Below are 72,089 nucleotides of genomic sequence, written 5' to 3'. Positions count from 1 at the left end.
ACCCCATTTCGGAAAGAAGACACCCCCAGGTATTCCGTGAGGGGCATATTGAGTCCATGAAAGATTGAAATTTTTGTCCCAAGTTAGCGGAACGGGAGACTTTGTGAGAAAAAAATTAAAAATATCAATTTCCGCTAACTTGTGCCAAAAAAAAATAATTTCTATGAACTCGCCATGCCCCTCATTGAATACCTTGGGGTGTCTTCTTTCCAAAATGGGGTCACATGTGGGGTATTTATACTGCCCTGGCATTCTAGGGGCCCCAAAGCGTGAGAAGAAGTCTGGTATCCAAATGTCTAAAAATGCCCTCCTAAAAGGAATTTGGGCACCTTTGCGCATCTAGGCTGCAAAAAAGTGTCACACATCTGGTATCGCCGTACTCAGGAGAAGTTGGGGAATGTGTTTTGGGGTGTCATTTTACATATACCCATGCTGGGTGAGAGAAATATCTTGGTCAAATGCCAACTTTGTATAAAAAAAATGGGAAAAGTTGTCTTTTGCCAAGATATTTCTCTCACCCAGCAAGGGTATATGTAAAATGACACCCCAAAACACATTCCCCAACTTCTCCTGAATACGGCGATACCACATGTGTGACACTTTTTTGCAGCCTAGGTGGGCAAAGGGGCCCATATTCCAAAGAGCACCTTTAGGATTTCACAGGTCATTTACCTACTTACCACACATTAGGGCCCCTGGAAAATGCCAGGGCAGTATAACTACCCCACAAGTGACCCCATTTTGGAAAGAAGACACCCCAAGGTATTCCGTGAGGGGCATGGCGAGTTCCTAGAATTTTTTATTTTTTGTCACAAGTTAGTGGAAAATGCTGATTTTTTTTTTTTTTTTTTTCATACAAAGTCTCATTTTCCACTAACTTGTGACAAAAAATAAAAAATTCTAGGAACTTGCCATGCCCCTCACGGAATACCTTGGGGTGTCTTCTTTCCAAAATGGGGTCACTTGTGGGGTAGTTATACTGCCCTGGCATTCTAGGGGCCCAAATGTGTGGTAAGGAGTTTGAAATCAAATTCTGTAAAAAATGACCAGTGAAATCCGAAAGGTGCTCTTTGGAATATGGGCCCCTTTGCCCACCTAGGCTGCAAAAAAGTGTCACACATCTGGTATTGCCGTACTCAGGAGAAGGTGGGGAATGTGTTTTGGGGTGTCATTTTACATATACCCATGCTGGGTGAGAGAAATATCTTGGCAAAAGACAACTTTTCCAATTTTTTTATACAAAGTTGGCATTTGACCAAGATATTTATCTCACCCAGCATGGGTATATGTAAAAAGACACCCCAAAACACATTCCTCAACTTCTCCTGAATACAGAGATACCAGATGTGTGACACTTTTTTGCAGCCTAGGTGGGCAAAGGGGCCCATATTCCAAAGAGCACCTTTCGGATTTCACAGGTCACTTTTTACAGAATTTGATTTCAAACTCCTTACCACACATTTGGGCCCCTAGAATGCCAGGGCAGTATAACTACCCCACAAGTGACCCCATTTTGGAAAGAAGAGACCCCAAGGTATTTCGTGATGGGCATAGTGAGTTCATAGAAGTTTTTATTTTTTGTCACAAGTTAGTGGAATATGAGACTTTGTAAGAAAAAAAAAAAAAAAAAAATCATCATTTTCCGCTAACTTCAGAGCTGCTTCAAAAAGCGGAAATTCACATTTTTGTACCATAGTTTGTAAACGCTATAACTTTTACCCAAACCATTTTTTTTTTACCCAAACATTTTTTTTTTATCAAAGACATGTAGAACTATAAATTTAGAGCAAAATTTCTATATGGATCTCGTTTTTTTTGCAAAATTTTACAACTGAAAGTGAAAAATGTCATTTTTTTGCAAAAAAATCGTTAAATTTCGATTAATAACAAAAAAAGTAAAAATGTCAGCAGCAATGAAATACCACCAAATGAAAGCTCTATTAGTGAGAAGAAAAGGAGGTAAAATTCATTTGGGTGGTAAGTTGCATGACCGAGCAATAAACGGTGAAAGTAGTGTAGGTCAGAAGTGTAAAAAGTGGCCTGGTTTTTCAGGGTGTTTAAGCACTGGGGGCTGAAGTGGTTAAAAAATGGGTTTTGGAAATTTTGTAATAAAAGAAAATGTGATTTACAAAATAATCCAAACATGAAGTAGACATATGGGGAATGTAAAGTAATAACTATTTTAGGAGGTATGACTGTCTGTTTTAAAAGCAGAGAAATTTAGAAAATTGCAAATTTTTCAAAATTTTGGGTAAATTTGGTATTTAATTTTTTTTTTATAAATAAAAATAAAATATTTTGACTCAAATGTACCACGAAGTACAATATGTGACGAGAAATCAATCTCAGAATGGCCTGGATAAGTAAGTGTTTTAAAGTTAATACCACATAAAGTGACACATGTCAGATTTGCAAAAAATGGCCTGGTCCTAATTGGGTTAGTATCAGGTCACTGGGAAGGGGGTCTTACTTCCTGAGCATAGGTCATTAATATCATTAGTCCAGAAACCTCTTTTAGCAGCAAATATAATTGTCAACCACATGAAGAGTTGCCTTGCCTCAGCGCCTCCAGAATAAACCTCCGGAACGTTTTCTGGTTGAGGTAAAATAATCCTATCCCCGTTACTGAATCTTACAGCTGATACTGCAGAAGTACTCCTCACAGAAGTATCGTCCAGCACTTCTCTCTGCAAGGTTACCTGCATATCACAATCATGTCCACTGCAACATTTGTCTGTCCGGCAGTGAGACTACAAATCCCAGCTGACAGCTGTCAGGACACATTGGGAGTTGTAGTTTCACAACAGCTGAACAGCTCCCATCTGGACAATTTGCCCACATAGGGCAATGCATGTATTTAACCTCCTCAGGACTATGATAAATATCTTGGTCAAATGCCAACTTTGTATAAAAAAATGGGAAAAGTTGTCTTTTTGCCAAGATATTTCTCTCGCCCAGCATGGGTATATGTAAAATGACACCCCAAAACACATTGCCCAACTTCTCCTGAGTACGGAGATACCACATGTGTGACACTTTTTTGCAGCCTAGGTGGGCAAAGGGGCCCACGTTCCAAAGAGCACCTTTAGGATTTCACCGGCCATTTTTTACACATTTTGATTTCAAACTACTTACCACACATTAGGGCCCTTAGAATGCCAGGGCAGTATAACTACCCCACAAGTGACCCCATTTTGGAAAGAAGACACCCCAAGGTATTCGCTGATGGGCATAGTGAGTTCATAGAAGTTTTTATTTTTTGTCACAAGTTAGTGGAATATGAGACTTTGTAAGAAAAAAAAAAAAAAAATCATAATTTTCCGCTAACTTGTGACAAAAAATAAAAAGTTCTATGAACTCACTATGCCCATCAGCGAATACCTTAGGGTGTCTACTTTCCGAAATGGGGTCATTTGTGGGGTGTTTGTACTGTCTGGCCATTGTAGAACCTCAGGAAACATGACAGGTGCTCAGAAAGTCAGAGCTGCTTCAAAAAGCGGAAATTCACATTTTTGTACCATAGTTTGTAAACGCTATAACTTTTACCCAAACCATTTTTTTTTTTTTACCCAAACATTTTTTTTTTTATCAAAGACATGTAGAACAATAAATTTAGAGAAAAATTTATATATGGATGTGGTTTTTTTTGCAAAATTTTACAACTGAAAGTGAAAAATTTCATTTTTTTGCAAAAAAATCGTTAAATTTCGATTAATAACAAAAAAAGTAAAAATGTCAGCAGCAATGAAATACCACCAAATGAAAGCTCTATTAGTGAGAAGAAAAGGAGGTAAAATTCATTTGGGTGGTAAGTTGCATGACCGAGCAATAAATGATGAAAGTAGTGTAGGTCAGAAGTGTAAAAAGTGGCCTGGTCATTAAGGGTGTTTAAGCACTGGGGGCTGAGGTGGTTAATCTAGTCTCACCTGTGCGTCTTCTTCTTTCTTTTTTTCTGTAAAAGAAAGTTTTATCATTTCCTTTTTATATTTTTGAGATAATTAGGCAGGTGGATATTTTTTGGGAGGGGGATATACCTGCGCTAATTCCCTATCTGCCAGTATGTATAGAGTTACAGGGAATGGCTCTTGCTATGTGACCAAGTGTATGCAATTGTCTTTGAATGAGCACAATGTAATACCACATTTTATCTGCAGGTGGCAGCAGCTTCCTGCAGATTCTTAGGTTCTCCGTTGTTTGTATTCTTATTAGCAAACCATTAATATACACGTTTAGAATGAATAGCAAGTCTTAAATAGCTGATTTTACCTTTCTTTCTTTTGTCAGCAGATATAGAAAATCAAAATGACAATGGTGACTATGAAGATGCCCATGAGGACTGAGAGTGCCACCACTGCAAATCAGAAGCAGGAGACAGGATCCGTTTTGTGCTCCATCCTGAGGTATGGAAGGAGTGAATACAGAATATAAAAGTCTATCAGTGTGCCATATCTTTGACAGTAAATGTTTAGATGGTGTCACAAATGTTGTGCATTCATTCCAAGAATTGACATCAAGGAGAGTTTTATGATCCACCCATTTATATAGTACACGCCCCCGACCTAAGGCACTTGAATTACAATTATATGCACCATTCATCGCAAACCAAGATAAAAAAGACCCCTAAATAAATACAGACCCAAACAAATACTGCATCTCTGAGAGGTTTGTAAGATATTAAAATAACATGGAAGTGTCACTCGGTGCTGGCATTGCAGCTGTGCCCTATTCCAGTGAATGGGAGTCCGCTGATTTATCAGGCATAGCCTATGGGCATTTAGGCCAGACACAGACGAGCAAGTTCAGTGCGAGAAACTCTCTGCGTGTGGCAGTGTGAATTCTGAACTCTGCTTCTCTGACAGGATCGCACAACATCATAATGATTAATAATGCTGTGTGTCCCTGTCAAACGTGAAATCTGTTCAATAGATTCCACATCTTGCAGTGTCACACAGCATTATAAATCACTATGATGCTGTGCGATCCTGTCAGAGGAGCAGAGTTCAGAATGAGAACTCGCACTGCCACATGCTTTGAGTTTCTTGCATTGAAGTCGCTCGTGTGTCTGGCATTATAGATAGCTGATACTTTTCCCCATCTTGACTTCTTACCTGAGCTTGTTGAGGAGCTCTGGTCTGTGGCATCGAAGAAGCAGACGACGCATGCAATCAATACATACAGTCAGTACATACCATTAATGGGTCTTGTGGTGGAGTTAGTTACAGGACTATCTTCACACACTGTATTTGCTGTTGGGGTGCATACAAACTTCTCAAGCTGATCTTCACTGCGACTAAAGGGAAGAGAGAACATTTTTGTCACATGATATCATCATGTCACAACCAATGTTTTTTTCTCCCGATGCATCAGAAGTGATGCATGAAGCAACTTTGCAAATATCGTTTATTACCCATCTCCTTCTGTTTTCTGCCTACAGCTCATATACAGGCCTATGCATCTCCATGGTAACAGACTACAAGCGAATCTTGTGTAGTTGGATCCTGCAGTTATGACCCTTTCCACCTGACCCCTACTTTTTGTTAAAATACATTTGGCAGATTAGTAAGAAGTAGGGGAAAGATTTTTTTCGACAGGATCAGAATACATGGGGTTTGTGTGCAGTCTGTTACCATGGAGACACTTAGGTCTGCTGTAAACTTAAAGCTGTGGAACTTTTTCTATTAAAACTATTTGCAGCACTGCACCCTTTTTTATTTTATATGCACTAGAGCAATAATGACTGTGAAGGCGAACATACAAAAGTAAATACTGTAAATTTCCTTTACTCCTGTACCAGTTGGACCTGTAAGGTGCTAGATTCTCAGCTCTTCTGAATCATTGTACAGTTGTGAGAAAGCACCTTAAACTCGCTTCAAAGAAGTTTCATTTCCCCCTGTGAAACTTTTAAAATAAGTTATCAAATGCTGGGTTATCAGACTTTCTAGATGATCAGATGCCATAAAGGAATTTCACTATATAAATCTTTACTTATATTTGTTAAGGTAAGTTGAATGATAACCAATATGCAGCTCTCAAAGGAGTTGCCACTGAGCTTCCCCAGAATCATGAGTTGTCTTGCTTAGTGATGTGAGATTTATTATTGCTTAAATAGGTATACTTACTAAGCAAGAGTCTGGAAAAACTGGGTACCCACCCTGTGGGCGATGAAATGGCTGCCATTTTGCCTCTTACCCAGCTTTCCCAGAATCACATATAACAGTAACCAAGCAATTTGACATAATTATTCAAAGCCATATAAATAATCCAGCACTTTTAAATCAACATAGGTGCAATGAGATTCATACAGGATGGAGGAAATATAGCAAAGATAACCATTAGGTCCCTTTCAGCTGCTAATTGACACCAGCACTCCACCAGTAACTTGCTGGCTGCCAGACGCTATCCGATATAGATACCAGATATTGTCACAATGAGAGATGCTGGGTACAGTCAGGCTGCACCCTATAGACAAAATTATGAATGGATGCAATAAAAACTGTCAAAAGTCTCGTTCACTACCAGCAGGTCCTCTAAATCCACAATTACCGGCTGCAAGTGGTACAGAACAGGTCACAGAATGACAACCCATGATCCATAGTGCAAGATTTAGAGACGTGTGTCCCTATAAAAGGGAGAAAGAGACAACACATGTAACATACAGCTATATCTGCAGCCAAATACGGACCTGCAGTTACATTCAATGCATGTGTGTGCAATTGCTTTACGTATTGTGTCCTGATCCTGAGTGACATCCTGAATTTTACTCCAGAGCTGCACTCACTATTCTGCTAGTGGAGTCACTGTATACATACATTACTTATCCTGTACTGATCCCGAGTTACATCCTGTGTTATACTCCAGAGCTGCACTCACTATTCTGCTGGTGCAGTCACTGTGTACATACATTATTTATCCTGTACTGATCCTGAGTTACAACCTGTATTATACTCCAGAGCTGCACTCACTATTCTGCTGGTGCAGTCACTGTGTACATACATTACTTATTCTGTACTGTTCCTGAGTTACATCCTGTAATATACTCCAGAGCTGCACTCACTATTCTGCTGGTGCAGTCACTGTGTACATACATTATTTATCCTGTACTGATCCTGAGTTACATCCTGTATTATACTCCAGAGCTGCACTCACTATTCTGCTGGTGAAGTCACTGGGCCAGATTTATCATTAGCTCAGGTCAGAATAATGGAGTGAAAAAGTCCCAAAAACGCTAAAACTGCGCACATATTTGCGACTTTTTTCTGCTCTGCACTATGCTCGCCAGTTTTCTGAAAGTGGGCGTGTTTTCTTATGTAAATGAATCTCTAGACAGATTTACTATTGGGACTATTTAAAAAGTCGCAGAAAAGTCGCAATTTCACTCCAGTGAGGACCATGCTTATCTTATGAGACTTTTTAATAGAACATGCGACTTTTTCATAAAAACTTGCGACTTTTTCGTAAAGATGTGCGACTTTTGTAAAGCTGCTTACTGACGGATAAACTGCTACCATCAAACCACATTTATTACAGTCTTAAAGGGCCGATCATAAATCTGACTTGGCTAAAACTGACTTTAGCCATATGTTAAAGTGGAGTGAGCTGTCAGAGTAATGATAAATCTGGCCCACTGTGTACATACATTACTTATCCTGTACTGATCCCGAGTTACATCCTGTGTTATACTCCAGAGCTGTACTCATTATTCTGCTGGTGGAGTGATGTATGCACACAGTGCCTCAACAGTTCACTTTTATGTACAGTAGAATGTAGATATATTCTACATATACAGCAATAAGCTGTAACACTGAAACCACTGACAGGTTAAGTGAATACCACTAATGATCTGCTCACAATGGTGCCTGCAAGCTGTTGGGATGTATTTGGCAGCAAGTGATGTAAGATCTGGATGTTTTGGAAGCAGGAAAAATGTAAGGATTGCAAAGACTTGGGACAGTGCCAAATTGTGATGTCTAGACCACTTGGTCAGAGCATTTTCAGAACGGCCAGTCTTACGGGGTGTTCCCAGCATGAAGTGGCATGTCACCATCACAACTGGACCTTAGAACAATGCAAGAAGGCGGACTGGTCTGATGAATAACAATACATCATGTGGATGGCCGGGTGTATGTGCGTCACTTACCTGGCGAATAGTATCCTCTGTGTCCCTTCACAACCTAGCAGCCATCACTAGGGGGAGCGCCCTCCATACTGAACTGTACAGCTTCCAATAACTTCCACGTTGAATCCCTGTGCTGTGTGCTAATGTCTGGTGACACCACAGGACACGTCAGAGATGTGGAGGAGCCCAGACCTCGACTGGTCTGTCCTGTTTTGTTGACTGGGGGCCTGCACGATATTGGGCAGGTGGTTCTAATGTTATGATTGATCGGTGTATACCGTGTATACATATGTATAATACACAGTGTAATGATTCTTACCTGCTGCACATTGCTGACAACATCTGCCTTCTGAATTGTATTCATTCCTATAACAGGTTTTGTCGCATCTTTTTATTGGTAACTGATCTGAAAGGTTCCTTGTGTTCTCATCTTTTTCTGCCATGATCTATAAGACATGACGTACAGATAGAAGTGAATAGATAGTGTAGCATGTAAGGGATATTGAACAACCCCAGAAACCTCAGCATGGGGTCCTAAACATGAACTGGCCTCCTAATGTGTCTATGAGCCACTCTAAACACAGCGATTCTAAGACTGCTCACTCAGTCTGGTCCACAAACCCCCTACAGGGGACATGTTCTGTCCTTTATGAACCATATGTTTTACAGTGGGCAGGTACATAACTGACCAGCATACCGTTGTCTAGATGGGAGCTTTATGCTTGGTGTGTATGGGTGTATTTTCCTGGCACATGCATGGAACGTAAAGTAAAAAAAAAAAGAAGCCTAAACAGAGCTTATAGGGAACCTCCAACCACTGGCGGCCATTTTTAATCCTTTGCATCACAGTGTATCTCTCCTGTTGTGATTTCATAATATATCTTTCCATTCCGCTCCCTCTTCTTTTCACGCCTAAAATATTTTTATCATTAATGAAGAATATAAAAGCCCAAGGGACTGCATTTGTGCCTCTCCTCCACACCTCCTAGCCTTGCCTCCTCGACATCACCATGATGCCATTTCAGATCTCCTTTATGTGTTCGCCTGCTCAATCTTTGAACTTCTGTGGTCATCCAATCCTTCATATATTTGGAAATCACAAAAGGAGAGCCACACTGCAATGCAAAGGGTTAAAAAACGGTCGTCGGTGGTGACCGACTTCCTTTTAAATGGGTTGTCGGACTGTTCATTTTGTTTTAATTGTTAAAAAAAAAGTCAGAATGGCTTACAAAGGAAAAGTCCTACCTCAATTATTCCCTGCCACTCCTGTTCCGATGCTTTCCATGGCCCCCGCCGGTTTCTACTTTCTGGTTCCTCTCAATACAGGAAATTTGCTACTCAACTGCTAGTCACTGGCCACATCGGTGATCCATCTCAGCCAGTAATTGGCTAAGCAGACACATTGCTGTGTGGACCAGGTGGTGAAGAAGACCGGCGGGGGCACCTGGAAAGCATCAGAATGGGAGTGGTGGGGGATCGGCGAGTTGACTTTTTAAAATAATTTTTTTAAGTAATTCTGGCTTTAACAGCAGGACAAGAGATGGACCCTAAGATGGAAGATGTCGCTAAAGAGCTAAAGGGTCAATGAGCTTTCAGAAAACATTTGACATATATCAAAGGTTGCTAGATTGCTAGGCTGATTGCTAGAGAATATGGAAGCGATCACTTGGAGCACTCTCTCCTAGCTGCAGGAGATGGAACCAAGATGAGACTAGACTTTCTACAGAGCCCGTGTCCTGCAGTGAGGAGAGAGAGCGCTATGTGATCTCCTATCTCTCCTCGTTCTAGCGATTGGTGGGGGTTTCAGCACTCAGAACCCCACCAAACAAAATGGATGACATATCAAAAGTTTTTGGAAAGTTTAGTGATGCTTTCAACTTCTGAGTACTCAGAGCTCATATTTGGTTTGATGCAAGAGGAACCGGCACTAGGGTTTGAACCAGCGTTGGTTCATATTGGATTCCAGTGGGTGTAGTAGGACAGATGGAAGGATTGGAGTAGTTGTCCTAGTACTGTCACTGTATACAACTCCTCTGCACTAGAATCTCAGAAGAACCAAACAGCCCTTTGTCAGTACAAAAATATGTTGTATCAGGGACAGGTAGGTGGATACTAGAAGTAGTGGTGCTGTGTGCAACGCTGCACCAGTGCCTTAGAGAGTCCACCAAGTTTGGGGTTGTATGCTACACACGTTCTGTGCCCAAGACAGAGGTGCCAGACATAATGTGGCGGTATATGCAAGAACTGGCACTGCACCCTGCAAATACATCCTAACATAGGAATGTAAAGCTGCAGTCACCTGATGGTTGGAGCTCCTTGCCCTCCATATCACCAGCATAATGTGCGACCTTATCTCCGAGGAATAGCAAACCACGAGATTCATGGACGGGGCTGGGTCTGGTATTTATGAGTCTAACAACAGTCTGAGATCTATTCCTATGGTTGCCTCCCTTCAAGACGGAGAACACTATGTGCATGCTTAAAGATATCTGACCGCTTTCCTGTAAATGACTCAACCGGGACCTGAGCAATGGCTGCTCTGCTCCATGAGTGGAGGAATTTGGAGGGAAAAATATATAACCCTTCCCCAGGGTCCCTACTTTTGTCCCATTATTGTCTCTGAAATGCCCCTCTTTTGCAAACCTCAGTGATTTCATGTATTATAATGTTCCAGAAAGTGACTGTGTGACATACTGTGTCTAATACTTCCCATCATTAAACAATAAAAACATAATTTAATTAATAATCTCTGAAATGTAAGTGCAAAACGTTCTAATACACTGTAATGTGTTTCAATCCCTCACCATGTTTAACCCCTTCCTGACGCAGCCATTTTCTGTTTTCTCATTTCCATTCTTTACTCTCTGCCTTCCTGAAGCCATAGATTTGTTATTCATTTATTTTTACTCACATAGCCGTATAAGGACTTGTTCTTTTTTGCAGGACAAGTTGCGTTCTCTAATAGCACCATTTTATATTGCATATGTGGTAAAATGACATGTTCACTTCATTCTGTGGGTCAATATGAATACAGCAATACCACATTTTTGTAGTTTTTGTGTTTTAATACTTTAAAAAAATTAAACATAAAATTATTTTTGTGCATCAACGCTAGGGTTGAGTGAATTCGGTTTCAGATGGCTGTATCCGAACCCAATTCCTTTTAAAAACGTTAAGAATATCGGCTCCGTCATACTGTAAAATGTATTACCTCCACGGGGGTCTTTCTGAAGTTTCAGCAAATATCGCAAGACCTACTTCGTCTTGCATTTGTCACGTGTCACTTTGTTTAGTCGCATAAATTACTGTACCAAAATAGAAGCCGCAGTCGGCACGGCTCTCTCAATCTCATTGTGGTAGGTGCTGGTTAGTCACAGAGCACAGCACTCCCAGTAAGTGACCATTCAGATGCCTTGGTCGCAACTGACCACAGCATGTTTGGGTTAAGTCAGTGAACGGAGTCTCCACTCACAGACTCTTCCATTGGGTATTCCCGGTGGCCATATCTAAAGACCTGACATCCGCCGTATATGTACTGTGGATGTTGGGATGGGGTTAAGATCTCTGCTTGCTGTCAGTGGATAAGAACATCCTTGTTAAAGGGTACATCCTCACGTGGCATAAACACTGCAGATTTGCGTGCGGCAAATCCTCAGCTTTGTAGAGTACCAGTGAAGTGGATGAGATTTTAAGAATTGTCCGGAGCATGTCAATTTGTGCCGCAGGTTTTACCTGCGGCTTTCAACCTTTGCAGTGCACTTGCTGTGATTCCGATGCCAGCGTGAAAACCTGCCCATTACCAGTGATTTTTACGCTGGTGGCTTTACTCCTTTCTCCTGATCCACTGTCGATTTGATTCACACAGTTTACACGGCTGATATTAAAAAACATGCTTAAAAAAATCAGTGTGGAATCTGCTTGGTTGAGTTTTTTGTGTGGTTTTTGACAAATTTTTGATGCGTTTTTTTTTTACACGTCTTTTTTTTAACCAATGGGTGTTCACTTCAATACAAAGCTGCGTTTTCAGATTGAGGTTTGTGCGCTAAAAACACTTGTTTCTTATGCTTCCTATTCATTTCAATGGGAGATTCAAGCGCAGATTCTGCCCCAAGATGGCGCATCCTGCTTCTTTTTTACACGTGAAAAAAAAGCAAATGATGCTTCCCATTGAAATGAATGGAAGCAGAAAAATAATGTTTTCAGCAGCTTCCCAAAATCAGCACCAAGAAACGCCATGTAAACTGGCCCTAAAGGTACATGCACATGTGCAGAAGATTTCTTTGCAGAAAATCTGCATGAAATCTGCACCAATACCGCACAAATAAAACACACATAAATCCACACAATTAGCGTTTTTTGTGCAGTTTTGATGCGTTTTTTTGTGTGGATTGTCATGCACTTTTTTTTTCTGTTTCTGGAAAATACACCCATGAAGTCTAGAAAAAAAACACTCTACAAAAGTGTGGAATTGCACTAGCAATTGACATGCTTCCGATTTTTAAAATCTGTGTAACAGATCAATTTCCACATCTAAGAAAATACTGGGACAGCACGGTGGCTTTGCAGCGATTGAGTCCTCCAACGACAGTACTTAAGGTACTTTCACACTTGCGGCAGGATGGATCTGGCAGGCTGTTCACCCTGTCGGATCCGTCCTTTCGCTGTGCCGCCGGACCGCCGCTCCGTCCCCATTGACTATAATGGGGGCGGAGCTCCGGCGCAGCACGGTAGTGCACGGCGAAAGGCCGCCGGACTAAAAGTCCTGCATGTCCGACTTTTTAGTCCGGCGGCCTCTCACCGCGAACTGCCATACTGCGCCGGAGCTCCGCCCCGTCCCCATTATAGTCAATGGGGACGGAGCGGCAGTCTGGCGGCACGGCGAAATAGCGGAAGGACTTATCCGACAGGGTGAACAGCCTGTCGGATCCGTCCTGCCGCAAGTGTGAAAGTACCCTTAGATTGTGAGCCCCACTGGGGACAGCTTGATACTAATGTCTGTAAAGCGCAGCAGAATATAGTAACGCTATATAAGTGTGTATAATAAATAAATACTGTGTAAGGCCTCATGCACACAACAGTATTTTTTCACGGTCCGCAAAACGGGGTTCCGTTGTTCTGTGATCCGTTTCCATTTTTTTTTCCGTGTGTCTTCCTTGATTTTTGGAGGATCACCAGACATGAAAAGTGAAAAAAAATCTAAGTCAAGTTTGCCTTGAAAATGATAGGAAAAAAACGAATGCGGATAACAATCTTGTATGCCTCCGTGTTTTTTCATGGACCCATTGACTTGAATGGGTCCGCGAACCGTTGTCCGTGAAAAAAATAGGACAGGTCCTATTTTTTTCACGGACTGGAAACAACTGTCGTGTGCATGAGGCCTTACTCTGTTTTTTTTTTTATGTTAGATAGACAGACAGATATGAGATAGATAGACAAATAGACCAATATTAGGTAGATTGATATTAGATAAATCGATATTAGATAGATAATATATTGGTAATGGATAGCTATTCTATCTATCTATCATCTTTTGTTGTCAGTATTTTTTCAGGAATCCACCACTAGATGTCCTCATTAGACATCTCTCTTCCTGAGATTTTTAGGCAAGATGGTAACATTAGGAGGTCATTTATTAAAAGGGAAGTTGATTTATTGTTTTTTTTTTTTTTAATTCTTTATTTCTATTTTGCAAAAGTAACAAAATTATTGCATGTTGAACCACATACATTAGAAAATAATAGTCGGATCCATGCCGACTGACATCATGAAGCATAATCCAACAATGCACATACAATTACAACATGTAAGTCTGTGATTGATATTCAGCCTATGGCGACAATAAAGCACCTTGATTCGTCTAACGAAAACCATACACAAATCAAAGGGCCAATGAAGACGTGGCAGCAGCATGAAAATAAAAGCAAATCCGACAAACAATAACATGAATAGGGGGGGGGGAACACAAGACAAGGATACGAAAGGAGGAGTTAAGGGGCAAAGGATTCAAGGTAGTAGGGGAGGGGGGGGGGGGTAAATGAAGTGTACAAGAGTGTCCAGGCGAGACTCTCAAGCCAGCAAATTCCGATACTCTGGGGAGTCCTGAAAGGTGAACCAGGGATTTAATGTTTTTGTCTGATCTGAGGCCTGAATGGGGGTCTTAACATTGGGGGTCTCATCTGAGTGTCTGAAAAGGGGTCTTATTAACCTGCCAGTCTGAATGGGTGTCTTAACAATGGTGGTCTGATCTGAGTGTCTAAATGGAGGTCTTATTAACATTGGGAGTCTGATCTAAGATTTGATTGGGGGTCTTATTAACATGGGGGTCTGATCTGAGGTCTAATTGGGAGTCTTATTAACATTGAGGGTCACATCTGAGGTCTAATTAACATTGGGGGTTCATTGGTGCTCTGAGCTTAGGTCTCTTGAAAAATATTTTTTTATTCTTATTTTCCTCCTCTAAAACCTAGGTGTGTCTTATAGGGCGAAAGATATGGTATGTGTGCTGCATGGAAATATTGGTGGTGCATAGTAGTATTTATTTGCCCCGGCATAGCCACTGATTGGCTGGTGAAACCGGTGGAGAAAAAGTGTGAGAAGTCCTGCTGTGGTCCACCTTTTCCATTTATTACTCACTTTGCATTCCTTTGAACCCGCTCCAGCTCTGCAATGTCCTTCTTTTGCACTGGTGCTCAGTACTGTCCACAATATTCTCTATGCAGTCTGACCAGTGATGAAGTGAAGTAGTAGGATTATGTTCTCGTCACGTGCATCTCTGCTTCATGATCTTATTATCATGGTTAGTGTGTATTATATGGGTACAGCTTAGATGCATTATTAATGTGTTTTATCGTTTTATTCTTTTGACTTCAACAGAGAGGACGTACACAAACTGTAGCCATGTTTTTGCAGGAGGAGTGGATTGAAAGTAAACTGGGCCCCAAGGGCATCGAAGGTGTTGGCACTTTACCACTATAGTTAGGAAGCATGTATTATGGGTCAAAATTTTAGCACCTCAGGTGCACTTAACAGTGTGTTCCGTCTAATGGGCAGTGCCATGGTTTTCTGATGCACTACTGCCACTGCTAATTTATAGGCACAGCATTAGCAATATAATACATTTTTGTACTTTATTTGATTTGCAGAGTGATGTTGCATTGTATGTTTTGTTCTATGTTGTGTTTTCAGCCATAGCAACGTGCTCCTGCGCATTCCGATGTGCTGACTAACCCCCCTTTTTTTTCTTTGCAGTTTGTACTGGAGGTGTGGCTGACTCCATTTGGTCGTGCACTCCTGATCATCCTGTTTGTCTCAGGCTGATTTTAATTAGCATGAGTACAGGGAGTGCAGAATTATTAGGCAAGTTGTGTTTTTGAGGATTAATTTTATTATTGAACAACAACCATGTTCTCAATGAACCCAAAAAACTCATTAATATCAAAGCTGAATATTTTTGGAAGTAGTTTTTAGTTTGTTTTTAGTTTTAGCTATTTTAGGGGGATATCTGTGTGTGCAGGTGACTATTATTGTGCATAATTATTAGGCAACTTAACAAAAAACAAATATATACCCATTTAAATTATTTATTTTTACCAGTAAAACCAATATAACATCTCAACATTCACAAATATACATTTCTGACATTCAAAAACAAAACAAAAACAAATCAGTGACCAATCTAGCCACCTTTCTTTGCAAGGACACTCAAAAGCCTGCCATCCATGGATTCTGTCAGTGTTTTGATCTGTTCACCATCAACATTGCGTGCAGCAGCAACCACAGCCTCCCAGACACTGTTCAGAGAGGTGTACTGTTTTCCCTCCTTGTAAATCTCACATTTGATGATGGACCACAGGTTCTCAATGGGGTTCAGATCAGGTGAACAAGGAGGCCATGTCATTAGATTTTCTTCTTTTATACCCTTTCTTGCCAGCCACGCTGTGGAGTACTTGGACGCGTGTGATGGAGCATTGTCCTGCATGAAAATCATGTTTTTCTTGAAGAATGCAGACTTCTTCCTGTACCACTGCTTGAAGAAGGTGTCTTCCAGAAACTGGCAGTAGGACTGGGATTTGAGCTTGACTCCATCCTCAACCCGAAAAGGCCCCACAAGCTCATCTTTGATGATACCAGCCCAAACCAGTACTCCACCTCCACCTTGCTGGCGTCTGAGTCGGACTGGAGCTCTCTGCCCTTTACCAATCCAGCCACGGGCCCATCCATCTGGCCCATCAAGACTCACTCTCATTTCATCAGTCCATAAAACCTTAGAAAAATCAGTCTTGAGATATTTCTTGGCCCAGTCTTGACGTTTCAGCTTGTGTGTCTTGTTCAGTGGTGGTCGTCTTTCAGCCTTTCTTACCTTGGCCATGTCTCTGAGTATTGCACACCTTGTGCTTTTGGGCACTCCAGTGATGTTGCAGCTCTGAAATATGGTCAAACTGGTGGCAAGTGGCATCTTGGCAGCTGCACGCTTGACTTTTCTCAGTTCATGGGCAGTTATTTTGCGCCTTGGTTTTTCCACACGCTTCTTGCGACCCTGTTGACTATTTTGAATGAAACGCTTGATTGTTCGATGATCACGCTTCAGAAGCTTTGCAATTTTAAGAGTGCTGCATCCCTCTGCAAGATATCTCACTATTTTTGACTTTTCTGAGCCTGTCAAGTCCTTCTTTTGACCCATTTTGCCAAAGGAAAGGAAGTTGCCTAATAATTATGCACACCTAATATAGGGTGTTGATGTCATTAGACCACACCCCTTCTCATTACAGAGATGCACATCACCTAATATGCTTAATTGGTAGTAGGCTTTCGAGCCTATACAGCTTGGAGTAAGACAACATGCATAAAGAGGATGATGTGGTCAAAATACTCATTTGCCTAATAATTCTGCACGCAGTGTATAATGCTTAGTTTGCTCTGCATGCATGTTGGTACTTGTAGTCCTTGGATTCAGTGGAGGCCATTTGGCACCAAAAATGATAAAACCAAAGGGGATCCAGCATGCATGCGTAACCTACACCTCCTGAACTTCATGGTCGCTGTCATGGCACAAAACAGGTGAACTTAGTGTTAGGTTCCCGTCTTACAGAGATCGCCTTGACGTGTGGCAGACGGGCTCAAATAATTTTGTACAAAATGTATTTGCCAAGCATCTCTAATTTATAAGCGTAGCATTAGCAATATAATACATTTTGGTACTTTTATTTGATTTGCAGAGTGCTGTTGCATTGTATGTTTTGTTCTATTGTGTGTTTTCAGCTATAGCAACGTGCACCTGCGCATTGGGATGTGCTGACTAACCATCATTTTTGTCTTTACTGCTTGTAGCAGGGCCATTTGTTAGGTTTGGTACTTAAAATGACAACTATGCTACTTGTCCATAGGGAAACTCTACACGCAGCCTAGCCTGAATCGCATGGAAACAACCAAATCAGTGCTGGGTGACCAATAAAAGATATTATATAATACAATAACACAGAGGGAGGGGCGACTACATCAAATGCATCCTTGTGAGGCAAGACATTCAAATAACTTAAAATAGAAGAGGGATGCAGAAACCAGAGTCACAATTCTGACTTCTCAGAATCTTCTGTGATTACTGGTAATTATAGGATAGATTGGGTGTATAGTGCTATATAGTACTAAACAGTACTAAAATGGTCCTGCCATACAGAACTCACATAGAGAACCTACAAAATAGTGCTATACAGACCTATCTACTTAATAATGCTATACAGTACCTGCATAATACAACCTGCAATATAGTGCTATAGAGACCTAACATAATAGTGCCATATATTATCTACTTACTGTAATAGTGCCATAGAAAATCTACATAATGCTTCCACAGGGAATCTGCATAAAGGCAAGTTCACACCGTGGATTTTTCACCCATATTTTAATGCATCTTTGGGCTAATGTAATTGAACGTGTGCTGGCCGGGCCCGTGCTGCGGACTGCAAATTCCGCTCTGCAATGAACAGGCACCGATCGTAGTTCCGCCATGTGCAGAAGACGCAGGAACCATTCACTTGAATAGGGTCCGTATCCGCGCCCACCGCACCGCCAAAAAGTAGTGTTGGAAGTAACAGTGCTCCATACGGTGCCTTGAAAAAGTTTTCATATCCCTTGAACTTTTCCACACAAACTTAAAGGGGTTTTCCAGGAATTAAGAAAATGAAAATACGTAAATATTACTTTATTATACATATATTCCTAAATACCTTTCATTAGTTATAATGGCTAGTTTTGTCTAGGGAGCAATGATTAGGAGAAACAAAATGGCTGCCATCCTATTAGTACACACAAAACCTGTCCTAATCGCACATCAGGACAATTTACTTCACAACACTGAGAGAAAGAGTTGCCTCATCCTCCTCTCTGCTCTACTTGTCAGGGATTATGATCCTGAATACAGTTTAATATGATATTTAGCTGAATCTTTGGGAATGGAGTTCATGAGGAGACATGAAGTACAGAGGATGGACAGGACAGACTGTGGTAATGGAGACTGCATACAAGTTCTGCTGCTTATTAGCCATATCTGCTCATTAACTCCATTCCTACAGAGATTCAGCTAAAGATCTTATCACCTGTATTTAGGATCATAATCTCTGACAAGCAGAGAGGAGGATGAGGCAGCTCCTTACCTCAGTGTTGTGAAGTAACTTGTCCTCCTGTGTGATTAGGACAGGTTTTGTGTGCACTAGGACAGCGGCCATTTTGTTTCTCCTAATGATTGCTCCCTAGACAAAATGAGCCATTATAACTAATGTAAGGTATTTAGGAATATACAGTTGCAAGAAAAAGTATGTGAACCCTTTGGAATGATATGGATTTCTGCACAAATTGGTCATAAAATGTGATCTGATCTTCATCTAAGTCACAACCATAGACAATCACAGTCGGCTTAAACGAATAACACACACAGAATTACGTGCAGCAATGTTTTTTTTTTGACAGCAGTGGCTTCCTCTGTGGTATCTTCCCATGAAATCTATTGTTTAGTGTTTTACGTATCGTAGATTCGCTAACAGGGATGTTACCATATGCCAGAGACTTTTGTAAGTCTTTAGCTGACACTCTAGGATTCTTCTTCACCTCATTGAGTAGTCTGCGCTGTGCTCTTGCAGTCATCTTTACAGGACGGCCACTCCTAGGGAGAGTAGCAGCAGTGCTGAACTTTCTCCATTTATAGACAATTTGTCTTACCGTGGACTGATGGACAGCAAGGCTTTTGGAGATACTTTTATAACCCTTTTCAGCTTTATGCAAGTCAACAATTCTTAATCGTAGGTCTTCTGAGAGCTCTATTGTGCGAGGCATCATTCACATCAGGCAATGCTTCTTGTGAAAAGCAAACCCAGAAATGGTGTGTGTTTTTTTTTTTTTTATAGGGCAGGGCAGCTGTAACCAACACCTCCAATCTCATCTCACTGATTGGACTCCAGTTGGCTGACACATAGAAACATAGAATGTGTCGGCAGATAAGAACCATTTGGCCCATCTAGTCTGCCCAATATACTGAGTACTATGGATAGCCCCTGGCCCTATCTTATATGAAGGATGGCCTTATGCCTATCCCATGCATGCTTAAACTCCTTCACTGTATTTGCAGCTACCACTTCTGCAGGAAGGCTATTCCATGCATCCACTACATGACTTGTCCACTACATGACTTGTGGCAAACTGCAAACAGGACTTCTTATGGCTTGCTTTCAAAAATGGCTTTCTTCTTGCCACTCTTCCATATAGACTAGATTTAGGTAGTACAGTGATGCCCAACCTGCGGCTCTCCAGCTGTTGTAAAACTACAACTCCCGCCTTGCCCTGCTCTAGGATGTCCAGGCATGCAGGAAGTTGTAGTTTTGCAACAGCTGGAGGGCCGCAGGTTGGTCATCCCTGATGTAATACATGGCTAATAGTTGTCCTGTGGACAGATTCTCCCACCTGAGCTGTGGATCTCTGCTGCTCCTCCAGAATGACCATGGCCCTCTTGGCTGCTCCTCTAGCTAGAGCCCTTCTTGCCTGGGCTCTCAATTTAGGTGGACGGCCATGTCTTGGTAGTATTGCAGTTGTGCCATACTCCTTTCATTTTCGGATGACTGATTAAACAGTGCTCCGTGAGATGAGATGTCCAGAGTTTGAGATTTTTTTTATAACCTAACCCTGCTTTACACTTCTCCACAACTTTATCCTTGACCTGTCTGATGTGTTCCTTGGTTTTCATGATGCTGTTTGATACTGAGAATACATTACACACAGGTGTTTACTAATTAGGGGACTTCTGAAGGCGATTGGTCACAGTGGATTTTATTTAGGGGTATCAGAGTACATGGGGCTGAACACAAATGCACTCTACACTTTTCAGATTTTCATTTTTAAAACATTTTGAAAACCATGTATGATGTTCTTTTCCACTCACACATACTTGCTACTTTGTGGTGGTCTACCACATAAAATCCCAATAAAATACATAAAAGTTTGTGGGTGTAACGTGAATAAATGTGTAAAACTTAAAAGGGTGTGAATAGTTTTTCAATGCGCTGTAGGTCTGGTCACAATGCAGTTTCCCAGAATTACAGAAAATTGAGCTCCTGGCAATTTAATCACTAATACAACGGTCAGTAGAGACCACAGCACCTTGAAGAGGATCCTTTTGTCTCCCCATACCGATATATATGTCTATTAGACCGTGCCAAAAAGGTGCCATTATTCACAAGACAGCTGTTGTCCCAAAAGCTATTACTCCCGACCCCGCTCCCCAATTCATTTATAGTCCTGCTGGGCTTGGCTGAGCATACAAGTGTTCACAATAGGGAGAGGTGAATAAGGTCCCATTAACACGACTATATTTTTGCTCCGCATCTGATCTGCATTTTTGGCGTATATCGCATGCGGACCCATTCATTTCAGTGGAGCTGCAAAAGATGCGTACAGCACACCGTCTTCTCTCCGCATCCGTATGTCTGTTCCGCAGCCCCAGGAAAAAGAACATGTCCTATTCTTCTCCGTTTTGTGGACATGCAAAGCCAATGTTACAATGGGTTCACATTTTGCCTACCACAAGATACAAATTGTTGTGTGAATGCACCCTTAACCGCTGACAGGCACCTCATACACATTAGGTAGTCATCCGGTCTTTCTGAAATCTGCAGGGTTGCTATTCGTCAAATGTGTATGGCATCCTAAAAGAATAGCCCAGGGATCAGCAACCTTCGGCACTCCAGGTGTTTCTGAAACGTCAACTCCCAGAATGCTCCATTCACTTTTATAGGAGTTAGAAGAACAGCCAAGCGTGTTTGCATGCTGGGAGTTGTAGTTTCACAGAAGCTGGAGTAACGAAACCAGCTGATCCAAGCATAGCCTAATTGATTGCTTGCCTGAAAATAAGTATTCCAAAGCATTAGTGCTGTGTGATCGGCTCTGCTATACCGCGTTGTAGTTGTAAGTAATGATAAATGTGGCACGCCCTCTGTGCGGCTGGTGCTTTTGCGTGATAACGTGTGAAAGTGTTTGTGGGAAGCGCCGCGATATCACTGCTGTCCTGGTTGTGCAATTTCAACCATAGCACATGACCGCTCATAGAACGTCTCCATTCAGCCCAGGCCTCCGGTTACTCAGGATGTTTATACTGTACAGTCCTAAAATAACCTGTATAGCTGCAGGAAAAGGGGGGTGAAGGGTTAACTGGAGCTTGCTCTATGTGATATAGAGTTCAGAGCTTGTGAGTCACCAGAGAGTCATCACGGCCCAGTATCAGCAGAGGAGGCCGCAGCCAATCACAGCCGCACATCATTGCGCAATGGAACTTGTGATGTTTATACGTCATGTGCAGCAAATGTCTATTAATGCTTCTTACAGTTTTCTAGAGTCCCCTTAATCTGGCATCTGATAGTCCAGCACTAGCCGATCATGAGGCATTTTACAAGTTTGAAGGCATAAAACTGAGGTCACAATAAAACACACAAGAACCTAAAGAAATGAGCAAGAAAGTAAGAGCCAGTTTGTAGCCGAGCCAATTTATCTAAGCCTGACTGTCTGCTGAGCTGCTGTATCTAAGCCCATCGTGTGAGACTGTCTACTGAACTGATGTAACCAAGCCTATCATATGAAACGTGTTTGAGCTGCTGTATCTAAGCCTTTCATAGGTGATATGGGTTGCTGCAACATATGCTTTTAAAAAAAGCAGCGAATGCAGATCCAAAATACAGCTGTGTGCATGAGGCCTAAAGGTTAGAGGGGTTTTCTAAGACTTAAATGTTGATGACTTGTCCTCAGGATAGGTCATCCTTATCTGATTAGTGTGGGTTCAAAAAAGTATGCAGCATGTCAATTTACGCTGAGGATTTCCATGCAGATTTCAGACTTCGCAATGCATAGGATGAAATTTGCTCAAAATCCGTGAAAAAATGCACAATAAATCTGCAGCAAAAAACATTCCATGGGTAAGTACCTCTGAGTGAGGAGGACTAGGTCAGAGTTAGGCTACTTTCACATTAGTGGCAGCCTTCTCCGGCGGATGAACAGCCTGTTGGATCCATGCTGCCGCTAGTGCACGCGTGCCGCCGGAAGTCACTATAATGGGGGCGGGCCGGAGGTCCGGCCGCAGCACGGCAAACATGCCGAGAGGAGGCCGGAAGAACTACGACATGAGAATGGGACTGGAGCGGACTTACGGCGGCACGCGTGCACTAGCGGCAGCACGATCCAGCAGGCTGTTCACCTGCCGGAGAAGGCTGCCACTAGTGTGAAAGTAGCCTAAGGGGCTGCTTTACCCCACTGTTAATATATACGTTAATAAAGGATGCAAAAATGTAATACACTAGACTTGTCCATCCTCCATCCTGCAGAGTCCAGTAAAAAAAATGTATAAGTTAACGGATATTTTATTTATTTAATTACTATGGAGACAGAGGACCCTGTATGGCATCCATTGGAGGCGTCTGTATACATCATGTGTATATGTTAAGTGTGGGATAAAAACGTGATGTGAACACAGCCTTACAGATTCTAATGCAGTCAAGGCCATGTTACCCGAGGGACTGGTGAGGGAGGGTCCAAGGCAGTGGGTCGAGCCCATTTATATTCTTTTACTCCAGTTTTCTACAAGCTGCTGTAGATTTCAGTTTAGACAAGTGGCGTGCCAGAGGATGCCCCTAATTTATGACGAGCCGTGCACCTCGTCATCCTCCAGCAGTGCAGGGCATATCAAGACCAGTGTACCACACTGTACCACCAGTGTACCACAGTGTACCACACCCCCGTCTGAATACATCTCCCCCTAAGTTTTCAAAAGTTCATATATAAGAAAATTTTAAAAAACACAGATTCGGCTTCAGTTTTATGTACATTTTTATTTTATTATTCAAAATAGAAAAAAACATCAGTAAATCATAACCCCAGCCCCCCCCCCCCCACCTCCATATACCGTACATTTTTCACACTGACATTTGATATATTCTGTCATACATGACGACAGACAGAATATTTGTCAAAAGCACTCTCTGTCATGGAGGCAACAATAGGCCAAGTACAAAAACATTCAAAAGCTGAAATGAATACAAAATGCAAAAAAGTTTGCCCATTCCTACACATTATGTGTTGAGACCACGCGGGCTGCCATGCAAGGTGTCACTGATCCAAGCAGAAGACGGCAACCAATCAGAGACCGCATTTTATTATTACAGTGCAGCTTGGAAAATGAAACTGAATTCTGATTGGTTGATGTAAACGACCCATCTGCTTCCTTCTGAGACCCTCTGGGTGGCCGTTCACACTCTTCCTTCATAGAGCCAGCATAACACAATACATACATACACAGATCCGTCCAGGATGAAGATATGTACGATTCAATAAAAGAAAATAAAATAAAATATATTTTATACTATTTACCCAATACAAAAAAGTGCTTAAAGAGAAACTCCAGTTAAAGTCCTTCAGGCTCCCTGAGGTTTATTAACTTCTAGACCCTGCCGGTTGTCACCTTCACTGCAAGTGCCACCGACATATCTCTCAACCGTTCTTATTTTGCAGGATAGCCCAGCAATACTGACTAAAAAGTAAAATGTGACCCAAAGTGCGCCATATTGTCCATTTGTGGGTGTTACTGGGCAAATGAGAGCACTTCTTAACAGTGTCCAATGAACTGTGGTCCAAAGGGTTGGGAGTTAGGGTCACCGGCAGAGATTCATGCAGTGGCTGAGACAGAGCAAGAGGGAAAGCATTCGGCAGGCAGTTTCACATCCCTGTCACATCTAGCGTGCAAATATTGGTGTAAAACGGTAATAACAAATATGTATAAATACTGTAGATATAAATATGTAAATTACATGGTTTTAAATAATATTTACAGCAGCAGCAAAACCACAGTTCATATCAGGGCATTCTGGGCTGATTGATGCACTTTTAAAGTCTTCCCATTACATACACACAGCGGAGGTAGCCAGTTTACGAGTTCTAATGACTAATTCACTATACTGCATGCTGCCATTTTGAGTAAAGTAATGTATGACAGTCTTTTGGCTTCTTCTCTAGTGCACTTCCGGTTAGTGCACACAGTGAAAAAAAGAACTCTAGAAAGTGGCCCTGTTTTGTAGCTGGGGCCAAATTGATGGAAGGCAGGGCCAGCACAAGTTGGCGGGCCAGCAATACCATATTGTGGCAGATTATACCACCCCAACAGAGCCAGTACCACAGTCCATCACAAAATACTGCCAGCTGCACACAATACATCCACCGGCCGGCTCAGGCGGTCCCCTGGGCATCGGCCCACCGGGAAGTTTCCCTGTAAGGTCTATGGCCAATCCACCCCTGTCATTAACCTTCCTAACTAAAAGCTTCTATTTGTCACGAATTATTTACTCATATCCACCTAATAATTCGGATTAAGCTTTTTTCTTTAAATACACAGCAGTGTAAGCATACGTTACATGTCACCATAATAATATATGACTGGCAATGTAGACGTAGCGCTTGTCCTGTTTGGCTTCTTCTCTAGTGCATTCCCAGTAAGTGCACACAGGGAAATAAAACAGGATAGCCAAAGTATTTATAGTCTTCCTGTTACACATAGAGGAAAAAGGCGTATTATGATAAAGAGTCTACTATTAATTAGGCAGCCATTTTGTAGACTAAGGAAGACATTTTGAGAGCTTCTTATGACCACTCTTATTGAGTAACTATTTTATTTATTAATAAATTATTTATAGTACCTTCGTAATAATTCTTATATCTTATACCCATTTTAAGTACATTAATGTTGGACAGGCACTGCTTGACTTCTTCTATAGTGCACTTAGTGCCTACTGCCCATCTGTCCACAAGTTTAGGCAGCCATTTTGTGAACTAAGCAAGGCATTGTGAGGGCCATCAACAAATCTTCACTTGTGAAGTGTTTCTGTAACCAATAAATATTTGAAGACTGCTAATAACTCCAACTGGCCAGTCCTTTTTTGCGCCGAGGGATGATTCTTCTTGCATTCACATTATAATCCTCCGTGAGGTTCCAGGCACCCTTACCGGAGGAGATCCGCATCCGTGGCTGCATACCGACCGCATCTGGGGAGCGATAAGTTATTCCCGACACGTCTACAATAGTGTTGTGCCTATGTTTCTGCACAACACCCTAAGGTGAGCCTCCAATTGGAGTATCGTCTCGAATCCCTTATCTACGTTTTCTACCCTATGGTGCGCCTCTCTTTTGTTTATTCATATAGTAAACAAAGCCTGTGTACACGATTCACTTAGGAATTAGTCATGGCGGACATATTCATTTCGACTGGTATTTTTAAATAGTGTCCATTCTCTTTGGTTTCTGCGTTCTGTTGCACACAGTAACACTGCTGCAGAAGCTTCTTCTCTAGTACACTCCCAGTCCGTACAGACAGCAGAAGAGAGACGAGACTTACACATTTTCAGCTATATTATCAAGGGGTTTTCCCCCTTTTGAAAACAAAACTTTTTTCTCTATATTTTACAACACCATTTGTTAGGTTGCAATATTATTATTATTAGCTTTTTTTGTTAAGAATCTGCTGTAGTCCAGGTATCTCTGAGCTTAGGCTTCACTGTAATGCAGTGGTCACTCAGCTATATAATGGTTTAGGTATCGGGGTTTTACCTTTTTTTTTTTTTTGTCCGTCGCTAAATGTAAATTTCCTTTAAGCTATTAGCATAGAAATGACCGGACTTCCGGACTATAAAACTCTGATCATTGTGATCATAGAAATAATTAGCGTCCTATTGTAGAATCGCTGATCGTAAACGCTCATTGTTCAATCTTTCGCACTCATGGTAATAACTGCATTGTCGCAGAATTGCTGCTTGTAAGCTTTCTGTCTCACCAGCGCCCAATTCCCCAGTGGATGTAAGTTTTTGTTTGGCTACCTCCATTTTCTGTGTGGATCAAAGGAGCACCTTAAAGGCACAGCACATAATGTACAGAAGTAGTATACAACAATACATTCAGCAGTTGATCATTAATAAATAGCAATAAGGATAAACGGAGTATTAATACATTTTCATTCCTTTCTCCATTTTCAAACATTTTAGGAAAAAACATAGCCTTCAATTTAAAGGGGAAATCCAAGCTATGGTCACTATCTGGTATCAGTGGGTGCATGCAGGCCTTCCACAGCCATTGTGTAGAAAGTTTCCATTGACAGGGCTTTGGTAACGATACAGAACACCAATTCGACCAGGGGCAAAGCTCCCATCACACCTGGTCCATGGTGTCTGAAGAGAACCAAAGACCCTTTGCCCCATCAAAACACACACGTATTGTGAACGGCACATACTCTATGTGGAGCCCGCCTACAAATTATGCATGGGGCCCAAATTACACCTACGATTTCTCTACCTGATTAGTGGAGGTTTCCCCTGTATTGTTTCAGTGCAGACTATGAAAGTAGTTCCTAACATAATTTTTTTTTTTACAGACACACGAAATCATACAATAAATAGAATAGCAACTGCCTCGACGGTACCACTTTTGTCATCAAGTTTGAGTCACACTGAGACCCTTTGTGGCCATCATCACAGTAAAATAGCAACATTTTACCCGGCACCGACCATGAAATGCACTAAAAGTGGTATTGTATCAAGCAATGCTGGATCTCGGCCATGGAGTTCCACGTTTAGCATTAAAATAAAAAAAACTTCCCTTTAAGCCCTAAATTCATAGAAACTGCTATATAAGTACTGCACAAAAAAATAAAATACTTCATCGAACCATGTCGCAAGCACAAGCTGTTACACATAGAACATCAGTAGAAGACATAACCTCTTGCATTTCCCTTATTATTACGTATATTTACCACCACTGCCATCCATGTGAGAACTTAATGATCGTCACATTCTGGCAGAAGGAGATGAGCAAAAGGGTGACGTAAGCAGGGGTGGGGCTTGGCAAGATTAAGGGGTGGGGCTTCTTAGAGCCCGGGAAATGTAGGGTCCTTCCAGCCTTGAAAGAGATATCATCCTAGAACTTACACATTATAACATCAGTCTAGCTATATGCAGTTTATAGAGTCCTCCGTGTGAGGATGCAGTCCACTTAAGACATATATATCATACGAACCATAGTGCTCACCTACCACCTTGCAGAAGGACATTGAGCTTTGGTCCAGGAGCAATAATGGGCTTCTTCCTGGAGCTCCTTTTAAGAGGCTACACCAAAGCTTATTAAAACTTTGGGTCTGAGTGGCAAGAAGAAAACAGAGGAGCTTAGAACGAAAGGCCCAGGAGAAGGTGGCGGGTGGAGTGAAGCAGAGAAGCCATATTTATGTACCGTTTTTTTTTTTTTGCTTCTCAAGTGACCAACAGTGTCAAGTCATTCCAAGTAACATTGGGGGTTTCAGGTCCAATTTTGTGAAGCCAGAAAAATAAACTTCTTAGTTGTACTAATTAATTGGTATTTTTAGACTTTTTAAGCTATTCTCAATATTTTGGCAGCACCCCCCTAGGTCCATTTCAGTCATCTCTTTAAGCAAGGCTTTCATAGAGGCCTGTTCACCCTTTTCATCCCTCAAATGACTGAGTAACTGATAGTTTTGTTCTGTACAGTCGTTGGGATTATTCTTTATTATTTGATCTATGATAGCTTTATGGTGGCACAGCCTTCGGGCTAGCTGCACAATGTACTGCGGTTGGACGTTGTGAATGACTGTGTAGTGAAACTGCGACCACTCTGGAAAGACAAAAAGAGAAACTGGATTAGAAAACCTTATGGGGAACATGCAGCTTGAGCGACTACAATAATCTTTTGCTTTGCCGTTGTTGTATATGTAGATATGGCCCAAAGCGCAACGTATCAAAATGTTAGCTCTGCGTGTAAGCAGTTCATGCAGGGTCTGGTCAGGTTTTTGATGTGGTTTTTGGGAAGTAGTAGTTTTTTTTTAATTATATTTTCTCTCTTTTTATAATCCATACCTGATTTTAGTTTCAAAGACCATATAATAAAAAAGGAATAGTATAGAATTGAATGGAGCGGCACTGTCCATGCAGAACACTGGGCCTTAATTGTCACAGCAGGACAACCCCTATAATTAAGATTAAAACCCTAGCTTTGGAATATCCCAATGAGTTGGTAATGCACTTCTGGAAACGCAGTAGAGCCCCAGATATCATGAGTATCAGATTTTGTGCTTCACTTTACATCCTGTGTCGCTATGAACAATGAATTTTGTTTACATGGAAATAATTTTTGCACCGTTTCTCAATATATATTTTTAGAAAGAGAGAATGAGCTCTAATGCCTATAAGTCAATGTTCAACATTTTAAACAGGACTTTATACATACATGACTTGGATAATAAATAAGCCAGCATCTCATCTGCAGACCTCTGTTTCGGGGTAATTGCCCCTCATAAGTACAGAGAGTACTGGCTTAATTGGGTGAGACCTTGGTCAGGATTCGGGGAATACAGTATCTTCTTATGGAGAGCTCATAAACGGTTTGAGGAGTCTTAGAGGCCAGACAATGCTCCTCTGGATTTCTGGGAAGAGGGAATGCAAATGAGCTCTCTATAAGAAGATATTGTATTCCCCGAATCCTGACCTAGGTCTCTCACCCAGTTACTGTAAGCCACTTATCAGCCCACCAGAGTATGAGTAAGCAATAACAGCAAGCAGACACACCATGATCAGTACATTAGCAGAGTGGACCTCCCCTTAACACTAGCACAGACACTAATGCAGGCATGTTGTCCATCTAATACTTACGTTGATCACATGGCTGCGGCTTTTTACATTCTTCACACTCCTGCAAAGAAGAAAGAAAAATTATGCCAATGCTGATTGTATTAATAATGAACTGTAGAGGTGTTTCTACACCTAAATTTAGGAAAATGGTCTGCAACCTGTGGTTCTCCAGCTGCATTGAAACTACAACTCCCAGCATGGATGGAATTTGTAGTTTTGCAACAGCCAAAAAAAAACAAAACACCACAGGCTGAAGACCACTGCCTCAGAGAGCGTTGTTCTAATCAATATGATGTATAAACAGGTAATATATGACTTACTGCCCCCAGCTTTGAGCTTCCTTCGCACTCCACATCGCCCCCTAGAGACTCTGCAACGCTGCTCTCCCCAGGTTCTGTCTCAGCTCCATGTACATAGGGGGCCGCCCTCACATTCATCACGATTTCAACTTTCCTATGTTCCTGGAAGGGACAATTGGATCATCATTTATATTCAGCAGTGGCAAAGCTGGATGGGCTTGAATGCAAAATCTACATCAGGGCCCCACAAATTATCACACTTGCTATTTTAAGTATAGTTGCCATCCGGGACCCCACCGGCCTCCGGGCCCAAGTTTACATGCAAAATGTGCACCAATGCTTTTCAGCGACTACATTTATTTTCCTGCTTGACCTGTACATGTACCACAAGGGCGGGAGGCAGTTCAGTTCCCGTGCCCACATCAGCAGCAGCCGTAATATACCATATACAGGGTGGCCAACGAAAAAGTAGCCTGCCTCCAGTGATAGTATGACAAGATGAACGAGCAAGTGGATTGTTATTTTTTATTACCCACAAGCAGGGCCGGACTGGCCTGCCGGGATACCGGGAAATTTCCCGGTGGGCCGGCAAGCCTGAGTGCCGCAAGGCCGCGGCCCTGGTGACAAGTGGGGGCGGCCGCGGCAGGGCAGAGCAGGAGATGAGCGCTTCCATTGCGGAAGCGCTCATCTCCATAGTCATCTGTATTGCCGTCCTCAGGACGGCAATACAGATGCCTGTGCTGCGGCAGAGGAGGGAGAGGTGTGTCCCCTCCTGTTCCTCTGATAGGCTGCCGGCCTAGTGCTGGCAGCCTATCAGAGGCCGGTGCAGGCGGCGCGATGACGTCATCGCGTCGCCTGACTGCCGTATAGCGAGGGACACAGACGGAAGAGGCGGCCTGCATCGCATCACATTGCTGGAGGTAAGTATAAGTTTTTATTTTTTATTTTTTTTATTTATATAGGTACAATACTGGGCTGGGCTGGCACATAAGGGGGGACTACTGGGCTGGCACATGATAAGGGGGGACTACTGGGCTGGGCTGGCACATGATAAGGGGGGCTACTGGGCTGGCACATGATAAGGGGGGACTACTGGGCTGGGCTGGCACATAAGGGGCGCTACTGGGCTGGCACATGATAAGGGGGGACTACTGGGCTGGGCTGGCACATAAGGGGGCTACTGGGCTGGCACATGATAAGGGGGGACTACTGGGCTGGCACATGATAAGGGGGGCTACTGGCACATGATAAGGGGGGCTACTGGCACATGATAAGGGGGGCTACTGGCCCATAAGGGGGCTACTGGCACATAAGGGGGGCTATTGGCACATAAGGGGGGCTATTGGCACATAAGGGGGGCTACTGGCCCATAAGGGGGCTATTGGCAATAAGGGGGGCTACTGGCACATGATATGGGGGGCTACTGGCACATGATATGGGGGCACTCTGGCTACTGGCACATGATATGGGGGCACTCTGGCTACTGGCACATGATATGGGGGGGCTCTGGCTACTGGCACATGATATGGGGGCACTCTGGCTACTGGCACATGATATGGGGGCACTCTGGCTACTGGCACATGATATGGGGGCACTCTGGCTGCTGGCACATGATATGGGGGGGGGCTCTGGCTACTGGCACATGATATGGGGGCATCTATGGGGGCACATCTTACTGCAGATTATTGGGGGGCACTATAGGGGCATCTACTGAGGCTAAAAAGAAGATATTTTATATGGGGGGCTCTGTATAGGGGCATTTTATACTGGGACACATTATGGTGGGTACTATGGGGAAGGGGGGAGCACTATGGGGGTCATCTACGGGGGCACTGAGAAGGGGTATTTTATGTTGGCACATTATGGGAACATTAGCTCAAATGGGGGCATTACAAAGGGGTATGTTTTGCATATTATAAGGAGAATTATTACTACTGGGGGGGGCATTATGGTGGGCTTTATTACTCCCCCATGGTATGACCCCCTAGTAGCAGCACCAGCCTCTCCCTGCTCTGCTATTCCTCTGCCCCTTCTCCAAATCCTTATTATGAAATCTTTCTCATTAGGATAAAGCACAACATCAGCTCTGCCGAGCCCCCGGCCAAGTGTTGAAGTGGTGTCCGAGATCCCCAAGGGCCAAGTCAAGTAACTGTAAGTTTTTATGGGGGTTCTACAAAAGAGCTATCGTGGGGCAAAGTTCATATTCGTGTTTACACACGTGTTTTAAAATGAATGCTTTCTCCTATTATAAACAAGTAAATAATGACGCAGCGCTGTGGGGCAACTTTTTCCAGGGCTGGTTTTTATCCCCAGTCCGGCCCTGCCCACAAGTCACAAAAGATGCTGAAAGTGGTCCCCCTTTAGGTCTCTGCGTCATTGGGCAGGTCAGATTCTGTCGGCTGATACTGCTTGTGACGCAGCGGACGGTGTTTGTGATGTTTTACTTGCGTTCATCCAGGGGATGCGGATTGTTAGTGAACACTTTCTGTTTTAAATTTCCCCACAGATAAAAATCACATGTGGAGAAGTCTGGGGAAGGTGGCGGCCATAACCCCTCACTCACAGTTCGCTCCTCCGTAAACAGTTCATGAACCCGTGAGATATTGGAGACAGGCTATTTTTTCGTGGGCCACCCTGTATAAGCATCTAAGGGGTTAGATGACCAGAATTGGCGTTATCTCTACTCTCCAAAAAATTTAAGTCTGTAAAATGTCACCTCATATGGCTATGTAGGTGGAAAAATACGTGTATGGCTCTTAGTGCCCTATTACAAGGGCAGATTATTGTTAGGCCTCATGCACACGGCCGTTGTTTTGGTCCGCATCCGAGCCACAGTTTTGGCATTCACTTCAATGGGGCCGCAAAAGTATAGGTAAAGGGACGAGCGATGCATTAGCAATGTAATAGCAGTGGTCTCCTCCTCCAGCGGGCAGGCGACTGATGGGGGGGGGGGGGGGGAACACTTCCCTCCCAACAACCGTCTGCTCTATCTGCCCTTGTAATAGGGCCCTTAGAAAGCATACAAAAACTAAAAGCGTCCTGGAGGCTCAAAATTGGTGAGGTCTTTAGGATTTAGTAGTAATTTATTAGATATCAGCTCCAAGGAAAGTCTTCCTCATTGGAGGCCTTGCTTTACACATCCATGTAATGCTTCATTTCCCCTCTAGAGGCTCTGTAGAAAAACGGAACCTTTTAAGTTCCACCACTGATTACATCTGTGCAGGGGGTCAGTGTGATCAGCTACTTAATCTGGAGAAGGGGCACCCCCTCCATCATACATCGCACATTGTGCAGCAGCCCCTGATTTACAGTAAGTGTCTGTACAGTCGTGGCCAAAAGTTTTGAGAATGACACAAATATAAGTTTTCACAAAGTTTGCTGCTAAACTGCTTTTAGATCTTTGTTTCAGTTGTTTCTGTGATGTAGTGAAATATAATTACACGCACTTCATACGTTTCAAAGGCTTTTATCGACAATTACATGACATTTATGCAAAGAGTCAGTATTTGCAGTGTTGGCCCTTCTTTTTCAGGGCCTCTGCAATCCGACTGGGCATGCTCTCAATCAACTTCTGGGCCAATTCCTGACTGATAGCAACCCATTCTTTCATAATCGCTTCTTGGAGTTTGTCAGAATTAGTGGGTTTTTGTTTGTCCACCCGCCTCTTGAGGATTGACCACAAGTTCTCAATGGGATTAAGATCTGGGGAGTTTCCAGGCCATGGACCCAAAATGTCAACGTTTTTGTCCCCGAGCCACTTAGTTATCACTTTTGCCTTATGGCACGGTGCTCCATCGTGCTGGAAAATGCATTGTTCTTCACCAAACTGTTGTTGGATTGTTGGAAGAAGTTGCTGTTGGAGGGTATTTTGGTGCCATTCTTTATTCATGGCTGTGTTTTTGGGCAAAATTGTGAGTGAGCCCACTCCCTTGGATGAGAAGCAACCCCACACATGAATGGTCTCAGGATGCTTTACTGTTGGCATGACACAGGACTGATGGTAGCGCTCACCTTTTCTTCTCCGGACAAGCCTTTTTCCAGATGCCCCAAACAATCGGAAAGAGGCTTCATCGGAGAATATGACTTTGCCCCAGTCCTCAGCAGTCCATTCACCATACTTTCTGCAGAAGATCAATCTGTCCCTCATGGTTTTTTTGGAGAGAAGTGGCTTCTTTGCTGCCCTTCTTGACACCAGGCCATCTTCCAAAAGTCTTGGCCTCCCTGTGCGTGCAGATGCGCTCACACCTGCCTGCTGCCATTCCTGAGCAAGCTCTGCACTGGTGGCACTCCGATCCCGCAGCTGAATCCTCTTTAGGAGACGATCCTGGCGCTTGCTGGACTTTCTTGGACGCCCTGAAGCCTTCTTAACAAGAATTGAACCTCTTTCCTTGAAGTTCTTGATGATCCTATAAATTGTTGATTGAGGTGCAATCTTAGTAGCCACAATATCCTTGCCTGTGAAGCCATTTTTATGCAACGCAATGATGGCTGCACGCGTTTCTTTGCAGGTCACCATGGTTAACAATGGAAGAACAATGATTTCAAGCATCACCCTCCTTTTAACATGTCAAGTCTGCCATTTTAACCCAATCAGCCTGACATAATGATCTCCAGCCTTGTGCTCATCAACATTCTCACCTGAGTTAACAAGACGATTACTGAAATAATCTCAGCAGGTCCTTTAATGACAGCAATGAAATGCAGTGGAAAGGTTTTTTTTGGGATTAAGTTAATTTTCATGGCAAAGAAGGACTATGCAATTCATCTGATCACTCTTCATAACATTCTGGAGTATATGCAAATTGCTATTATAAAAACTTAAGCAGCAACTTTTCCAATTTCCAATATTTATGTAATTCTCAAAACTTTTGGCCACGACTGTACACTGTGAGCAGGTACTTTCCCTGTTTCCGAGAAGCATGTGTTATTACTATTAGGAAGCTTTATCTTTTAGATGGATAGGATGTGGCTTCTGGCACAAGTGACATGGAACAATGAGAACAATATCTAAACAGGAAACATACGGCAGTCATGAGGCTCTGGCATTCTGGGAGTTCCTCTTCTCTGCAGTTCTTGCCTTCAGTGTGGATGGAGTCTAACGAAGTGTTTGTACTGTTATTCTTAGTGCCGCCGATGAGAGAGTTCTGTATTAAAAGAAATGGAGGATGCAAGTTCACAGGGAAAGCCAAGCGTGCAACACCTTATACTAGCATCTCTAATCACACCTAGAACATAGCAATCAGCACTCTGCACAGTTTCACTTTATCCCATTGCACCATGTGTATGTGAATAGAGAGAATCCATGTACCGCACACTCTGCCTTTTATATTTTCTATATTATAATGTGGCAGGTAACTTTAGGAGAGGCTTCATCTGCAGGGGATGAAGCACTGTGTTATAGATGAGAATATCCGCTGCTCACCTCAATATTGTCTTTAGGTTTTCTTTTCACTTTTTCTAAAAGAAAGCAAATAGAGACTGGGATTAAGACTTCACCCAAGATGAAAGAAACAGCCTCCATGTACAGTTCAGTCTGTGGTAAAATCTATCAGCTAGTTATCAGATTTATATCTATCTGTAAGGGTTCCTGCACACTGCCGTAACCATTTTTGCGATCCGCGAAACATGAATACCAGTTGTGCGCATTCCGCATTTTGGGGAATGGAACGTCCTGCCCATAATAGAGCTTGTCCTATCCTTGTCCATATCTGTCTGTCTGTCTATCTATCATCCATCAGACTTGACAACTCTCTGGTCTAGAAAATGCAGTGTGTCAGTGGCTGAAAAAAAATTGGAACTGTACTCAGACCTCCCACTAACCAAACAAAAAAGCTGTCTGTCTATCTATGAAGGGCCCTATTACAAGAGCAGACAGAGCAGACGGTTGTTGGGATGGAAGTGTTCCCCCCCCATCAGTCGCCTGCTCGCTGGAGGAGGAGACCACTGCTATCTATCTATCTATCTATCTATCTATCTATCTATCTATCTATCTATCCATATATTTCATATCTATCAATCTATCTGTGTATCTATCTCATATCTATTTCATAGCTCTCTCTCTCGCTTTCTTTCTCTCTCTCTCTCTCTCTCAAAATATATATATATATATATATATATATATATATATATATATATACACAGTTGCAAGAAAAAGTATGTGAACCCTTTGGAATTATATGGATTTCTGGACAAATTGGTCATAAAAGGTGATCTGATCTTTATCTAAGTCACAACAATAGACAATCACAGTCTGCTTAAACTAATAACACACAAATAATTAAATGTTACCATGTTTTTATTGAACACACCATGTAAACATTCACAGTGCAGGTGGAAAAAGTATGTGAACCCTTGGATTTAATAACTGGTTGAACCTTTTTTGGCAGCAATAACTTCAATAACTTTCCTGTAGTTGCAGATCAGACGTGCACAACGGTCAGGAGTAATTCTTGACCATTCCTCTTTACAGAACTGTTTCAGTTCAGCAATATTCTTGGGATGTCTGGTGTGAATCGCTTTCTTGAGGTCATGCCACAGCATCTCAATCGGGATGAGGTCAGGACTCTGACTGGGCCACTCCAGAAGGCGGATTTTCTTCTGTTTAAGCCATTCTGTGGTTAATTTACTTCTATGCTTTGGGTCGTTGTCCTGTTGCAACACCTATCTTCTGTTGAGCTTCAGCTGGTGGACAGATGGCCTTAAGTTCTCCTTCAAAATGTCTTGATAAACTTGGGAATTCATTTTTCCTTCGATGATAGCAATCCGTCCAGGCCCTGACGCAGCAAAGCAGCCCCAAACCATGATGCCCCCACCACCATACTTCACAGTTGGGATGAGGTTTTGATGTTGGTGTGCTGTGCCTCTTTTTCTCCACACATAGTGTTGTGTGTTTCTTCCAAACAACTTCACTTTGGTTTCATCTGTCTACAGAATATTTTGCCAGTACTGCTGTGGAACATCCAGGTGCCCTTGTGCAAACTGTAAACGTGCAGCAATGTTTTTTTTGGACAGCAGTGGCTTCCTCTGTGGTATCCTCCCATGAAATCTATTCTTGTTTAGTGTTTTATGTATCGTAGATTCGCTAACAGGGATGTTAGCATATGCCAGAGACTTTTGTAAGTCTTTAGCTGACGCTCTAGGATTCTTCTTCACCTCATTGAGCAGTCTGCGCTGTGCTCTTGCAGTCATCTTTACAGGACGGCCACTCCTAGGGAGAGTAGCAGCAGTGCTGAACTTTCTCCATTTATAGACAATTTGTCTTACCGTGGACTAATGAACAGCAAGGCTTTTGGAGATACTTTTATAACCCTTTCCAGCTTTATGTCAAAAATTCTTAATCGTAGGTCTTCTGAGAGCTCTTTGGTGCGAGGCATCATTCACATCAGGCAATGCTTCTTGTGAAATGCAAACCCAGAACTGGTGTGTGTTTTGTATAGGGCAGGGCAGCTGTGACCAACACCTCCAATCTTATCTCATTGATTGGACTCCAGTTGGCTGACACCTCACTCCATTTAGCTCTTGGAGATGTCATTAGTCTAGGGGTTCACATACTTTTTACACCTGCACTGTGAATGTTTACATGGTGTGTTCAGTAAAAACATGGTAACATTTAATTCTTTGTGTGTTATTAGTTTAAGCCGACTGTGATTGTCTATTGTTGTGACTTAGATCAGATCACATTTTATGACCAATTTGTTCAGAAATCCATATCATTCCAAAGGGTTCACATACTTTTTCTTGCAACTGTATATCAATCTATAGCTTATCTATCTATATATCTATCTATCTATTTCATATCTATCCGTGTATCTCCTATCTATCTGTCACGGTGCGGTTTGCTGTGACAGTTTGGCCGTGTAGGCTGGCTTCATGCCCTCTCACAAACTGGCTGCAGGCTGTCTCCTGTGTATGCTGGTTGCTTGGGGCTGCCGGCTGGCTGCAGTGTTTTGTGGAACTGCTGCCTGTGAATGTTTGCTCTCCCCATGTCTGCTTCTCTGTGCAGTTCTCATCACTGTTGCCGTGCTGGCTCGTGTACTGGCTGCAGGCTGTCACCTGTGTTTGCTGGTTGCTTGGGACTGCATGCTGGCTGCGGTGTAGTGTGTGAACTGTGGCCTGTGTTTGTGGATTCCCGTGCCTGCATTTCTGTGGTTCCTGTCTCTGATGCCGTGCAGGCTGGCTGCTTTGTGTACTGGCTGTGGGTGTTCCTATGTATGCTGGGCTGTCTGCAGATAGGCAAGGTCCTTGTGCTCTGCTAGGTTCCTGATATTCACTTGTGTTCCTGGATTCTGCTACCCGTCTGATACCTACCTGCTTGTCTTGACTCTCCTGTTGCTGACCCCGGATTGCCTGACCTGTTCCTGTGCCGCCTGCCCTGACCTTTTGCCTGTCTGACTACGCCTCTGCCTTATCCTTCGACCCTGCACTATTGCTCCTGGTAACGACCCCGCCTGCCTGACTACGCCTGTACTTCTGGTACCTTTCTCAGGTACCTCCTGGTCCGCCTGGACCAGCTGCCTCGTGTGACTATCCTCCTCAACAGGTAGCGAACTGGTGTTCCCCTCGGGAAAGTCTATCCCCACTATCAGGGGTACTGTGAAGAATCGAGGGGTTTATTTAGACAACACCCTTAGAGGAGGTAGGACACGTGGCACAGTGAGTTCATACCCGCTGGTTCGTGACACTATCTATCTATATCTATCTCATATCTATTTCATAGTTATCTCTCTCTACATCTCTCTCTCTCTCTCTCATATCATATCATATCTATCTATCTATCGATGTCTGTGTTTATATCAGTCCACTCTAAAGTATGAAAAAATGTTCTTAAAGAATTCTGTATATAAAGACAGACATCCACAAACAGTTTTTCTTGTGAGCTTATTACTTACTTTTGTAACGAACAATGAGGAGGATGATGATGATGGCGAGGATAGTAGCCACCACGGGTAGTGCTATAAATGCAACTGCGAAATAAGGAAAAAAATATTAAATTGTTTATTGCTTTTATATTACACATATATGTTCCAGAGAGAATATTTGTTGTCCTCATTTTCTGTCCCAAAAGAACTTACAATGCAATTTGTAACAGATCCATTTCATATAGGTGTCATGTAATAGATAATATCCAGTTAATATGTAACAGATAATATCCACAGATGGTATTGAACTCATTAGAGTAGCTGAAGTATTGGGTTAAATGTTTGCTTACTATATATGAACCTGCTTAAGTGGCAATCTCCTTAATGCACTTTAATTACACCATTCAACACCGTCTTTAGACGTTGCATTTTAAGATATATTTTTTATACATTTGATCCTCTTTACTGACCTAATTTATATCCTGATGGGTCATCCGGGGGGTCAGTTGACACTAAAAAAGTACATTAAAGAATGAGCCTAACAATAATATTAACATAAATGAGCGCACAAGTCTATATGCATCCCCTGGTGTCTGGTCCGCGGTAGGTTCCTGCACTTCTCCACCACCTCTCCTGTTTTGGCACCTGATCTCGACCACTGCTCCCAGATTAACCAGCTCCTGTCCCCCCCCCTGCCAGAGGGTGCGTAGGTACGAGCACCCAGTGTAGTGAGTGTGTTTTATGTTTCACTATGTGTGCGATCATGTATGTTGTGATTGTGTAATGAGCTTGTGAATATACAGTGACTACAATCTGTGGGTGACACACAGGAAAATTGTCCCAAACAAATAATATACAAATTGTCCCAAATAATATAATATAATGAGAAACATGCCTGGTATGAAGTGGTCAGGTGGTAGAGGCCACCGCAAACCATAAAACGCTTGCACTGGACCCAGCAATGATTTTCTGTCAGCCATGTGCCCTGCCTCTCACCTGAACCCCAGCAATGTACAGCTCTCTAGTAGCAGAAAAGCTCATTTCTGACTTCAGCTTTGTATGTGAATGGAGAAGAAATACACTACACCTCAAAATCAATGCACTTTATATTCTTCAGATTTTAAGAATAAACACACAAACGACAGAAATATGTATTTAGCTCTGTCTGTTTGTCCAGGGGCAAAAAGCAGCACTTTAAAAGGAGCTGCGTACACAACAGCAACACATTCTGCAAGGCCCTGGTCTGTACAGCATCCAATCCCAAATATCTTATGCCTAGGATTCTTCTCACTTTACTTACTTGTCCTGTGTCCAGTTGTGTCATTGAATGAACTGGTTTGCATCAGAACTAAGAACGATAAAAGATGGTTACATGCAGAAGTGAATGTAAAAAAATAAATAAAAAAAGATAAAGCACTGGGAGTATTAATGTGTGACACATGGGTGCTAATCTGAAATAGATAGGACATACCAAATGGAGGAATTGGGGCAAAGGATGAGAATCCCTTCCTTGGAATCATCTATGAATTGCAAGACACTGTGCCAATGTCATGAATTCCAAGCTTTGGATGGGGAAACATCAGTACCAGTTGCACCAAAGTAAGGGCAATTGTTGTGTGCCCGTGGCCGTATTGCGGCCCGCATACGGCTGGTCCGCAATACATGGGCACCGCTCCGTGTGCACTCCGCATCACGGATGCGGACCCGTTCACTTAAATGGGTCCGCAATCACGGAGATTTGGAACGGAAGCACGGATCGGAACCCCACGAAAGCACTACGGAGTGCTTCCGTGGTGTTTCTGTCCGTGCCTCCGCACCGCAAAAAAATAGAACTATTTTTTTTGTGGTGCGGACGTATCACGGACCCATTCAAGTTGAATGGGTCTCGATCCGTCCCGGCCGCTGCATGAACATTGCCCGTGCATTGGGGACCGCAAATTGCGGTCCCCAACGCACAGAACGGATGCACAACATTTGTTTCAAGAGGCCTAACAGTAGACGATACCAGTCTGCACACCTATCACATTGGCTTTGGTTGAGGTAGATTCTGGCGGAGAGACATCTTCACAAACTGTGTCTGTAGTTGAGGTACACAGCTTCTTAATGCGTTGACCTTCACCGCACCTTAGGAGAAAGAGATGCTGTGGTTATTCTTCAGGTCAGGCAGTCAGATGTACAGTGTATGTATGTTAGATGATCCCCTGTTTTGGCGGCAGTACCCCCAATATGGTCTACTGTATACAAATACCCATGCAATCCAGTGCCTAATATTACAAGCATCATACAGTACGGCACCCACAGAGCCATACATTGTCCAAATAACACCTCTATAACAATGCTATACAGTGCCGTCCCTGCCATAAAGCTCACGAACAATATATGATATGACGTTTCAATTTTTGCTTCAGGCAGCACGAAGGACCCTGGCCACTAAGCCCTGAGGTTAGGGGGCCCAAGCTGAAATTTTGCACCAGGGTCCATGAGCTTTTAGCTACACCCCTGCATTTGGCCAACAGTTATCCCTTCGGATCCCACCATACACATGCATGCTCAGATCTGCCAAGCACGCTTGTGTTCTGAATGGGACAGGGGAGAAAATTACTGGCGGATAGTTCTGGTCTGGAGGCGCCCATACACATCCGCACTTCCGTTCCGCAAAAAAATAGAACATGTCCTATTCTTGTCCGCAATTGCCGGCGATGTGCGGTCCGCAAAATGCGGAACGCACATTGCCGGTGTCCGTGTTTTGCGGATCCGCAAAACACATACGGACGTGTGAATGGACCCTAAGGTGTATGTCCAGTTTTATAGCGAGATCTACTAATTTTAATAGGCGCTATGTAATTCCACAGACATGTTACAGTGCATCATATCAGCATGCCATAATGCTCAATACCTTGAACACCGGTTACAGATTTCACAGGGTTCATCAGGTCTACAGTAATATCCAGGTTTACATTCGCATTTTGCATTGGCTGTCGGGGTGCACTCCTGTACCAAGACTTTATCTGCAATTTAGAAAGGGAGTGAACAGGTGAGATACCGTATATATATATATATTCAGTGCTAATTCTAAGAATATGAAAGGCTTTTGTTTCCCCTAGCGCTGTATAACTTTGTACGTACAGATTAGGGTGGGTTCACATCACGTTTTTCCAATCCTTTTAACGCATACAGTGGCATCCATTTACCATAGAGTTCCAAGTTGTAAAAAAAAACAAAAACGTATAAGGTTTCCTGGACTGTGCAGGATACAAGAACGTGGTGTGCTGTGTTTTTGTATCCTTTTTTTTTTTTTTGTTGTAATGTATACGTCAAACGGAGGCTTAAAGAGGACCTTTCACTAGAATAAAAAATCTAAACTAAGCATACAGACATGGAGAGCAGCGCCCAGGGATCTCCCTGCACTTACTATTATCCCTGGGCGCCGCTCCGTTCTCCCGGTATAGGCTCCGGTATCTACATGTTCGGCTCAACTGGGTGGAGCCTGCCGGCGTCTCATTCTCACCGGCTGTGGCGCTGGCCAATTGCAGCGCTCAGCTCATAGCCTGAGAGAAAGAAAAAAAAAACCTCTCAGGCTATGAACTGAGCGCTGCGATTGGCCAGCGCTCCAGCCTGTGAGAATGAGACGCCGGCAGGCTCCACCCAGTTGAGCCGAACATAAAGATACCGGAGCCTATACCGGGAGAACGGAGCGGCGCCCAGGGATAATAGTAAGTGCAGGGAGATCCCTGGGCACCGCTCTCCATGTCTGTATGCTTAGTTTAGATTTTTTATTCTAGTGAAAGGTCCTCTGTGAACCCACCCTTAGATGTTGTACCCCAATATTTCTAAGCTAGTTTCTGACCAACCGCCATTGCAGAGAATGGAAAACCTAAGAGGAGGCGCTTGCAGGGTTTCATGGAGATGTCAAGGCCCAGCAAGTCTCATGGCAATCTAGGTACACATACTGGGGAAGATTTATCAAACTTGCTTAGTTGCCCATAGCAACCAATCACATTCCACCTTTCATTTTTTTACAGCTCCTTTTGAAAATGAAAGATGGAATCTGATTGGTTGCTATGGGCAACTAAGCCAGTTCTACTTTACACCAGTTTGATAAATCTCCCCCATTGTTTACTTGTGAAGCCAAAGTTAGGGTATATAGTGGGCCTTTGTCACCCAAGGGCCCATCAACTTCTAGAACCAGTGGACTGTGACTTGCCTTTCACTTGTGCACGCTAGATGGAGTGAATTTTTCTAAAACTAGATGCCCAGAAACGTGCCAAATTGTGCCAGATTTTGGAGCATTTTATGGCAAGGTCTACACGCAATCAAATTAGTAAATGTGGACTAATGAATACATGGAGCTGGCTGCACCCTGACCTCCCCTCGGGCACTGTGATAGGGTCCAAGTAATTGGATCTTCTGCGATCGGCTTAAAATATTCAGGCTGACAAATGTTTTTCTTGCATTAAATGCACATTACCATCTTTACAGATGAGACAAGGTAAGCACGACTCCATTCCACTGGGGGCGGCAGTAAAATGTTCTCCCGGAGTACACCTCTGACAGACGCCACGGGCATGGTTCACAGTGCAATGGGTAGAGACGCTGGTTCCTGACATGAGAGATAATGAGATGAATGCAGATAGTATTACTCCATGTGAAGACGGCTGCAGTAACATTCTTTTTATATGGTACCTGACTTTTTTGATTATCAGATGCATGCTTAGAGGAGTTTCACTGCTTGACATGAAAATTATAGTTCCGTCAACCTCTGCCTGGCATTTTGGAGAGTCATTTAATGGGCATAGTTGTGACTAAACTCAGTATTTCATAGCACACCTGGAAAGCTATTCTACTACCCAGTGGCATCCCTGTTTGCCATCTGGGGTGGATCCTTTCTCTGGCACCCCCTCATACTTTAAAACATTGTGCCCCGCTCACAGTAGTAATACCCTCATTGCGCCCCTTCACAGTAGCTATGCTCTCCATGCACTCCCACACAGTAGTTTTGTCCACATTGTGTCCCCCACACAGTAGTTATCCCTACACTATGCCTCCCCCACAGTAGTTATGTCCACACTGTGCCCCCGACAGTAGTTATTCCCTCATTGCGCCCCATCACAGTAGTTATGCCCACATTGTGCCCCCATCAGTAGTTATCCCTTCATTGTGCCCCATTACAGTAGTTATACCCACATTGTGTCCCCCTCACAATAGTTATCCTTTCATTGTGCCCCCTCACGATAGTTATTCTTTCTTTGTACCCCCTTCATAGTAGTTATGCCCTCATTGTGCCCCTCACTGTAGTTATGCCATCTGTGTCCCTTTACAGTAGTTATGTCCTCATTGTGCCCCCTTCACAGTAGTTATGCCCTCTCTGTGCCCTTTCACATTAGTTATGCCCTTTTTACCCCTTCATTGTAGTAATGCCCTCTCTGTGCCTCCATCAGTAGTTATGCCCTCATTGCCCGGCATCTTCACAGTAGTTATGTCCACATTGCACCCCCCTCACAGTAGTTATGCCCTCATTGTGCCCCCAACAGTAGTTATGCACTCATTTCTCCCTTCACAGTTGTTATGTCGACATTGTGCCCCCCTCACAGTCGTTATCCCTTTATTGTGCCCTCTTCACAGTAGTTATCCCCACATTGTGCTCCCCTCATAGTAGTTATCCCTTCATTGTGCCCCCATCATCGTAGTTATGCCCTCATTGTGCTCCTCACAGTAGTTATACCCTCATTGGGCCCCTTCACAGTAGTTGTGCCCTCTCTGTGCCCCTTCACAGTAGTTGTGCCCTCTCTGTGCCCCTTCACAGTAGTTGTGCCCTCTCTGTGCCCCTTCACAGTAGTTGTGCCCTCTCTGTGCCCCTTCACAGTAGTTGTGCCCTCTCTGTGCCCCTTCACAGTAGTTGTGCCCTCTCTGTGCCCCTTCACAGTAGTTGTGCCCTCTCTGTGCCCCTTCACAGTAGTTGTGCCCTCTCTGTGCCCCTTCACAGTAGTTGTGCCCTCTCTGTGCCCCTTCACAGTAGTTGTGCCCTCTCTGTGCCCCTTCACAGTAGTTGTGCCCTCTCTGTGCCCCTTCACAGTAGTTGTGCCCTCTCTGTGCCCCTTCACAGTAGTTGTGCCCTCTCTGTGCCCCTTCACAGTAGTTGTGCCCTCTCTGTGCCCCTTCACAGTAGTTGTGCCCTCTCTGTGCCCCTTCACAGTAGTTGTGCCCTCTCTGTGCCCCTTCACAGTAGTTGTGCCCTCTCTGTGCCCCTTCACAGTAGTTGTGCCCTCTCTGTGCCCCTTCACAGTAGTTGTGCCCTCTCTGTGCCCCTTCACAGTAGTTGTGCCCTCTCTGTGCCCCTTCACAGTAGTTGTGCCCTCTCTGTGCCCCTTCACAGTAGTTGTGCCCTCTCTGTGCCCCTTCACAGTAGTTGTGCCCTCTCTGTGCCCCTTCACAGTAGTTGTGCCCTCTCTGTGCCCCTTCACAGTAGTTGTGCCCTCTCTGTGCCCCTTCACAGTAGTTGTGCCCTCTCTGTGCCCCTTCACAGTAGTTGTGCCCTCTCTGTGCCTCTTCACAGTAGTTGTGCCCTCTCTGTGCCCCTTCACAGTAGCTATGCTCTCTTTGCCCCCTTCACAGTAGCTGTGCCCTCTCTTTGCCCCCTTCACAGTACTAATGCTCTCTCTATGCCCCACTTCACAGTAGTAATGCCCTCTTTGTGCCTGTTTCGCAGTAGCAATGCCCTCTCTGTGCCCCTTCACAGTAGTAATGCCCTCTCTGTGCCCGCTTCACAGTAGTAATGCCCTCTCTGTGCCCCTTCACAGTAGTAATGCCCTCTCTGTGCCCCTTCACAGTAGTAATGCCCTCTCTGTGCCCGCTTCACAGTAGTAATGCCCTCTCTGTGCTCCCTTCACAGTAGTTGTGCCCTCTCTGTGCTCCCTTCACAATAGTAATGCCCTCTCTGTGCCCCCTTCAGAGTAGTAATGCCTTCTCTGTGCCCCCTTCACAGTAGTAATGCTCTCTTTGTGCCCTCTCAGTGTTAATAAAATAAATTAAAATAGTAACTATTCACCTTGTCCCATTCCTAATGATGAGATCACCTCCAGCACTCCTCTGCAGGCACAGATCACGCTGCAGCAGTGTGTGGGAGGAGCACAGGCAGATTCCTGGGCTTGCAGGCTCCTCTTACACAATCCGGCAGTGAGCTCTGTGCCCACAGGGCTGAATGGTGAAGCAGGGAGCAGACTGGAAGAGGGAAGGAGCATGTGAAGCTGAACGATCAATAAGTTAAAGGACAGCTGGCACCCAGGGCGGACTGCCACCCTTTGGCACACCACTGCTCCTACTTAGTCTATGGGATCACTTTATGGTTCAATAAGATTTTATTATTATTATTATCAAATACAATCATAAGAGAACATCCCAAATCTATGGGATCACTTTAAAGAGAATTGTATCTGTTTGAGACAGCTGTTGGGGGCTCTGCACCCTGTTGTATGTGGTAAAGTGCCAGGGACACTGACACTGGTGACCGTAGAAGAGAGGAACCCCATAGCAAAGATTAAAAACTATAAGTGTCCCCTTCCCCCCCACCCCAATTATGCAGGGTTTGGCCACCAACGAGCTTGGAGTTGTTTCCTTTTCTGTGTCCTGAGGCCCATTCTCATCCCCCTTATTTGAGCGGGGGGGTCCTGCACAGGTTGTTGTCACCCAGTAGCCTAGGGAGTGTACCACACAAGGCTGGTCCTCACTCTGCAAGGAACCACAGCAGCTGCATGGCCTTCCTCTATCTTACTTAGAGACGGCTTATCAGCAATTTTCTGATGTATGTAAAAAATCAGACATCCTATAGTACATGCCAATCTCTTTCTAACAAAGCTAGAACCAGCCCTGTACCTCACATGGATCCAGAGATTTTCCCTTTCATTGCTCTGCCAGATTTACATCAGGCTCACAACATGGGGATGTGTCTTTTCTGCTGGTGCTATCTCCCTATCACAGACCAGAAGGCTGCTGAAGGTGGAAACAGAGCATGTGCGGCCTTCTCCGTGAGCCGGACAAAGAAATAAGTAAAAATAACAAACGCCAGTTGGCGCTAGACAGATTTTAGTTCACATTTTATTAATTAGCTAAATAAGTGACTATACCAAATTTTTAATTACCTGCAATTAAAGAAGTATTCAGGTCCAGGTGCTGGTTTGAAAACTGTAGAATATTTTTAGCGGGACAACCCCTTTAATAGGACGACTCCTTGCAGAAATCATGTCTGAATCCCATAAGGGCTCTTTCACATGAGCGGATGCCGTGCGGGTAATCCGTGCCAAGCCCCGCTCCGGACAGCAGAGACACAGAAACACAATCACGTAACATGATTGATAATGCTCCGTGCCTCTCTGTGACCTTTTTACTACAAAATCACAGTGAGATAAAGTTGTCACAGGTCCTCTTAAAGGCATTGTCCCTTCTGCACAGCTATGGTATGAGTGCCATCCTTGTCATTTACTGCTATAGCACCTCAGAAAAAATTCCCCTAGCAGTGAATGGAGAAAGCTTGGCATGTGCAGCATGCTCTCCATTCACTGCCAAGCCCTGCTCTTGAGATAGGAATGTACTATGTACACCCAGAAGAATTTTACCTGCCGGACAGGTTCTGCAGCACTTTCCCATGTGCCAATATTCATCTTCGTAGCACTCCTGATCCCGCAAAGTCCTGTTATGAGCATCACCATGGAGATGTGCTGGTGACGCAGGTAAAATCTGTTACAGAAGAGATACATATAGGTTACAAAGCTGATATGTAACACTGTGCTCCCTGTGACCACTATCCATCAGTCCAGGGATTATAACACTCTATGTAGTGACCCCTTTAAGGATTACACACTGAGCCTGCATGATCTGTTAGCAGGTGGGGCATTGTTGGTTAAAGTTTGGTTCACACATTCTAGACCCAAGGTGCTCCCAGGACGTGGCTGAAAACTGCATGCATAACCGGGCTCACCTTAGCCATAGTACATCTGGAATGTGTGAACCCAGCTTAAAGGGGAAGTTGTTGACCACTTTAGACACTCTCCACCTTTCTGTATAAAACAAAACAAAAAAAAACCCTGAGCCTGTGATCTTTAATTCCTTCCTTGTCCAAAAGAAACGGTATAAGTCACGACCGACATATGACCTTGGAATCGCCTTTGATTTTAACCTAATACTTGACATGTCAACCACAGAGCTTTTAACATCACTGATACTTCAGAAGGTGAATTGGAGATTCCGACCTATATTCAAAGGTGTCCCAACTTCCAAGTGCTGGGAATTAGAGTACCCAAAATGGGGCTTCGGCTAAACACGGACGCTGCAACCTCTGCACACACCTTTTTGCGTGGGTCTCAGTTGAGGAATCCTCCCCCCAACAATGTCAATTGAATAAAAATCCCCCTTATGCTCTCATCCGCTCTTCTCTTAAGAAGGCAATAAGACTAGACCACCAGTACTCTCTTGGTTGGAAAAGCTATCAACCCAGTCACAGTACCCTTCCAAGCAAATCTCTACCATTTCTCGCAACCTACCCAACTCTGAGTCCCCTTCTTCTTTATATTTTATTAAAGAATGGGAAAGGGATTTGAAAGTGAAGTTCACAGACTCTGAAATACAGGAAATACTGCTAGCTCCCAAGCTCACTTCAAGGTGCACCACCATTCAAGAGAATGCCTACAAAGTCTTAACCAGATGGTACCTAACCCCTGTTAAGCTAAGAATGATGTACGGAATGACATCTGATCTCTGCTGGAGATGTAAAACAGATAAAGGCTCCTTCTTAAATATATGGTGGTCATGCCCCTTGCTTGGGACCTTCTGGAAAACAATATTTGACAATTCAACCCACATCCTAAAAATAGATAACTCAAAACTCCAGATATGCCCCAAAATTGCTCTATTGATGCTCTTACCAGATGTACTCACTAAATCTCTAAAAAAGGATTATTGAGGATTTTACTGGGGACCTCGCAATTATTAATAGCACCTAACTGGCAGTCAGAAACACCTCCCTCTGTTACTCTCTGGATAGATTGGCAGCAAAGATCCCAACACAAATACAATGCAATTTGGTCCCCGTTAGAGGAATGGAGGGAAACTAACTAGATCCAAGATGCGTGGTGGGATACCACTTTCCCCGTCTTACCCATAGATATCCCAGAGGTTTGGAGCTCAGAAATCTATGCCCCAGCGCGGTAGACACAACTAGACTGGTGAGAATTACCACTCTGTACTTAGCTTGCAACCACCCAGACATGGCTACTTATTGGCTCTAGCCCAACAACGTAGTTGCCTTTCCATCCTTTTGCCCTTCTCTTACCTTACCTTGCCTTTCCCTCCCCTCCCTTCAAGGTTTTTAGTTCTGTTATTGTTATTGCTCTGTATACAGCTCTTGTGCCATTTGTCCACATCATCAATAGGATTATAGAATCGCCACAGTGGCATTACTGCATCTTCTACAGTCCTGATGTCTTGATTACTTATGGTCACATGCTTCGACTGTAAAATGTTTATAGGTGTAATGCCATTCATTTATGTAACGCTGGACTATTCATCTTACTGAGCTCTCAGTTTTCGTTTTCATTTTCATTTTTATTGTTTGTGTGTTGAAAATCAATAAAAATATATTTTTTAAGAAAATAATAAAAATCCCCCTAAGGCTCCATTCACACGTCCGCAAGTGTTGTCTGCACCTGTTCCACAATTGTGCGGACCCATTCATTCTCTATGGGGCCGGAAGAGATGCGGAGAGCACACTATGTGCTCTCCACATCCGCATTTCCGGAGCGCGCCCCCCGATCTTCCGGTCCGCAGCTCCGCAAGAAAATAAAGCATGTCCTATTCTTGTCCACAATTGCCGGCCGGGTGTATTGCAGATCCGCAATACACTACAGATGTGTGAATGGACTAAAGGGAGTCTGTCAAGCTGTTAATACCACGCTGTAGCTCACACACACATAGATAACACATGGTACCTTTTTGCCACTTCTGTAGCTGCAATGTTCCAAAAATGAAGTTTACACCATATGCAAATAGGGTTCGCAAGTGCCCAGGGGCGGTGTTTGCTGCTCAAAGTGCCCAGGTCCCCCAGCGTTACTCAGCGACAACTCCTCCCCTCTATCACTGTTCACCTTGTGATGTGCAAACACCAGCGCCAGCCCGTACAATGCTTGTACAAGGGATGCCAGTAAGTGACGCATGCCCGTTAGGTTGAAGTATGCCGCAGCCCACAGCGCTGGTGTTCGCAGGCACATACTGAAGACAGGCACGTCACACGGATACTGGGCAGGCGAACAGCGATAGAGGGGAGGATTTTTCGCTGAGTAACGCTGGTTAGGCCTGGGCACTTTGAGCAGCAAACATGGCCCCTGGGCACTTGCAAACCCTATTTGCATATGGTGTAAACTCTATTTTTGGAACATTGCAGCTACAGAAGTGGCAAAAAACAGGTACCATGTGTTTTCGATGTGTGTGAGCTACAGCGTGGTATTGACATCACTGAAGTTGGTGACAGACTCCCTTTAATTTCATGTTTCCCTTTAACAACGGAGGTTTTAATATAGGTGGAGATCACTACCCCAGGCTTAGTTTTTTTTGTAATGTACACAACTTCCTATTGCAAACCTCAGCAATTTAACTTAACAACTTTAATACATAATTTTATTCACCTAGGAGGGGATTTTCATCATCCGTGCAGAGTCCATAGCAGGCAGGCAAGGAAGTAGGTCTAAATAATGTGTCATCCAAATGTGAGAATGGAATTTTCCACAGTCTTGTCCTATAACATATCGCTACAGCATTGTACAGGGGCGTAGCTAAAGGCTCATATGCCATGGAGGAAAAGTACAGCTTGAGGTCTTCATGCAGCTTCTCTTCACAGCCACCAGCCTGGCAGTAACTTTCAGCTGCATTGCTGTCCATGGTGGTCTACGTTAGTGAGCGAGTTTACTATCTGTGTAGGCCTGGTGGTCTGTGACCGTAACAGTGTGATTTAGCATCCCTGGTGAAAGTGTTGTCAACATTCCTGTTTGTCTAGGGCAGTGAGGTGGTTAATTCCAGGATCCCTGGTTGTTTAAGACGCTGTGTTAATGTAAGGGTCTCTGGTGGTCTAGGTTAGTGAAAGGGTTAGTGTTAATATCTCTGGGGATACCAGACTTTACTGTTCTGTAGCAGAAGGGTAAAACCTAGAGCAGGGGTGCACAACCTGCGTCCCTCAATACCATTCTGTGCGGCCCCCAACCATCTGGTAACAGACATGTATGTCTATGTCTTTTAGCTGCTCACATGTATGTTTCATGTATTCTCCCATTACATGGAAATTCTGGAGATGTAACCGGACATTTATAGTATATACTGCATGTACAATATGCCATAAATACAGTATTTCAGTTTGTAATACCCCTTTAACTTATTTTCGGCCCTTGGGATTGTTCAGTCTGACAATGTTGCCCCCCAACCAGAAAAGGTTGTGCACCCCTGACCTAGAGTGTAAGGGCCCCTGTCAGGTCAGGTTTAGGTCATTTGATGTTGAGGCAGATGGTGGTAAAACGCAACATTGCTGCATTTTGGGGTTTTTAACTTTTTTTGTAGGGGTTTTGTGTGGTGTTATGTTTAGAGCGATGGTTGTAAGGGTGGTGGGAATGGGTTCTGAGAATCGTTTGGGGACAGGGGTGGAATCTCATAGGATCCCACACATTCTAGACACAACTGGGAGGTTGCAAATGCAAAAAACTAGAAAAACAATGGAGGAGAGCACTTATAGCAACCATAGGAATAAACAGGTACAAGCAGTATTCATTCTCACGTTCTGTACCAGCTCAACTCGGTAGACTTGCATGTATGTTCAAACATCAGGATGAGAGCAAGCCTGGTCCTCCAAGGATCTCTTCTGATCCCTGGTTCAAAAATCTGCATTAGTAGTACAGTAATGAACTAAAGCTTTTCGGCTCTATCCCCAACCAGCAAAGATGCTAGTAGTATAAAATAATATATTTTAGATGAAAAATGTGAATGATACTTTTCACACTCATGAAATTGCTTGACAAAACGCTCAGTTTGAGTGCAAATGTATGTTGTATACTACTAGCATCCTCGCTGCTTGGGGATAGCGCTGAAAAAGTCCAGTTTACATAGCAGTAATACTGTAGTAACACTGGGCTGCACTGATCATAGAGATGAGTGCATGGAGGGGATAGAGAGGACGGCAGAGCTGTTACTCTGGGCACAGTGGATAGTTCTCTTTATGATTGGGCAGAGCAACTCAGGAGCACTCTGCTTAATCATTAAAGGGGTTGTCTGCTTTTTTCTATTGATGACCCATCCCCAGGATAGGTCATCAATATCAGATCAGTAGGGGTCCAATCAGCTGTTTGAAGAGAAAGCAGCGCTGGTAGAAGCGCTACCTTCTCTTTTCCGTTTACCTGCTCGCCATCGCAACTGTCATTGGTGAGCAGGTGTAATTACAAATTACAACTATGGCGTTCAATTTAATGAGATGGCTCCTGTAGCAATCCCATAGAAGTGAATGAGGACACCATGGCTGTAATTACACTGCTTGGCGCTGTTGTTGCAGAGAAGAGCTCCTACAAGAGCTGACCGGCGGGGGTGCCAGGAGTCAGGCCTCTGCCCCTTTAAAGGGGAGAGTGGGCATTAGTGTAGGAGGTGGACTGAGTGACCTATTTTAAAAAGATAATATAAAGGGATGTAGCTAAACCTCTTGTAATTTTTGAGCACATTTAAAGGGGTTTTCTGTGGTCTTTTATATTGATGACCTATCCTCAGTATGTATCATCAATATCAGATTGGATTGACTCTTGCCACCCCTTCCGATCAGATTGGTTGAGGAGTCTGTGCTGCTCTTGCGAGCACCGCAGCCTCCTCGCGGTTTACCAAGCACTGTGTCGTCTTTTGGATAGCGGATGTGCTTGGTATTGCAGCTCAGCCCCATTTACTTGAGAGTGAGCGCACCTAGGCCTTGTGACCGATGATGTTCTATCCTGAGCATAGCCATCCATATCAAAATATCAGCAAACCCTTTCAATCATTCATTTGCAGCATTTGTAGGCATAATATGTCTGACAGCCATGAATATCGAAAAAGTTTTTTACCTGGTGATACACGTATATTTTTCTTTAAGTTTTTATGCTGTCCTTAAAATGTTTCCTCCCTCAGCAATATGGTAAGAATACAAATTGTAAGTGAAAGGTTTATAAACTTAACCTTGAGTTAACCTTCCCCTCCCCCAGGTCTGAGCGTCTAGAACTGAATCATCACAGTTGTTGTGGGCACGTTCGCACTGTTCGGGGGAAATGGTTATTTAGTGACGTGTGATCACATTGTCACTGTAAGGTGCTGGGGGGAGGGCGGCGCTGACTGTGGTTGCTGTACTCAGTTACATCACTTACTTTCAAAACAAATTTACTAGAAGTGGAAAAATATTGTGATTCTTTATATGTATTTGAGCCGCGTCATTTATTATTAACATTAGACGTAGAATAATGGCGACAGAAAACATTCAAGTGTCATCAGTCTGACAAGTTCTCTAATGTTTTTTTTTAACCAAAGTATTTCTAATGCATTTTAGTTTCCTAGACATGTAAATTAGTATAATTATCTATGAATATACTTAATCTTCATAGGGCTGATTTATTAGACCAAATATACTGTACATGTGCAAGAATATAACTGCTGTAACTACTGCCTCATATGTATAAGAATATAACTACTATAATACTGCTCCTATGTACAAGAATATAACTACTATAATACTGCTCCTATGTACAAGAATATAACTACTATAATACTGCTCCTATGTACAAGAATATAACTACTATAATACTTCCTCCTATGTACAAGAATATAACTACTATAATACTGCTCCTATGTACAAGACTATAACTACTATAATACTGCTCCTATGTACAAGTATATAACTACTATAATACTGCTCCTATGTACAAGAATATAACTACAATAATACTGCTCCTATGTACAAGAATATAACTACAATAATACTGCTCCTATGTACAAGAATATAACTACTATAATACTGCTCCTATGTACAAGAATATAACTACTATAATACTGCTCCTATGTACAAGAATATAACTACTATAATACTGCTCCTATGTACAGGAATATAACTACTATAATACTGCCTCCTATGTACAAGAATATAACTACTATAATACTGCTCCTATGTACAAGAATATAACTACTATAATACTGCTCCTATGTACAAGAATATAACTACTATAATACTGCTCCTATGTACAGGAATATAACTACTATAATACTGCTCCTATGTACAGGAATATAACTACTATAATACTGCTCCTATGTACAGGAATATAACTACTATAATACTGCTCCTATATACAAGAATATAACTACTATAATACTGCTCCTATGTACAGGAATATAACTACTATAATACTGCCTCCTATGTACAAGAATATAACTACTATAATACTGCTCCTATGTACAGGAATATAACTACTATAATACTGCTCCTATGTACAGGAATATAACTACTATAATACTGCTCCTATATACAAGAATATAACTACTATAATACTGCCTCCTATGTACAAGAATATAACTACTATAATACTGCTCCTATATACAAGAATATAACTACTATAATACTGCCTCCTATGTACAAGAATATAACTACTATAATACTGCTCCTATGTACAAGAATATAACTACTATAATACTGCTCCTATGTACAAGAATATAACTACTATTCTCTCAGCCGCCCCGCCAACTATGTCACATATAACTGCGTGGGAAATGGAGCTTTCGACAAAATTTTCAGCTCCTGAAAAAGCAGCCATTTTAACCAACTCCCATGGCTTCTCACGTTGTGTAATAGTGCAGGAAAACTCCTTCAAACTCACGACTAGATGGTATAAAACGCCTGTATTCCTCCATAAATTAAACCCTTCCATACCAGATGTATGCTGGAGGTGTGGCACCGAGCCGGGATCACTGTCTCACATTTGGTGGAGCTGCCATAACATACGCCCCTTCTGGCTCCAAGTTGAAACTACTATTAATCAGGTATGCTCCCCACAATATCCATTGGTACTTGACCCTAAACTAGTACTACTCTGGTGCCCAAACCAAACCTTTACCCCGTCAAAAGCTAATTTACCCACGATGCTACTCACAGCAGCCAGACTACTAGTCCCGCTGAAATGGAAATCAGATAGACCCCCGTCACAAGCGGAATGGTTGGATAAAGCGGACCAGATATACCGCATAGAAGAGTTAGCAGCCTGGGAATTGGGAAACCGCCAGAAATTTCTAATGGTCTGGCAGCCCTGGAGGCTTTTTCATGGCTTTGCTTGATCCTCTGAGCTTTACAACTTTATAACAGCGACCTTCTCTCCCTCCCCTTCCCCCCCCTTTTCCTCCCTACATGTTGCCCGCATATCAACCTACATGTTGTCTTCTGTCTACCCTTGTCTACGTGTTATTGTGATCCCTAGGAACACCTTTTTAGCTACATTAGGAGCCTGACAAATTTTTGGTTCCTACCATTCTGTTTGTACCATGACTACATATCAGTCTTTATTTCAAACAAATGTTGATGTGTACATGCATACTGTTTGATGATGTGATTATTCAAACATTACTTGTACTTGTTAAGAAGTAATTTGTATCTTCCGCGAACACTTTGCTGATGTTTAAATAAAAAGAATATTGGCAAAGAATATAACTACTATAATACTGCTTCTATGTACAAGAATATAACTACTATAATACTGCTCCTATGTACAAGAATATAACTACTATAATACTGCTCCTATGTACAAGAATATAACTACTATAATACTGCTCCTATGTACAAGAATATAACTACTATAATACTGCCTCCTATGTACAAGTATATAATTACTATAATACTGCCTCCTATGTACAAGAATAGAACTACTATAATACTGCTCCTATGTACAGGAATATAATTACTATAATACTGCTCCTATGTACAAGAATATAACTACTATAATACTGCCTCCTATGTACAAGTATATAATTACTATAATACTGCCTCCTATGTATAAGAATATAACTACTATAATACTGCCTCCTATGTACAAGAATATAACTACTATAATACTGCTTCTATGTACAAGAATATAACTACTATAATACTGCTCCTATGTACAAGAATATAACTACTATAATACTGCTCCTATGTACAAGAATATAACTACTATAATACTGCTCCTATGTACAAGAATATAACTACTATAATACTGCCTCCTATGTACAAGAATATAACTACTATAATACTGCTCCTATGTACAAGAATATAACTACTATAATACTGCTCCTATGTACAAGAATATAACTACTATAATACTGCTCCTATGTGCAAGAATATAACTACTATAATACTGCCTCCTATGTACAAGAATATAACTACTATAATACTGCTCCTATGTACAAGAATATAACTACTATAATACTGCTCCTATGTACAAGAATATAACTACTATAATACTGCTCCTATGTACAAGAATATAACTACTATAATACTGCCTCCTATGTACAAGAATATAACTACTATAATACTGCTCCTATGTACAAGAATATAACTACTATAATACTGCTCCTATGTACAAGAATATAACTACTATAATACTGCTCCTATGTGCAAGAATATAACTACTATAATACTGCCTCCTATGTACAAGAATATAACTACTATAATACTGCTCCTATGTACAAGAATATAACTACTATAATACTGCTCCTATGTACAAGAATATAACTACTATAATACTGCTCCTATGTACAAGAATATAACTACTATAATACTGCCTCCTATGTACAAGAATATAACTACTATAATACTGCTCCTATGTACAAGAATATAACTACTATAATACTGCTCCTATGTACAAGAATATAACTACTATAATACTGCTCCTATGTGCAAGAATATAACTACTATAATACTGCCTCCTATGTACAAGAATATAACTACTATAATACTGCTCCTATGTACAAGAATATAACTACTATAATACTGCTCCTATGTACAAGAATATAACTACTATAATACTGCTCCTATGTGCAAGAATATAACTACTATAATACTGCCTCCTATGTACAAGAATATAACTACTATAATACTGCTCCTATGTACAAGAATATAACTACTATAATACTGCTCCTATGTACAGGAATATAATTACTATAATACTGCTCCTATGTACAAGAATATAACTACTATAATACTGCCTCCTATGTACAAGTATATAATTACTATAATACTGCCTCCTATGTATAAGAATATAACTACTATAATACTGCCTCCTATGTACAAGAATATAACTACTATAATACTGCTTCTATGTACAAGAATATAACTACTATAATACTGCTCCTATGTACAAGAATATAACTACTATAATACTGCTCCTATGTACAAGAATATAACTACTATAATACTGCTCCTATGTACAAGAATATAACTACTATAATACTGCCTCCTATGTACAAGAATATAACTACTATAATACTGCTCCTATGTACAAGAATATAACTACTATAATACTGCTCCTATGTACAAGAATATAACTACTATAATACTGCTCCTATGTGCAAGAATATAACTACTATAATACTGCCTCCTATGTACAAGAATATAACTACTATAATACTGCTCCTATGTACAAGAATATAACTACTATAATACTGCTCCTATGTACAAGAATATAACTACTATAATACTGCTCCTATGTACAAGAATATAACTACTATAATACTGCCTCCTATGTACAAGAATATAACTACTATAATACTGCTCCTATGTACAAGAATATAACTACTATAATACTGCTCCTATGTACAAGAATATAACTACTATAATACTGCTCCTATGTGCAAGAATATAACTACTATAATACTGCCTCCTATGTACAAGAATATAACTACTATAATACTGCTCCTATGTACAAGAATATAACTACTATAATACTGCTCCTATGTACAAGAATATAACTACTATAATACTGCTCCTATGTACAAGAATATAACTACTATAATACTGCCACATGTATCCGAATTTAACTACATAGAAACATAGAATGTGTCGGCAGATAAGAACCATTTGGCCCATCTAGTCTGCCCAATATACTGAATACTATGGATAGCCCCCGGCCCTATCTTATATGAAGGATGGCCTTATGCCTATCCCATGCATGCTTAAACCCCTTCACTGTATTTGCAGCTACCACTTCTGCAGGAAGGCTATTCCATGCATCCACTACTCTCTCAGTAAAGTAATACTTCCTTATATTACTTTTAAACCTTTGCCCCTCTAATTTAAAACTGTGTCCTCTTGTGGTAGTTTTTCTTCTTTTAAATATGCTCTCCTCCTTTACCGAGTTGATTCCCTTTATGTATTTAAAAGTTTCTATCATATCCCCTCTGTCTCTTCTTTCTTCCAAGCTATACATATTAAGGTCCTTTAACCTTTCCTGGTAAAGTTTAACTACAATACTTTGTGGATTATTTAGGAGACTAATGCTGGACTGAAGAAATTATTTTAAAGGGTAACTGTCATGTTTTCATCAAAAAATCATTTTCAGCATATGTTACTGCTGTAGCAGCATTATGCATAAAGCAATCTTTAGTTTCTTCACATACCGCTGTTTTCCTTGAGTTTTTCCCTTAGTTACAGCTGTTTAAACATTTACAATATGATGACCGTCTCAAGATGGCTCCTCTGCCAGTTCTCTGAGGCCAAATCTGCTTTCCTTCACTTTCCATACATACTTGCTGTAGCCAGCAGCTTCCTAACATCCAATCAGATTGGATTATTGAGAGACACACCTCCTCACTCTTAAACCTAATGCAGGCATGCAGTGTGAAGGACCACCCCTCTGTCTTCTGTTTATACTAAAAGGAAGACAGATGAGCCCTAGCAACGGTCTTTTAAGGGAGCAGTGGAGAGGGACAGGGGACATTAATGAAAGCTTTTATTATAAGGTAATTACAGATCTTTTGACAATCATTGACAGACTAATTCAGGTATACGTGCCTAGCTCTAATAAACTAGCAAAAAATATGACAGTTACCATTTAAAGGGGTTCTACGCTTTCATTTAACTGATGATCTATCCTCTGGATAGATCATCAGCATCTGATCGGCGGGGGTCCGACACCCGGCACCCCCGCCGATCAGCTGTTTGAGAAGGCAGCGGCGCGCCAGCAGCGCCACGGCCTTCTCACTGTTTACCGCCGGCCCACTGACGTCACGACTAGTATCAACTAGCCTGGGTGGGGGTAAGCTCTGTTCACTTGAATGGAGCTTAGCCCTGCCCACGCTAGTTGATACTAGTCGGGACGTCAGTGTGCCGGCAGTAAACAGTGAGAAGGCCGCGGCGCTATTGGAGCACCGCTGCCTTCTCAAACAGCTGATCGGCGGGGGTCCTGGGTGTCGGTTAAATGAAAGTGCAGAACCCCTTTAACATTTAATGTTTGATCTGGAGGTTCTGTTTCAGAAATTGGCGGTAGTTTAGCTCTACCTGTGATATCATGTGATACATGTAGCTGGAATCTATCTTTAAACAGTCGTTACAGTTCTTATCAGTGGCTAGATGCCATTGAAATCCTACAAGAGGGATGGGGTGGAGCAGTATTGCATAACTGATATCTGATAACCTACTGATTCCAGAAATTGTACTGCCATCCATCTACAATGTAACAAACCCTCCAGTCCTTCTCTGGCACTAGTTCATATAGGGCTTTATATTGAATGCCGCAAAAAGGACGCCCCCAGCTCATACAGGAAAGATCTGCGGCCACACATTACTATGAGGATGATATAAATCATCGACTTGGTCCCGGCTGTGAGATTTCCCAGCCCTAATTCATTGCGCTGTCAGGAACAGGAAAGGACAACTCCAGTGGGTACTTGAGTTTTGCCATTTTTAAGACCTCTGCTTGCTGTCTTTCATGGAGACATTCTAGTTTTCATTCAGAAGATGTACAGGTCTACCACTCACAAATGAGTGTTTGCTTCTATTGAATCCAGGCATGAAAATCCTGGATCCCAGCCTCTGAATGCACGCAAGAATATCTACAGAAGGGATCATGCACACAAACGTATCTTTTTGCCCGCATCCAATCCACATTTTTTCGGGTTGGATGCGGCCTGTTTACCTTAATGGGGCCGTGAAAGATGTGGAAAACACACCGTATTCTGTCCGCATCCATATGTCCATTCTGCAGCCCCGCAAAAATATAGAACATGTCCTATTGTCTGCCTTACAGACAAGGATAATACTGTTCTATTATGGACCAGATGTTTAGTTCCACAAAATGCGGAAGGCACGCGCCCGGTATCTGCAATTTGTGTACCGCAAAAACGTCTACGGTTGTGTGAATGTACCTGGTATATATGAAGCCGTAGCTAATCGGGAGGTCCGTACTTGCCGGCCTTGTCAATCACATCATATACGGCCATCAGCACGCCCAACACAAAGGAGGATAAGAGGGGTAACATGAAGGCTATAGCAACCGCCATTGCCACATCAAATCCAGACTAAACGGATATCATCTGTATAAGGATGTAGTAAGGCGCACAGCGCGACTGTTCTGTTATTTTGGTATATTGCACCCCGTACTATCAGGGTGGAGACTGTACGGAGAGGCTTTGCGACGTACACCTTGTCATAAGTTTCAAAAGGAGAGGAAATTGAACTAAAGTAAAGCGGATAAACTGAATAAGGAATTCTCTTTTACCATCCTCCTATTTTTTATTTTTTTATTTTTTTTTATTCCGCAATATAGGAAGTTAACTTCTATAATAGCAAAAGAAACAAGGCATCTTTGTAATACTATAACTGTTATTACTATTTTTATATCTGCAATCACAAGTGCCCCGTAGTTTATAATAAGTTTGTAATAACTGTACACACTGATTATTTTATATATATATATACACATACACAGGTTGATTGCCATATACATTATTTTATGTTTAGGTATTTTATGTCTATATATAAATATTTGTTTTTGTGAATAAAGAGCATAATTTCAGGGATGATGAGTGCTGCCAATTAGCATTTACTAAATATTATCGTTTTATTCAGTTTTTGTGCAAACTGACAGTTTGAGCACCCGGTTTTCCAATTATCAGTAATTGGTGAGCCCAGTGATGTAGATTGGGGAGGGGCCAGGGGGGCCATTGCCCCAGGCGCCAGACTGCAGAAGGCGCTGGCCGCCGTTTGTGCAAAAAATCTATGATCTTACTGACTGAGTTTTGCTTTGCTGCACTGCGCAGCGCCGCAGAGTGAGGAGCGGTTTCAACAGAACGAGCGCGCGCCCTGATAAATCACCAGGGCGCGCACGGAAGTACGAAACTCCGCCTACCTTCCGGGAGGGAAAGAAACTGTGGAGCCGGAGCAAGCAGAAGAAGATGGCTGCCCCAGTGTGCCGCTTCAGGACTCCACAGCAGGCAGCCTGAATGAGTGTCGAGCGACACTGACAGTGAGTCAGTCAGACTGTCAGTGTCACAGTCAGTGTGACAGCTCCCTGAGTGTTAGGTGTGGGGTGGGCAGGCGGTATATTAAAGGTAATACTGGTGGTAGGCCTGGTATATGGACTGGACAGCAGAGATGGCATCCTCTGGGCAGTACTGTCTCTGGTCATCCTTCACCAGGGTGACCAGGCGGTTTATGAATGGGTAATACTGGTGGTAGGCCTGGTATATAGACAGCAGAGATCTGTATTATTAGTATATATAATAGCCCCCTCTGTATTATAATATATAATGGCCCCTCTGTATTATTAGTATATATAACGGCCCCCTGTATATAATGATAGTAAAAGATGATAGTAAAGTGAGGAATCTAAAAATGTTTTCTGTGAAACTCTGTAGAGATGAGACGCGGTGTCATGGCGGTCTTATCTCCAAATGAAGACGTTGAGGAAAGTCTACATCACAGGAGATGTCACTGGATGGATGAGGTATGTGGTGCTGTATTCTACCGTATATAATAATATCCATCCACATATTTGTTTCACGGTAGGGTTGGGGGATGGATTGAGAATTTGGCCCACACTGCCGCATCCTGGCCCCAGACTTGTGCGTGTTCTGAATTCTGGGACCTCACACCCATCTACTACATTATCTGTATTCAGAGAGTTATTACTGTGTTATCTGAGGTGTTACATAGGACTGCAGGCGACATCCACTACGTTATCTGCAAAAAGGGGCCTGTCCACAGGTTGGGGTCGGGCCGCAATACATGGCTTGCCCCGGGTGCTGGCAACCCACGCTACACCACTGGTTGAGCCACTGAATACATTGTATAATAGTCCTGTTCTCATCTGAGAAGTGGTTACAATTGTATCTAGTCTAGACAATGCTCTGTGAGCTAAACAGCAAAATCCTGACAGATACAATGCAGCAAACTCCCAGAGAGATATGTGCAGCTGCTGGGGATGTGTTTAGCTCACAGAGCATTGCCTAGACTGCATACTGTATCCAGGTCTCAGTGGTAGGATTAGCTATGTCCAGGATTACTGTCACTGGATGTAAGGCTACTTTCACACTAGCGTTTTGGCTTTCAATTTGTGAGATCCGTTCAGGGCTCTCACAAGCGGTCCAAAACGGATCAGTTTTGCCCTAATGCATTCTGAATGGAAAAGGATCCGCTCAGAATGCATCAGTTTGCCTCCGTTCCGTCACCACTCCGCTCTGGAGGCGGACACCAAAATGCTGCCTGCAGCGTTTTGCTGTCCGCCTGACGAAGCGGAGCCAAACGGTTTCTCTGACACAATCTGGCACAATAGAAAACGGATCCGTCCCCCATTGACTTTCAATGGTGTTCAAGACGGATCCGTCATGGCTATAGAAGACATAATACAACCGGATCCGTTCATGATGGATGCATGCTGTTCTATTATTGTAATGGAAGCATTTTTGCAGATCCATGACGGATCCACAAAAAAACGCTAGTTTGAAAGTAGCCTAAGAGTGTTCTCCTTTACTGACAGCAAGCTTGTATAGACAGTAAGGCAGGAGTGTTTCTACAAAGTTATTTTAGAGATGGTGTTGGGAGTTGGGCAGTGCTGTGTGGTGGGAGAGCGGAGCTGTGTTCTTGTGGCAGACATGTTCAAAGAACATATGAATCAGTGCCAAGTTTCACAACAAGGAAGGAAGCGCGCTCCCAGGCCCCGATTACACTGGTGTCATGGCTTTCATTTATAATGGAACCACAAAGTCCTTGTCCTAATAATGTCTATCAGGGCTCTGGTATTTTTTACAGCAGGAATTCTGCAAAAGAATGCGCTATCATTGTCGTAAAAATTACAGGAGAACTTGATGTCCGTATGCCCCATTTAAATATGTCCACATGCCTCAATGTACTAAGTGTGTGCCACAGATCTGAAAAGACAATGCATGCCCTATGCCCCCTATATACTGTGCCTGCCATGTGCTGCCCATCTACAGTGAATGCCACATGACCACCATCTATAGTGCCTGCTACATGACCACCATCTATAGTGCCTGCCACGTGATCACCATCTATAGTGCCTGCCACGTGATCACCATCTATAGTGCCTGCCACGTGATCACCATCTATAGTGCCTGCCACGTGATCACCATCTATAGTGCCTGCCACGTGATCACCATCTATAGTGCCTGCCACATGCCCCCATCTATAGTGCCTGCCACATGACCACCATCTATAGTGCCTTCCACGTGATCACCATCTATAGTGCCTGCCACGTGACCCCCATCTACAATACCTTCCACAATCCCCTCCCATACTTAACAACGTTTAAACATTTATGCCTGAGATAAGATTACCCTTCCTATATGGCGGCCAGACACGGCCTGTTGAGCAGGTTAGGATATGCTGTTTCTGTAGATCACTTTCATTTCTATGGGCGTTTTGGAAACAATGTAGGTACAGCATGTTCAGCTGTTTCTGTGGCCTTCTCTGGCTGCTGCATACGACAGAAATTCCAAAGTCCTAGTTTACCTTTGGTCATGTGAACAGTCACACCCGTCCATAGAGTAGAGGCCTTGGGATTTTAGCTCCATTCTCCTCAGAGCATGGAAATGGTCAGTGGTTTATGCTGATTGTGGTGTGATCCTCCTGTAATGTAATATGTACGTGGGCGGCCTGACCCCCTCCCAATCCAGAACTATACTAAAACATAAAAATATCTCACATAAAGATAGAATAGAAAGGATTAAAATGGTTTTCTGAGATTTTTATACTGGATAGGTCATCAGTGTATAATTGGTGGGGGTCCGACAACTGGAACCCCCATTATCAGCTGTTTGAGAAGATACCAGTGCTCCTGCCTATCATAGCTTACCAAGCACAGCGCCGTACATGGTATATTCAATTGAATGGGACTGAGCTGCGTCTAGAGGATTTACCAGATAATGTGGCATCACTAATCTAGGAAAAGCTGAGAAAAGGCCACTGCGCTACTGCGAGTGCTCGTGCTTTCTCAAACAGCTGATTGGCAGGGGTCCCAGGTGTTGGACCCCCACCGATCAGATACTGATGACCTAGCCTGAGGATAGTCATCAGTATGAAAATCTCGGAAAACGTCTTTAATCCCCGAGACCATCTCTTGTGTTCCCGAAGTGACCATTCACTCATTGGGTGCAGCGGCATCAAACAGGATGTTGACACGCGGTTGGGAATTTAAATATGGCGCCCACTTGTGCCTGCTGTTTTAAACAGCAGGCACCTGGGGCTCATGTCCCCAGCCGACAGTAACACCGATCCCGGACTTTTAACCCTTCAGATGCCATGGTTACATGTGACCAAGGCATCTGGAGGCACAAAAACCCGGAATCGCGTGCTGTAAAAACAAAATCCATAAAACTGTGGTGGAATCATGATTTATTTTTATTTTTTATAATTGCATCCCATTTGGAATTTTTTGCCGCTTCACACTACATTGTATGCTACCGTAAATTGCCAATAGAAAGTACAACTTTTCCCACAAAAAACAAGCCCTCATACGGCTACGTGAATGGAAAAAATAAAATAAAAGTTATGACGAAAAAAATGAAGAATTTTATATTTCCCAGTCATTAAGGGGTTAACAAATTAAGCCTATATATTCTATTGTATCTAGTGAGGTAGGCTAGGGAGGTCTGAGGTGTCAAATGCCTCGTACCTCGCTCTAATGGTGCACTATGTCAGAACCACATAAATCACAGCTTTTTAGTCTCTTATCTCCCATAGCTCTTGGCATCCTGTCATATCACATGCTTAGTTTTACAGCCAGAAAAATGGCCTGGAAATTCCTTTTTTCACTCAACCTCAGGATTGCATCAGCCACACAAAACAATTGAGATTTATCATAACCTGTCCCACATAGAAGACTTATCAATAAACTGCAGTCATTGAGCATGGACTCCCATATTGTTGAGTGGATTAGGCAGTGGCTGAGTGACAGACAACAGAGGGTTGTAGTCAATGGAGAACATTCAAAACAAGGTCATGTTACCAGTGGGGTTCCACAGGGATCTGTACTGGGACCGATTTTGTTTAATATCTTCATAAGTGATATTGCAAAAGGCCTCGCTGGTAAGGTTTGTCTTTTTGCTGATGACACAAAGATATGTAACAGGGTTGATGTTCCTGGAGGGAAACGCCAAATGGAAAAGGATTTAGGAAAACTAGAAGAATGGTCAGAACTCTGGAAACTGAAATTTAATGTGGATAAGTGCAAGATAATGCACCTGGGGCGTAAAAACCCAAGGGCAGAATATAGAATATTTGACACAGTCCTGACCTCAGTATCTGAGGAAAGGGATTTAGGAGTAATTATTTCAGAAGACTTAAAGGTGGGAAGACAATGTAATAGAGCAGCACGAAATGCCAGCAGAATGTTTGGATGTATAGGGAGAGGTATAAGCAGTAGAAAGAGTGAAGTGCTTATGCCGCTGTACAGAACACTGGTGAGACCTCACTTGGAGTATTGTGCGCAGTACTGGAGGCCATATCTCCAGAAGGATATAGATACTCTAGAGAGAGTTCAGAGAAGAGCTACTAAACTAGTACATGGATTGCAGGATAAAACTTACCAGGAAAGGTTAAAGGACCTTAATATGTATAGCTTGGAAGAAAGAAGAGACAGAGGGGATATGATAGAAACTTTTAAATACATAAAGGGAATCAACTCGGTAAAGGAGGAGAGCATATTTAAAAGAAGAAAAACTACCACAAGAGGACACAGTTTTAAATTAGAGGGGCAAAGGTTTAAAAGTAATATAAGGAAGTATTACTTTACTGAGAGAGTAGTGGATGCATGGAATAGCCTTCCTGCTGAAGTGGTAGCTGCAAATACAGTGAAGGGGTTTAAGCATGCATGGGATAGGCATAAGGCCATCCTTCATATAAGATAGGGCCGGGGGCTATCCATAGTATTCAGTATATTGGGCAGACTAGATGGGCCAAATGGTTCTTATCTGCCGACACATTCTATGTTTCTATGTTTCTATAACCTGTGCAAATGAAAAGTGACGGAACTGCAACCATCATAAAAGCCGGGACCTGATTGGTTGCAATGGGCACCTCCTCCCCTTTACCCTCAAATTGGTTTTGAACTCCCCTTCCCCCACCCAGCAATGTGTGTGTGTGTATGTGTATGAGTATGTATATATGTGTGTGTGTGTGTATATATATATGTGATGGTATGCGAGGCGAGGTCGTGGATGATAGGTATGTTTCACCTCGCATGCGCTCTGTTGTCAGGGACTGAACCGGAATCCGGCCCGGGTTTTTCCAGCCTCTAAGGCAGGCTTGGTTCCGGTCCAGAGATTGTGGTCCACTGGAGTTCACCTCCAGGTGGACTTTAAATAAACTGGAAGAGAGCACAACAGGGCTCTCATGTGCTGAGTCTCAGGATCGTAACCTGTGTGGCTGAAGGGAGAGCTATGTTTGGATGCGAGAGAAATAAAAGGTTTGCTTTACCATTTGTGTTGGCGGTGTCGGGGAGCAGCCCCACACTGTATAGTCAGGACATAACTGTATAGCTTGGCGCCGGATGGCAAGGATTTACTTTCTGTTTTGTTTGTTTTCTGCTGTGCAAACCTTTTGGGCTAAATAAACCTGGCAACCAGCCAGATTTTCTAAGAAACTGCCTACATATGGACTGTCTGTTTTCAGAAAAGGTGATCCCCACCAGCTAATCTCCCACAATATACAGTACAGACCAAAAGTTTGGACACACCTTCTCATTCAAAGAGTTTTCTTTATTTTCATGACTATGAAAATTGTAGATTCACACTGAAGGCATCAAAACTATGAATTAACACATGTGGAATTATATACATAACAAACAAGTGTGAAACAACTGAAAATAGGTCATATTCTAGGTTCTTCAAAGTAGCCACCTTTTGCTTTGATTACTGCTTTGCACACTCTTGGCATTCTCTTGATGAGCTTCAAGAGGTAGTCCCCTGAAATGGTTTTCACTTCACAGGTGTGCCCTGTCAGGTTTAATAAGTGGGATTTCTTGCCTTATAAATGGGGTTGGGACCATCAGTTGCGTTGAGGAGAAGTCAGGTGGATACACAGTTGATAGTCCTACTGAATAGACTGTTAGAATTGGTATTATGGCAAGAAAAAGGCAGCTAAGTAAAGAAAAACGAGTGGCCATCATTACTTTAAGAAATGAAGGTCAGTCAGTCAGCCGAAAAATTGGGAAAACTTTGAAAGTAAGGGCTATTTGACCATGAAGGAGAGTGATGGGGTGCTGCGCCAGATGACCTGGCCTCCACAGTCACCGGTCCTGAACCCAATCGAGATGGTTTGGGGTGAGCTGGACCGCAGAATGAAGGCAAAGGGGCCAAAAAGTGCTGAGCATCTCTGGGAACTCCTTCAAGACTGTTGGAAGACCATTTCAGGGGACTACCTCTTGAAGCTCATCAAGAGAATGCCAAGAGTGTGCAAAGCAGTAATCAAAGCAAAAGGTGGCTACTTTGAAGAACCTAGAATATGACATATTTTCAGTTGTTTCACACTTGTTTGTTATGTATATAATTCCACATGTGTTAATTCATAGTTTTGATGCCTTCATAGTCATGAAAATAAAGAAAACTCTTTGAATGAGAAGGTGTGTCCAAACTTTTGGTCTGTACTGTGTGTATATATATAAAGAGAGAGAGAAACATGAATAAACAAAAATTGAAGCAGTCCTAACATATCATCATTATGCCAGTTTTCTGCCCAACTAAAGATGGCGTACACAAAAATCGAATAAAAAAAAAGATGGCCGTACAGCCCCCCCCCAGCAGCAGCAAATGTTTACAGTGCAGTTTATGATGGCGTGATAATGAGCTCTGATTGTGAGGTAGAAGCTAAGTAATCGATATTTAACCCCCGATATACTTATTAAATGGTGGTTTTATTAAACACTCCTAGAGAATTTTTTTAGAGAACAATCTTTTTTTTTTTTGTTCTAAAAATGGGAATATTAATGCGCAATTTTCGCGCTATTTATGGCATGTAAATGCATAACACGGTCACAGGCGACTGATAAAAAGATGATAAAATGTGAAGGTTTTAAGAATCCAAACAAGAAGGTCTGCGACTATCATATAAATATAATAGCACGGCAAAACTAGCGACTACTTCATGTCCATGTTTAGGCATGTAGCTCAATGTCCAGATATGGAAGCATTTCCTGGTTATAATTATTGTCTTTTATGAAGTTAAATATCCTCTAATTCTGCAGCCCCCAGGCACAGGATAGGCTGACAGGTGAATCCACTAATTACAGCGGCGTGCCGTACACACGGGCTGCGTTTAGACAACCTCTCTGTGGAGTGTGCTCCTACAAATGTATCCACCTTCACCTAACCACACATTTCATGGAAGGCTCCAATGTCTCATGATACAAATTTGATATATTTTCTCCTAGACACATACAGTATGAACAAAGTATCACCAAATCGTATGGGTTTGTTTTTTTCTTTGAAAATTGTTCATCTCACTCCACTTTTCTCGGGACACTGTATCTCGAGCCGAGAGGAGAGGTAAGGAAGGATCTTTCAGAAAAAAAAAAAAACTTCGTCTACTTTCACACTGGCTTTTTTGCTTTCCGTTTGTGAGATCCGTCATGGGCTCTCACAGGTGGTCCAAAATGGATCAGTTTGCATTCTAATGCATTCTGAATGGAAAAGGATCCGCTCAGAATGCATCAGCTTGCCTCCGTTCCGTCTCCATTCCGCTTTGGAGACCGACACCAAAACGCTGCTTGTAGCGTTTTGGTGTCCGTCTGATGAAACTGAGTCAAACGGATCCGTTCTTACACAAAATGTAAGTAAATGGGGACGGATCCATTTTCACTGACACATTTTGGTACAATAGAAAACGGATCCGTCCTCCATTGAATATGAATGGTGTTTAAGACGGATCCATCTTGGCTATTTTATATGTAATACAAACGAATCCATTCTGAACGTATGCAGACAGTTGTATTATCTGAACGGATCCGTCTGTGCAGATCCATGACGGATCCGCACCGAACGCGAGTGTGAAAGTAGCCTTATAAAAAACTAATCAGATACAAGCAAACGATCACTGAATGCAAAAAGTTCAGAGCCATTTTTTCAACATCTCTATCAGTCACTTTCATTAAATTCACACTCCGTTTTTACATTAGCAACAAGGATCATCTGACAACATAAGAGACCGGAGCGGATGATTCATCTTCTCTAATATGTTCCAGCTCCCGATGTTTCCTGCACCATTTCCAGATGTTTGCACCAATATAAATTGCCTTGCACATCTCCCCATTGAGCCAATTGCCCTATATGACTGCTGGTTAAACACAGCACTTACCTTTATCATCATGGACAGCAGCAGGGCCCAAGTAAGTTTCATTGCAAAAAGTTCTTAACTTCTAAAAGTTAATTAACAAAGTCTGTCGGCCAAATAGAGCATTCAGAGCAAAAAGTGATCCAGTGCCGATCTGTAAGATGTGTTTTTTTTAAATCTTTCTGAGATTGGTGTCTACACAACTCCTGGAAATCAGGTATATTCGAATGAATGTAGCAACTGAGAAGAACCTGATCACAAGACAGAGGCTGGGTGTACACGCCCCTCCCTCTGAATGAGTCATGAAAAACTTGGCAGCATACAATGTACAAGGCAGGTCAGTCAAAGAGCAAAAACCTTAGAGACTCAAAACTACAGATCAGATGAAAGAACTCTAATGGCGTTCTTAAATTTTACCTTCACTCAAATCCTGAAAGCTGGGATGTAACTGCAGTTATTCCTAGTATCCTTCTCGCCCATTTCACACCCACAGGGTCAAGGAAGTAGAGATAGGGAGAGATGGGTTTTGGGGTCCTCACATAGTGGAGCAGCTTTAGTTGTCCCTGTCTTTGACATGGAGGGAACATGGTAGTCACTGGGGATTGTTCTTTACCTGAGTAACAAATTAACCGCTCTCCTGGGTTAAGGGGTCAAACATACACCAGAAATCCTGAGGTTGCCAAAAATACCTTAATAACCCTGTGTGCCTCTGATTCTCCAAACAGTTCCTGCCACGGGTTCCCAAATTTTGTGCCAGCTGCAAATTCCCTAATAAAGTGCCTGCTGCCGAGTTCCTAATACGGTGCCTGCTGCCATGTCCCTGATACAGTGCCTGCCGCCGACTCCCTAATAAAGTCCCTGCTGCTTATTCCCTAGTACAGTGCCTGCCGCCGAGTCCGTAATGCGGTGCCTGCCGCCGAGTCCGTAATGCGGTGCCTGCCGCCGAGTCCGTAATGCGGTGCCTGCCGCCGAGTCCGTAATGCGGTGCCTGCCGCCGAGTCCGTAATGCGGTGCCTGCCGCCGAGTCCGTAATGCGGTGCCTGCCGCCGAGTCCGTAATGCGGTGCCTGCCGCCGAGTCCGTAATGCGGTGCCTGCCGCCGAGTCCGTAATGCGGTGCCTGCCGCCGAGTCCGTAATGCGGTGCCTGCCGCCGAGTCCGTAATGCGGTGCCTGCCGCCGAGTCCGTAATGCGGTGCCTGCCGCCGAGTCCGTAATGCGGTGCCTGCCGCCGAGTCCATAATGCGGTGCCTGCCGCCGAGTCCGTAATGCGGTGCCTGCCGCAGACTTCCTAATACTAATGCGGTGCCTGCCGCCGAGTCCGTAATGCGGTGCCTGCCGCCGACTTCTTAATACTAATGCGGTGCCTGCTGCTTATTCCCTAATACAGCGCCTGCATTGTGATCCCTAATGCGGCGCTTGCTGTGGACTCCCTAATATGCTGCCTGCGTGGATTCCCTAATATGCTGCCTGCGTGGATTCCCTAATATGCTGCCTGCGTGGATTCCCTAATATGCTGCCTGCGTCGATTCCCTAATATGCTGCCTGCGTCGATTCCCTAATATGCTGCCTGCGTCGATTCCCTAATATGCTGCCTGCGTCGATTCCCTAATATGCTGCCTGCGTCGATTCCCTAATACGGCACCTGCTGCAGGTTTCCTAATAGGGTGCTTGCCTCGGATACCCTTAGACGGTGCCTGCCTCAGATGCCGCATGCAGTGCTGTGCACAAATGGTGCATACAGAGCCTGCTGTTTATACCCCCATAGAATAAGTAATATACCAAACAGTGCTTTGAACACATGACCTGTACAGCACCTGCCAGAGATGTGCCTGCTAAACATGCATTAAAGGGGTATTCCCATCACATACAATGTGGGATATCGCTAGGCTATGCCCCCATTGTCTGATAGGTGTGGGTCCCACCTCTGGGACCCGCACCTACAAAGAGAACGGATCGGGGAGAGCTGTGGCTGGAGGACCCCGGATTTCCAGGGGACCGTCCACTACTAAGCGCTGCTCCTATACAAGTGAATGGGAGTGCACCGCGCACGTGCGGCCCCTGCTCCCATTTTTTTCTATGGGGCAGATGGTAATAGCTGAGCCAGCACTTGGCTATTTTCAGCGGCCCCATTGAAATGAATGGAGGGCGGCTGCACATGTGCAGTGCAGACCCATTAAATCCAGACCCATTAATTTCTATGGGGCTGTTCACATGAGCGTTGATTTTCACGCATCACTTGTGCGTTAAGTGAAAATCGCAGCATGCTCTATTTTGTGCGTTTTTCACGCAACGCAGGCCCTATAGAAGTGAATGGGGCTGCGTGAAAATCGCAAGCATCCGCAAGCAAGTGCGGATGCGGTGCGATTTTCACGCACGGTTGCTAGGAGACGATCGGGATGGGGACCCGATCTTTATTATTTTCCCTTATAACATGGTTATAAGGGAAAATAATAGCATTCTTAATGTAGAATGCTTAGTAAAATAGGGATGGAGGGGTTAAAAAAATAATAATAATAATTTAACTCACCTTAATCCACTTGTTCGCGCAGCCCGGCTTCTCTTCTGTCTTCATCTTTGCTGTGCAGTAGGAAAAGGACCTGTGGTGACATCACTGCGCTCATCGCATGGTCTGTCACATGATCCATCACCACAGTGATGGATCATGTGATGGACCATGTGATGAGCGCAGTGATGTCATCAAAGGTCCTTTACCCAGGTCCTGAAGAAAGAAGAGAAGCCGGGCTGCCCGAACAAGTGGATTAAGGTGAGTTAAATTATATATA

The 72,089-nt window shown here is 43.0% G+C and overlaps 1 protein-coding gene across 1 annotated transcript; it reads right to left on the bottom strand.

Annotated features, from left to right (window-relative positions):
• Positions 1-25,795: 25,795 nt before the first annotated feature.
• Positions 25,796-69,555, bottom strand: LOC120981141 (tumor necrosis factor receptor superfamily member 11A-like). Its single transcript, XM_040410654.1, has 13 exons — positions 69,331-69,555; positions 47,084-47,204; positions 42,943-43,074; positions 41,371-41,482; positions 40,492-40,598; positions 39,775-39,822; positions 38,945-38,986; positions 38,505-38,579; positions 35,039-35,073; positions 34,641-34,760; positions 29,638-29,778; positions 29,339-29,378; positions 25,796-28,304 (listed from the first exon to the last, which is right to left on the bottom strand). Exons 1-13 carry the CDS (start codon positions 69,370-69,372, stop codon positions 28,018-28,020), a joined length of 1,302 nt encoding a protein of 433 aa, XP_040266588.1. The 5' UTR covers positions 69,373-69,555; the 3' UTR covers positions 25,796-28,017.
• Positions 69,556-72,089: the final 2,534 nt, after the last annotated feature.

This window comes from Bufo bufo, chromosome 10, assembly GCF_905171765.1.
Source record: "Bufo bufo chromosome 10, aBufBuf1.1, whole genome shotgun sequence".
Lineage (NCBI taxonomy): Eukaryota > Metazoa > Chordata > Amphibia > Anura > Bufonidae > Bufo > Bufo bufo.
Note: the sequence above shows the minus strand (reverse complement) of the source record. Positions and strands in the feature narration are given on the sequence as shown.

What these genes read in the sequence shown, in the direction of transcription:
- LOC120981141 (XM_040410654.1), bottom strand. Translation starts at nt 69,372, where the DNA reads ATGAAACTTACTTGGGCCCTGCTGCTGTCCATGATGATAAAG. An exon ending in CTGCAGAACCTGTCCGGCAG is followed by an intron (nt 43,075 to 47,083) that starts GTAAAATTCTTC and finishes CTCTCATGTCAG; the next exon opens with GAACCAGCGTCTCTACCCAT. An exon ending in ATCTGTAACCGGTGTTCAAG is followed by an intron (nt 40,599 to 41,370) that starts GTATTGAGCATT and finishes CTTTCTCCTAAG; the next exon opens with GTGCGGTGAAGGTCAACGCA.